General features: G+C 33.1%; 2 protein-coding genes across 2 annotated transcripts; both read left to right on the top strand.

The window, feature by feature from the left end:
• The first annotated feature begins 33,412 nt into the window (after positions 1-33,412).
• On the top strand, positions 33,413-34,737 carry LOC129293845 (uncharacterized). Its single transcript, XM_054931957.1, has one exon. It carries the CDS (start codon positions 33,483-33,485, stop codon positions 34,395-34,397), a length of 915 nt encoding a protein of 304 aa, XP_054787932.1. The 5' UTR covers positions 33,413-33,482; the 3' UTR covers positions 34,398-34,737.
• Positions 34,738-43,928: 9,191 nt separating this feature from the next.
• Positions 43,929-44,324, top strand: LOC129292339 (secreted RxLR effector protein 161-like). The gene has a single exon (XM_054929910.1). It carries the CDS (start codon positions 43,929-43,931, stop codon positions 44,322-44,324), a length of 396 nt encoding a protein of 131 aa, XP_054785885.1.
• Positions 44,325-72,089: the final 27,765 nt, after the last annotated feature.

Raw genomic sequence — 72,089 nt, 5'->3', positions numbered from 1 at the left:
ACTTGTTGCCCAATCACATTTTACTTTATTCAATCTTATGTCTTCTCAAGCCAAGCTAAAATTATTCACATGTATGATTATTGATTCATAAATCTGTATCTCTTGATCATGTAAAATCTTGCTTGAGTCATGTGTAGTTCCATGCGTGAAAATGTACCGGACAAGGTTGTGCTTTAGTACTTGTAATTTCACTTGTAAGAGAGAAGAGGTTCCACGTGTGATTAATCATATAGAACGGATGATAGATTCTTATGTGTAAAACCACGTGTGAGAGCTAATAGTGCACACATAAGCTATAACACTCTAATATGTATGTATATTCATAAGTGCAAAACCATGCGAGAGAGCAAACAAGAACCACGTGAGTTTTAGCACATAGAACTGAATGTATATTCATAAGTGTAAAACCATATGCGAGAGAAAAGAGGTACCATGCGAGTTTTAGCACATAGAACTGAATGTAAATTCACAAGTGCAAAACCACACGAGAGAGAAATAAGGTACCATATGAGTTTTAGCACACGGAACTGGATGCTTATTCAGAAGTGTAAAACCATGCGTGAGAGGTTAAAGTGTTCACACGTGATTGATTACATACAATTTCCTAAAACAATTCCAATGCAAATTCATGCGTGATTATACCAATTGCTCATAAGAAAATGCACCAATGGATAGAATTACTATTCTAATAGTCTGTCAACTTCTAAAACTATATAAGTGATTCTTTTGAACAACAAGAACTAATGAAGCGAACAAATTATAATTTGTGCATTTAAAGATCTTTCAAATTATGCTTTTACATCTTGCATTTATTCATTATTCTTGAAAATAATTGTGAAAAGCTCTCATAAGTTTATAAGCTTTCAATTGTATTCTCATATACTCTTTAAGAAAGTTTTCAGCAAAAGCTTATCTTATTTTCTTAGAAATCTTGAAAAGGAAATTTTTCAAGTGTTTGTAACAACTTGTTAGATTGTATCAAGGTTTGTTAAGTGAAGCAAGACAAGTTTAATCTTAAGAGTTGTACTATAGTGGCAAGCACCCATTAAAGCTTGTAAACTTAGTTGAAAATCTCAAGTGTGATCTTAAAAATGGACATAGGCCAAGCTTGTGGCTGAACCAGTATAAATCTTTTGTGTTTCATTTTCCTCCTTCATACTTTAGTTCTTTACTCTTTTCATGTTTCTAAAAGTTTTTAAGTGTCACCTAATCCATGCCTCCTTAGGTGCCAGCCTTTCCTAACAATCTCTTTTCTTCCATCTCTCTTCACAAATTTCATTTATCACCTACACTACACCAAAAAATACACACACACACAACCCTAGTCTCTATACATTCATCCATCCAAGGTTTTTATCTCTAATGGTAGGTGCGTTTCAATTATGCCAAGGCATGAAGAAGTGGTCTTCCACAGAGTTTGAAGGCTAAAGGGCTTATGGATCTTAGTGAAGGAGGAAGAGGAAGAGGCCGAACACTTAACATCTCTTTGGTTTATAATTACTCTACCCTAGTTTTCTTCAATGTCTTAATGTTATAAGACCATAATTTTGGATTATTTCATCATGTATTTTGCAACATCAAGTTTATGGCTGAACCAATATAAATCTCGTGTGTTTTATTTTCTTCCTTCACACTTTAGTTCTTCACTCTTTTCAAGTTTTTAAAAGTTTTTAAGCATCACCCAATTCACACCCTCTTTTAGGTATCAGCCTATCCTAACATTTGGTATCAAAGCTTAGACTCTTGATAAAAGACTTAACAGTCTAAGAGGATCTTGTCACTAGTTTTAGTGATAGTGTTCTCCCTAAAGGTGCTAAAATTAAAAGGCCTTTAGGATTCAATAGTGAAAACTATGCTTTATTGAACAGTAAGATAAGATTATTCTTTGATACTTCAGACCTTGATTTATGAGATATTGTTGAGATTGGCCCTTACATTTTATACAAAACTATAGAAGGACAACTCCTAAGAAAAGAAAGGAGTGAATTTACAAAAAAGGAAGAAAAACTGATGCTGCTTAACTCTAAAGCCAAATCAATTATTGCAAGTGCCTTGAGTCAACAAGAGAATTTCTAAGTAAGTAATCTAGAAACTGTAAAAGAGATATGGGATGCTCGAGAGATTTCTCATGAAAGCACTAAAGGAGTCAAGGAGAACAAAATGAGCACATTAACTTAGCAATATGAGTTGTTCAAGATGAAGCCTGGAGAAAGTATCAAAGATATGCAAGTCAGATACACACACATGATGAACAAGCTTGCAATACTTTGAAAGACATATACTCAAAACGAGTAAGTCAGAAAAATCATGAGAGGTCTCCCAGCTAAATGGCAACCCAAAATTACTTCTAATGAAGAAGCAAAAAGTAACTCTATGAGATATGTTGCAATACTATTCAAAAGTCTTGTTGAGCATGAAAGAAGACTATCCATGCTGAAGGAAGATGTTGATAAGAAGAAAAAGTCACTGGCTCTAAAAGTGATAAAGGAAGAATCTAATTTTGAAGCCAATGATAGTGAAGACTTTGATGAAGAAATGGCTATGTTTGTCAAGAAATTTAGCAAATTCTTTAGGAAGAAAAAGTTTAGGAGGAAATTCTCAAAGAAGAAATTAAAGGAGATAATCTGCTATAAGTGCAAGAAGCCTAAACACATTAAGGCTGACTGCCCTTTAAAACAGGAGAGCAAAAGCTACAAGTATGGCAAGAAGAAATTCAAAGCTTATCTCTCTTTAATCTAGGGTAACAATGATGAAGAGTCCACAGAAGAAGAAAAAGAAAATTTATATCTAATGGCCAAGAGCCATTCCGATCGTATAAATGATTCAAACTCTGACTCTAAATTTGATTTTACATTTGAAGAGTTAAAACTTTCTTTTGAAGAACCGCATAATGAGTCATTTCTTCTTATGAAAAATCTTTCACAAGTTAAAAAGAAACTTACTATTTCTGAAAAGGAAAACTTGTTTCCCAAATATGAAAATGATGCTTTGTTAAAGAATGTTACTATGTTAGAAAAAGAAACTATGTCCTGATTGTCCTCTTTATATGTCAGAAAAGGAAGATTTGAAAAATACTCTTGCAAAATGTGTTAAGGGTAGAGATAACTTGAACAAAATTGAGTCAACAAAGAAGTGTTTTTGATAAAGCTGGTATAGGCTATAAAATGAATAAGAAGTAAAAATACTACAAGAACTTCTTTATTCTAGCCACTTTGACTAACTCACCTAAATCTACTTGTTCCTACTGTAACAAGAAAGGGTGCATGACTAAATCATGTATCCATAGGAAGTAAGGGTTGAGTGAAAATATGAAATAGGTTTCAAAGGGGTCTACTAGCCACCAGGACCCAAAATAGATTTAGGTATCTAAGAAAACATGACATTTACGCAGGCATCAAGGAAAATCACAAATGAAAAGTGGTATCTAGATAGTGGCTACTCCAAGCACATAGCTAGTGATAGCTCCATATTTCTATATATGATAGAAACCAAAGATAGTAGAACTATCACCTTTGGAAATAATGAAAAGGGAAGAATTCTCGATATAGGTAACGTTGGTAAGAATTCATACAACTCTCCTTGTATTAATAATGTTTATTTAGTTTATGGCTTAGGACATAACCTCTTAAACATAAGTCAATTATTTGATAAAGGTTATGAGGTTTTTTTAAATGTTGTGCATTGCATTCTGAGAGATGAACAAACAGAAAAAACCATCATAGAAGGAAAGAGAGCTCAGAATGTATATTCAATTTATCTCTCTGATAATCACTGGACATGAAATGTCTCATATCTATGAATGATGAGAACTAGCTGTTGCACAAGAGATTAGCTCATGTCAACATGAAGTAATTGGACAAGCTTGTAAAGAAGGAACTTGTTATTGGCTTGCCAAAGATAAAATTTGAAGCTGACAAGCTTTGTGATGCTTGTTTAGAAGGCAAACAAACCAAGACTACATTTTAAAGCAAAAATGCAGTATCTATATCAAGGCCTCTCAAGTTGCTTTATATGGATCAAATCGATCCTCCAAAGGTAAAAAGTTTAAGGGGTAATCTCTACACCTTTGTTATAGTTGATGATTATTCTAGGTGCACATGGACTATCTTCATGTCTCACAAAGATCAAACCTTTGAACATTTTATGGCATTTATAGCTAAAGTACAAAATGAAAAATGTTTGAAAATTGTAATGATAAGAAGTAACCATGGTAAAGAATTTGACAATTTGAACTTTACTGAGTTTTGTGAAGAACAGAGAATTAGTCATGAATTCTCAACTCTTAGAATACCTCAACAAAATAGAGTTGTGGAGAGAAAGAACAGAACCTTAAAGGAAATGGTAAGGAACATGCTAAATGAGAAGAAACTTCCTAAGTATTTCTAGGTAGATACAATGAGTACAACATGTTACATCATAAACAAAGCACATATTCGACCTATTCTAAGTAAAACTCTATATGAGCTCTATAAGGGAAGAAATCCTAACATCTTTCATCTATATGTATTCAGCTATAAGTGTTTTGTACTCAACAACGGTAAGGATAATCTAGATAAGTTTTATTCTAAAAGTGATGAAGCTGTATTTCTTGTTTATTCCAATAGAAGTAAAGCTTTTAGAGTCTTTAACAAAAGAACCTTATATGTTGAAGAGTCAATTCATATTAGATTTAATGAATCCTTATCAGATGTGACAAAGAAGAAGAAATTGTAAATTTTCCTCTTAATGATCTTTCACTGAAAGAAAAGGAGAAAAATCAAACCAACAATGATACCATGACTAATGATCAAAGTGGAGAGACAAATAATCTTCCAAAAGGTTGAAGATATAGCAAGTCACATCCTATTGATCAAGGCATTGGAGAAGTTGGTGATAGAGTTAAGACAAGAGGTTTAGTTAGAGAAGTATGCCATTTCAGTACATTTCTTTCTAATATTGAATCCTCTGACATTAAAGAAGCCTTATTTGATAAATATTGGCTCATAGCAATGCAAGAAGAGTTAAACTAGTTTGAGAAAAGTTAAGTTTGGGACTTAATACCTAGACCAAGTGATCATCCTGTAATTAGGATAAAATAGGTCTTTAGAAACAAACTTCATGAAAATGGTATTGTGGTAAGGAATAGACTCAAGCTAGTAGCTAAAGGTTGTAATTAAGAAGAAGGTATTGATTAAGATGAAACCTTTGCTCTTATTGCTAGACTTAAGGCTATTAGACTTATACTTGCTTTTACTTGCAGTAAAGATTTCAAAATTTATCAAATGAATGTTAAAAGTACATTCTTGAATGGTCTAATCAATGAAAAAGTTAATGTAGAGCAACCTTTAGGATTTGAGGATTCATCAATGCCAAATCATGTCTACAAATTAAAAAAAGCATTGTATGGAGTGAAGCAAGCACTAAGAGCTTGGTATGACAAGTTAAGTACTTTTATATTAAATAATCACTTCAAAAGAGGAATGGTGGATAAAACACTGATTTATCAAACTGAAGGTAGTGACATCCTTGTAGTTCACATTTATGTTGATGATATTATTTTTGGAGCTACTAATGAGGTCCTTTGTGAGAAATTTGCTAAGATTATATAAGGTGAATTCAAGATGTCTATAATGGGAGAGCTGAACTTCTTTCTTGAGTTGTAAATCAAGCAAATGAGGGATGGGATCTTCATAAGCCAAACCAAGTACACTCATAAATTGTTGAAGAAGTTTGAATTCAAAAATTCAAATCCAAGCAATATACCTATAAGTGCATTAGTCAAGATGGATAAGGAAGAAAAAGGAAAGAAGGAAGATCAATCAAAATTTAGGAAGATGATTGGATCACTAATCTACTTAATTGCCAGCATAACTGATATCACGTTCAGTGTTGTATGTGTGCAAGATTTCAAGCTAATCTAAGAGAATCTCATCTAAAAGCTGTGAAAAGAATCTTCAAGTATTTAAATAGAACTACACAGCTAGGACTTTGGTTTCTAAAAGGAGGAAAGCTTGAATTGATTACTTATTTAGATGTTGATCATAGGGGATACAAGACATATAGGAAGAGCACAAGTAAAACTTGTCAATTCTTTGGTGGCTCATTAATATTGTGGTTTAGTAAGAAACAAAATAGCATGTCCTTACCATTATGTGAAGCTAAATACTTGGTGGCTAGAAGCTATTGTGCACAAATTCTATGGTTAAAATAGCAATTAGAATATTTAGGAGTTCATCTCAAGGAAATTCCAATCAGATGTGACAACACCGGCACTATAAACTTAGTTAAGAATCCTATCTAAAACTCAAGAACTAAGCACGCTGACATAAGACATCATTTCTTAAGAGATCATATGTAAAACAAGGATATCATACTAGAATTTATGCTTACCACTGAGCAAGTAGCAGATGTTTTCACAAAACCTTTAGCTGAAGAGTAATTTACATTTATTAAAAGGGAATTAGGAATGATAAATCCCAATGAGTTATAAGATTCTTAAACTTAATTGAATTACATTTTGAATCTTTTACTAACTTAAGCTTTGGAGTTGTTCTATGTTATTTTTGCAGGATTTATTCTATGAATCCTGACTTTATTGGAATGGATCAAGGTGAATCTTAAAGAGGAAGGTCAGAAGATCAAGTATAATTTGTTTAAGAGATTGGTTATTACTGTTCAAGAATATTTCTTGTAAGTTTATTTGCCATATCTTGCGTGGATTACTTGATTCTATGATATTCTTTATGTGGCTGCATATTCACACGTTAAACATGCTTGCTCGCTTGTGTGAAATAGCATTTAGGATATCTTCACTTCAGAATTGTGCTAAATCACATATAAAGATGTTAGTTCTACTTGCATGAAATAGCACATAATGTATCATCCATCCTGAGTTATGCTAAATCACGCATGAAGAAGGAAGTCCCACTTGCGTGAAATGTCTTCGTAAGAGAATTGTTTTCTGACTTGGTCATTTGACACGTGAAGACCATTTATAACCATGCGTGATTCTACTTGTATTGAATAAGCAAAATATGAACATTATCCTACTTGTTAAACTATAGGTGAAACTACCTTGTCACAAGCGAGAAATAGCACATAGTTATAAGGGTTAAATCACACGTGAAATCATTTTCTCCTCACGTGTGATCCTGCACTAGCTATATATACCTTTCTCATCTGCCTTTCATTTTTACACTTGAACCAACATTCATTTTTCTAACCGTTATACTTTTTCTCAATCTTAACTACTTCCCTGAATCTTCTTTGGCCATTTTGGCATTTGAATTGCTCTACCCACTTCTTCTAATTTGCTTCTCATCCCTCACTTCACTCTAATTTCATCTCTTTCCTTGACCTAAATTCATCTCTTCTTTCAAAATCTCTGTGATGGCAAGAACAAAGGAGACTAGAAAGAGAGCTAGTGAGAAGGTAAAAATGAAAAGGAAATTCACTAAAGCTCTAATTAAAGAAGGAAGTAAATCACCTTCTTAATCATCCAAGAGGCTTAAAAATCCAAGAAAATCTAAGGAGCCTGCTTCAACATCAGATCCTGTATTGACTAATCAATAAAAAGAAGCTCTGACCAGACTTGGCCGAGAACTGTCTCAAGATGGCAATAACGTTCATCCAAGTGAATTTTTAAAGGCAAGTATCCAAGAAGGAAAGCTTCTTAGCTCCAAGCATCAATCAAGACTTAATCAGTACTTCTCCTCTACTATGGTGGTCACCAGTCACTATATCAAATATGATTTTTTTATTAAAGCTCATAACTTTGATATAGATGAATATTTAAGTGACTATAAAGGCTTGTTAGAGCTCAATCTCTATTACTCAACTAATATGGTGAAGCCCTTCTATGCTAGCTTTAGATGGGACAAACACAAAAAGACTTACAAGGCCAATGTTCGAGGGTGCCTATATACTTCACTCCAAAGAGCTTGGGACACATACTTGGTCTTGAAGCAAGGAGTCTGGAAGTTCAAGAGTTTGATAGTGCAAATCAAAAGAATTCTCCTAGACTACACAAAAATAAAGAGAAATACAAGGTTATCATGATGATAGAAGATGTGCTAGAAAAAGCTTTGAAGCCTGGATTCATCTTCAGACCTACTTCATTCTGATAGGAAATTAGTCACTTATCCTCAAAATTACACTAAAGCTAACCCTAATGCAATATAGGGCCAACCCTAGGTCATCTCCCAAGGAATGGTTTTAAATCTAATTGAAAGTTATCTAGTGAAATAAGTCAACCAAAGTTTATAGGAATTTAGTTACCTGGCTAATTATCTAAACTAATTATCTAATGTGCAAGTAATTAAAATGCTAGTAAAAGTGAGTGAAATGAACTTCCCTTTTCACAATAATGGAACCCTAGAGATTAGTTGATTTTGAACTCAGTATCTTCTCATGATTAGGCTAAGTTTAGCTTCCCTTTCCTCTTGACTAAAGCTGTCATGACTTAAGAAAATTATCCTAAGCCAATTAACCTAATTAGCTAATCTCCCTAGGTCTTAGATTAAAGTCCCTAGTTCAATTAACTAATTGGTGAAGACATTAGCCAAGTGATTCACTCAAAATCCTCTCTCAGCAGCCATGGTCAAATACATAAATTGAGCAACCACAAGATTATGTCAAGCTACTCAACAACACAAGCATTAATACCACAAGATTATGCAATATTAACACAAGAAATTCACTAATTGAAAAACACAAGATTATGTGCCAAACAAAGAGTGGCAAAGTTTAGTCATGGCTGTCCAAGGAAGAAATTAAATAAAACAATCCTCTCTCTTTACATCAACATCAAATTCAAATTAGAATTTACAAGCTAAGATGATTAAACCCTAGATTAAGGAATCTAACCATCTAATAAAAAGAGAAGAGGATAGAAAACAAAAGAACTTAGCCAATTTGAAGCTCAAGACTCATCCTCCATCTTCATCTCTCTAGGATTCCACAAGGAAACTTAGCCAATCTTCATCTTCAAGAACCCTAGTGATTGCTTGTGAAGGCCAAACTCCATAGCTCTTGAATGATGGAAATGAGCTTCAATCCTTGTGAAAATGGAAGGGATGGAACGAAAATGAAGAGAGGAGAAGAATGGTATGAGTTTTATGGAGGTTTGGTGGCTGAAAATGGAGGTTAGGGTGCTGGAAAATGAAGAACAAAAGAGAGAAAATGAAGAACACTATGAACAAGAGAGAGGGAATGTGGAAGATAAATGAGATATGTGTTGGATCCCATTTGGAGCTTAAAATGGCGTGCTCCTTAGTGTCTCCCATCAGCTGAAGCTTAATTAAAATAAGGAAAAAGAAATTAAAATGTAAATGGGAGCCTTGTCACACTTGCAAGGTGGCAACTTCCTATTTGTTTGTAGATGATTCCAATGTGTGCCTAATTTTCCATGTGTCATCCACATCATTTTAGCTGATTTAATCCCTCAAAATAATCATAATTCACGTGCAAACCATCAGCCATTGACCTCAAGGAGTGTTGACCTCAATTGCCCAATTGATGCACAAGTCACATGCCACCTATGTCACATAAATCACATAAATCAATTAAATAACATATGATATAATAAAATCTAATTCATGTCCAGAATTAAATTCATAATTAGAAGGGAGAATTTATTAAATTAACTAAGTTTCAGGCTGCACAAAATTATATAAAAATTTTCACACAAAGGCAAACTAAAAACTAGGACAAACTAAGACACTTAAGAAAGTGTTGACTTTTTTATTTAATTACTCCCAAACTAAAATGAATTTTAAAAATATAATTTTACCATTCATCAACTAGACATAAGATTCACTTTGTAAATTTTTCTTGTACATTTTCTCAAAAGTTCATTTTTTGGACCAAAATGCCCCTAGTGCACTGAACCTAGAAACTTAGGCAAAATTACAAATCTAATGCAATGTGTGTACTTGAAGGTGATAATTTATTAATAAAAGGGTCCTAATTGACAAATAAAAGTGGGTAATAAATGTGTTTTATCACATTCCCATTCAAGCATCGGATGCTAGCATATGTTATGGCAAGATTCCATGCTAGCATCGGATTCATTGAGTTCAAGATTAACTTTCTGATAAGGATAATCAAGAAGTAGAAGATCAATGTGTCACTACATATTAACCAATATGCTGTATGCCTCTAAGGTTGACACCAAGAGGAAGAAGGAACAGAAGAAGGACAAAAATCTTTATTTTACATCTATTATTTCTAGTATCCTTAAAAGATTTTATGTCAAATACATTAAAGGAGTAGTACTAGAGCTAGAAGAATTGAAGGATATTCCTCTCTACAAGATGAAATTCAAGCTAGAAGGGAACAATTTTGTTTCAAAAGAGGAAGAAGAGCTCGCTGATCCTATTGCAACAAGAAAGAAAAGGAAGTTACTAAAGAAAGCTGCTACTGAAACACCTGAAACCACTAAAGCTTCTTCATCTTAACCTTTTCATCATATGCTTTCTTTTGTAAAATCCTCAATGAAATTGAAGGAAAGTTTGATCAAGTAGTGGTGCATCTCAAGAATGACATCTAGGGCCTTGATGACATGATATTGTACTTAAATAACAAGTTGGATAGAATCATAGATCTTCTTAGAATTGTTTAGGCACGAGGAAGGACTGTCAAACAAGAAGATGAGGCTAGTCCTTTAAGGTTCAAAGAAGGTTCCATTCACACAGTTGATTCATCCTCAACCTCCAAAACCTACTATAATCTACTTCACTCTCCATTCTATATGCCCTTGCTTATTGACCCTTCCTCTCAAGAGCAAGAAAATCTTCTTTCTCAAAGGGACTAAGGGTCATCCATCTACCTTCACCCAAGAAATTAGCCTCTAGACTCAACTCAACCTACTAACTCCTAGCTTGAATATCAAAGCCATCAAGACACCTCAAGGCCGATTCATCCCTTTGAGGGCATGCCACTTCCTCATATTCCCTCTCTACTAAAATCCTCAAACACAGTAAAAACTGTAGAAACACTATCTTCTAAAGAGTTCTTTAAAGACATTAATGATATGAGTCTTACTAAACTTGTTAGTAAACTCACTCAGAATGTTAGAGAACCTACCACATCCTCATCTATGCAAATACCAATGACTTGCCCTGCCATCTCCTCTGCTTAGTCAATAACCAAAACATTTCAAAGGAAGAAATCCATCCCCAAACATAGACAAAACAAACCTTCCCTTTGCCAAACTATTGAGGAACCTATTATTAAAGAACTTAAGGATTAAGGGCCTGAAGAGCAGTCTCAACAACATCAAGCTTCTCTGCTTCCTGAAGGACAAGTTGAAGATACTAATCAAGAGTTATCTCCATCCTCTCCTTGAGCTACTGATGGCTTACCTGAAGCATTAGATCCTATTCCATCTATGGATCTAAATTATTCTTCCACATGGGTAATGATTCTATCAACTCTTACCTTGAACCTAAATTCTCTGTCTAATAGAGAAATCCTAGAAGCCTATCTCAGATATTGTGTTTCCTCTCTCTTGGGAAGGCCTGCATCTTTTTAATGATGCTAAAAGGGGAGAAGATATATAGAGAGATAAGCTAAGCTTATAGGGGAGCTGTATGAATTAAGCCTTAGGAAGAAGTCTTTCTATTTAGTTCTTTTTCATTGATGATATGAATTATAATATTTGTTATTAATGAAATTTTCATGTTTGTTATTCATGTGTTCAATTTCTTTACTTCAAGTTGAATAATTTTATACTTTCATCTTTTAATCCTCCCATATCGGTTTAAAGGGGAGTTTTATACTAAACAGAACTAAGAATCTTGATCTTAAGGTTTTGTCATCATCAAAAAAGGGGAGATTGCTAGATCATGTGTTTTGATAATTACAGAACCAAGATAAGAGGTATTTGTTATGTGTGCATATATAAAGAATCATAGATGAAGACAAAACCTTATGAGCATGAAGAATCAAGAGAAGATGAAGAAGTTTAGCATAAGTTATTTAGATTCTCTTAGATTCGATGTGAAAACTTAGAGAGCTTAATCACTTTTTATAATTATTAAATGAATGCATCATATGCATTAAGACTCATCTAAGTGCGTTAAAGCTTGCAAATAATGTCTTTATTATGTGTTGTATTCCATAGAAGCTATTTGCATTGTGAGAGGTAGAATCATGCATGATTATATAGGTTACTTATGAGTTTCTACTTGTTAGGCACACTAACTACTAGATAACACAAGTGTGAAGAAGTGACTCATGTGTGATTAAGCACATATGTTATCTTATGCCTTAAGCTTTGATTCTGCATGTAAAACCACGCATGAGAGGCTTTATTGTCTATGAAAGTTTTAGCATCTATGCTTTATTGCATTATGTCAAAGTGCAAAACCGCGCATGAGATTAATGGTTGCCACGTGTGATTTGTCACTTGTTGCCCAATCACATTTTTGCTTTATTAAGTCTTCTCAAGCTAAGCTAAAATTATTCACATGTATGATCATTGATTCATAAATCTATATCTCTTGATCATGCAAAATCTTACTCGAATCATATGTAGTTTCACACACAAAAATGTACCAGACAAGTTTGTGCTTTATTGCTAGTAATTTCATGCTTGATAGCTTTCTGGTTCCATGCAAGTTTTGATCACATAGAATTGCTTTGGCATTCTACTAGCCATTTCACATGTGAAAGAGAAGAGGTTCCACACGTGATTTATCACACAAAACTGATGATAGATTCTTATAAGCAAAACCATGTGTAAGAGCAAATGGTGCACACGTAAGTTTTAGCATTATGATATGTATGTGCATTCATAAGTGCAAAACCACATGAGAGAGAAAAGAGGTACCATGCGAGTTTTAGCACACAGAACTAAATGTATATTTATAATTGTAAAACCACATGAGAGAGAAAAGAGGTACCATGTGAGTTTTAGCACACAAAACTAAATGTATATTCATAAGTGCAAAATCACACGAGAGAGCAATATGGTACCACATGAATTTTAGCACACAAAACTAAATACTTATTCAGAAGTATAAAACCATGCGTGAGGTTAAGGTATTCATGCATGATTCATCACATACAGTTTCTTAGAATAATTCTAATGCAAATTCAGGCTTGATTATACTAGTCGCTCACAAGAAAATGCACCAATAGATAGAATCACTATTCCAACAGTCTATCAACTTCTAAAACTATAAAAGTGATTCATTTTGAACCAAAACAAGAACTAATGATCCTTAAGTGAACAAATTATAATTTGTGCAATTAAAGATCTTTCAAATTGTGCTTTTACATCTTACATTCATTCATTATTCTTGAAAATAATTGTAAAAAGCTCTCATAAGTTTATAAGCTTTAAATTGTATTCTCATCTACTCTTTAAGAGAGTTTTCAGCAAAAGCTTATTCATTTTCTTAGAAATCTTGAAAAGAAAATTTTCCAAGTGTTTGTAACAACTTGCTGGATTATATCAAGGTTTGTTAAGTAAATCAAGACAAGTTTAGTCGTGAGAGTTGGACTGTAGTGGCAAGCACCCATTGAAGCTTGTAAAATTAGTTGTAAATCTCAAGTGTGATCTTGAGGAGTAAGCCAAGTTTGTGGCTAAACCAGTATAAATCTTGTGTGTTTTATTTTCTTCCTTCACTCTTCAGTTCATCACTCTTTTCAAGCTTTCAAAAGTTTTCCAGCTTTTAAAAGTTTTACTGTGGTGGCAAGCACCCATTGAAGCTTCTAAACTTAGTTGAAAATCTCAAGTGTGATCTTAAGAATTGGACGTAGGCCAAGCTTATGGCTGAACCAATATAAATCTTGTTTCTTTCATTTTCCTCCCTCATACTTTAGTTCTTCACTCTTTTCAAGTTTTTAAAAGTTTTTAAGTGTCACCTAATTCATACCCCTTTATGTGCCAACCTTTCCTAACAATCTCTTCTCTTCCATCTCTCTTCACAAATTTCATTCATCACCTACATTACACCAAAAAATGCACACATAACCGTAGTCTCTATCCATTCATCTATCTAAGGTTTTCATCTCCAATGGTAGGTGAGTTTCAATTATGCCAAGGCATGAAGAAGTGGTCTTCCATAGAGTTTGGAGGCTAAAGGGCTTATAGATCTTAGTGAAGGAGGAAGAGGAAGAGGCCGAACACTTAACATCTCTTTAGTTTATAATTACTCTACCCTAGTTTTCTCCAATGTCTTGATGTTATAAGGCCATAATTTTAGATTATTTCATCATGTATTTTGTAACATCTTGATTTTCTAACCTTGTAATTAGTTACTAATTAAGGGTGAACTAGTAATTAGTAAATTATTAGAATTTAAGATGGAAGTTTAGTATCTTGACTCATTAGAGTGTTGAATGAATAGATACGAGAGAAGAATTGCATTTTAGAGTAAAGCATGTGCACACAATGAGGATTTTCCTCACTGTGCCATGCGTCATGACACAAGCTACCTGCGCCACGGCGTATGGCATAGAAATTGGTTAATTTAGTCTTGATTGACTTGAGAAACAAAGGAGGGAAAAGAAGAAAACATGAAAGGAGTGGAGAAAGAGGCATTCCTCAACTAGGGCAACAAAGTTTGGAGCATTAGAAGGCATTTCTGATTGATAACTTATCGGGTAAGCTTCTTACAGCCCTTACCTTCAATTTTACTATAACTTATAGAGAAATTGAATCAAGAAATTTAAGGGATTAGTTTCTTAGCCTATAGTAATAAAAAGGTTCTCGAGAGAAAATTAAAGCTTTATGATTGATTTGGAGTTGAACAATGAAGCTTTAAAGCCTAAATCAGTGATAAAATGGGTGGAAATTGAGTAAATGTGAAGTGAGATAGCTAAAAGTGATAGAAAGTGACAATTGTATGGTAATGAACCTAGAGTGGCTAAGTGAAAAGGAATGGATGGCTAAATATAGCCTTAATTAACAATTAAGTAGTTTTTGTCAATTGAATCAATTGATTAATTGTGTCAATTGTGTGTAGATTAGCATATTCCACATATAGAGCGAGAAAAGTACTTGGTAGAGACAAGTTAGCAATTGTGGAAGTCCACGGGTAACCTTTCTTCTGACAGAAGGGTTGAGATAACTGAATAATTTTCTTTGTTTGATTATTTAATGTAATTGTTTAGGAGTATGGGTATTATAGTATGAAAAGGTTTTATAATAAGCATGTTTGTCAATGAAATGTTTATTAAATGACATCAATTTCTAAAGAATTGGTTTTATGCAAGTGCATGTTTTGTGAATATATATGTATGTATGTATGTATATGTGGTCTTATATGCACATGAAAATGTGATTTATACAAAGTATGATCATAGGGGTGAGAGTTCACCCATAAGGAGAAGTAGTGAAAGACTATATGGTAATATTCTCATTAGTGCCCGACAACATACGATGTTAGAGAATTATACCTCCTTAGTCCTGATTGAGGTATAGTGTTGGAGTTTAGGCCCCTAAGCATCTTTGATGCAGTGTTAGAGCCAACAATACTCCATTGGATGTGATGGGGGAAACTATAGTCTAGAAGCGAGATAGAATGCCTTTGGTCGGGTAATTCTGTTACTGAAGGTGTGCTCAGGGTCAATAAGTATGTATGTTAGTCTGAGGCGAGCTTATGGTTTCGAGTTGGGATGATTTGGAGATTTGATTAGTAGTGATCATGCTATTTCTATCAGTAGTGAATTGTGGTGAAAATGACTTGTGAAAGTGGTGAAATGTTGTATTGATGCGATTTGAAGTGAAATTCATGTTGTGTTATGTTTAATTGTATATTATGCTATACTTACTTATGGTTTCATGTGGTAGTCAGTTGTGGAGTAATGATCAAGACAAGGGGAAAGATTCAGAGCTGGCTTACTGTTGATAAAGCATTACTAAAAAATAAGGTATATATAACGCCTTATATTCAACGGTTATAAGAAAAAAATGTTGAATAAAAAAAGGCAAGATTTTAAAAAGCTAATATTCAACTGTTAAAAATATAACCATTGAATAAATATATATATTCAATGGTTAAATTAAAAACTATTGAGTAAATGCTTAAAAAAAGTACATGATGACATCATTGTATTATTCAATGGTTCCTAAAAAACAACCATTGAATAAAACTTCAGAATATTCAACAATTAAATGTAACAACTGTTGAGTAAATGCTTCAAAAACTACCTAATGACATCATTAGATTATTTAACAATTCCTTAAACAGAACCGTTGAATAAACGTTTAGAATATTTAATGATTTTTATTATGGAATCGTTAAATAAACATATATTCATCTATTCTTTAACAGAATCATTGAATAATAGCTTTTAAATGGTCTTTTCGTCTTCGCGAAGTCGTTACTCTTCAAACACTCAAAACTTCATTTTCTCTCTACAAAACCGAATATCCACAGTTGAATATCTATCCCCAAGTATTGAGTACACATTTTTTGCCAAACCCTTCCATATTCCGCTATCGAAATGCCATCGCTTACTTTCGTTGCCATTTTTATCTTTCACTGCATGGTGTGGGAACACGTAAGTCCTCTGTTCCTCTCTTCCTTCTTCCTCTTCCTCTTCCTCGCTCTCTCTTCCTAACTCCATCTTCCTCTTCCATTCCAATAGCTAGGTTTGTGGTTCATCTCCCTCAGCCGTGGTTCCTTGCATTAGTGGGTTACATTGGCAAATAAAAAAAAAAGGTTAGTGTTTTTATGAAATTGTATAAAATTTGAGTAGTTTATTTGAACATAGATTAAATGGGTTATGATTATTTAAAATGAAAATAATTTCATATACAATATGCTTGAATTTTGGTTGAACAAAATGCTCTGTATGTTGCTAATTCTAAAATTTGAATTGTGAAATTGTTAAATGTGATTGATTGAGTGATTTTTAATATAAATTTGTTGTTATTTTAATGTTCAATTTGTTAAAAGAGGGCAATAAGCCTAGGAAATGCTTAGTTTTATGCCGTTATTTTGTCAAAATTTTTTAAAATTTTATTCTTGCAAATATGACCATTGTTAAAGTTGATTTATAGTCCAAAGGGAGTTTAATTATACTTCTATTTTATTTCTTGAATTAGTTTAAAATTTTGTATATCAAAATAGTGTAAAGAAAGGGCATAATGCTTGGGGAATATTCATTTGAAATTGTTATGCTACTGATTTTTTAATTTTAATTTTTCCCTTAAAAAGAACAAATATAAGTGTAGTTGAAGTTTTTGAAGTAATTAAACTTATAACTCACTAAATTCATTTCTATGTTTACCATCTTTCTTAAATAAGGGCATTATGGATAAAGAGTGCATGTCTTCCAATTACCTATCTAAAGAATATTGGGATGAGGTGACAGAATTTGTTAAGTTTACAGTAAATAATGCAAAAAACCATGAGCGAATTGTTTGTCCTTGTTTAAGTTGTGGCAATGTGAAGTTAGTTTCTCTTGAGACATGTAAACTTCACTTATTTAAGTATGGAATTGATCAGAGTTACAAGTGTTAGGTAAAGCATGGGGAGACACCTGAAGATGTGAATAATAGTAGTCAAGAGTATATAAAAAGTTGTTCATCATCACCATCTTTTGACACAAATGCATATAAGGCCAACTGTCTTGAAGAATTGGTTGATGTGATGGAAGAGAAACTTGAGAATTTTCTAGAGAAATTAGAGAGGTTGAAAACTTATGTGGAGACACCATTGTATGAGGGTTGTACTGAGTTCACTGTGTTAGAATTATACAACTTGAGAGTAACAAGTGGGTCAAGTGATACAAGTTTTTCAAGCTTTCTCTAATCAAACTAATACTACTGAAGAATAACAAGCTTTCAAGTCAGCTATATGATGCAAAGAAGGTGTTATGCATAGTTGGCCTAAGCTATAAAAAGATGTATGCTTGCCCTAACAATTGCATTTTGTTTAGGAATAAATATGAAGAGCTAACCCACTATCCTAAGTGTGAGACATCACATTATCAGCAAAATGGAAAGAGTCCGGAGAAGGAAATGTGATATTTTCCTATTATTCCAAGATTAGGCATTTGTATAGCATATGTCAAGAAGCAAAGAATTCAACATGGCATGCATATCATCTTCGACATCTAACTGCTTCTCCTAAATGAACAAGGTTGATCAAAAGTACCCTGAGTTCAAAAAAGAAGATAGAAACCTATGCCTCACATTATTTACTAATGAGATGAACCCACATGGGATGTAGAGTAGTACCTATAGTACATGGCCTATGATGGTGGTCATTTATAACCTTTCTCCTTGGCTTTTCATGAAGTAGAAGTATATGATATTATCCTTGCTGATATCAATGCCCAAGCAACTCGAGAATGACATATTTGTTTACTTAGAATCATTGACTGAAGACTTGAAGCTATTATAAGAGATGGGTGTGGACGTATATGATGCCTTCAGAGAAGAGATATTCAATTTGAGAGCCATACTTTTTGGTACAATCAACAACTTCATAGTGTATGGTAATCTATCAGGGTATCGTATTAAAGGACAACTTAGATGTCCTATTTATCAAGAAGGAACATGTTCAATAAGATTGTAGCATGGCATGAAGAACGTGTAACTTGGGCATCACAGATGGTTGGGTGACAAACATCAATATCATTAGTAGAAAATGTCTTTTGATGGAAAAATAGAAAAAAAGAGGCCACCAAAGTAGTTGACTGGTGAAGAATTGTTTTAAAAAGTAAAAGACCTTGATATTGAATTTGGCAAACCGTTTATGAAGCATGTTAGAACCAGTAAGTGGAAGAAAAGATCAATTTTCTTTAAGTTGCCATATTAAAAGACCTTGAATGTGCGACATTGCCTCAATTTGATGCATATTGAGAAAATATATGTGATAGACTTGTTGGGACATTTCTTTATATTCTAGGAAAGACCAAGGATGACATCAATGCAAGGTTAGACATAGTTGAAATGGGGATAAAAGAAGAATTGGCACGGCAAGAGAAGGGAACTCGTACATTTCTTCAAGCAGCAGCTTACATATTATCTATAAAAGAAAAGTTTATGTGAGTTTCTTGCTACAGTCAACGTTCCAGATGGCTACTCTTCAAATGTTAGAAACCTTGTCTCAATGAAGGACCTAAAGTTAAAGAGTTTAAAGACTTATGATTGCCATATTTTAATGGAGAATGTTATTCTGTTAGCTATACATGGTATTTTACCCAATAATGAGCGAGGTACAATCACAAAGCTATGTTACTTCTTAAGGTGCCTCTTTAGTAAAGTAATTAATCCTGACAAGTTACCGAAATTGCAAAGCCAAATTGTGCAAACATTATGTGAGTTGGAGATGTTTTTCCCTCCTGTATTTTTTGATATCATGGTCCACCTAACCGTTCACTTGGTTAGGAAGTTACAACTATATGGACCTGCTTATTTGAGGTAGATGTACCCTTTTAAGAGTAATATGAAAGTATTGAAAGGGTATATGAAAAGTTAAAGTCGACCAGAAGATTGCATTGTTGAACGATATATTAATTAAGAGGCTATCCACTTTTGCAATCAATACTTGAAGAATTCAAGGGATGTTGATGACAAAGCTACATAATAGATAATGGGAAGAAAATTTGTTATTATCTTAAGTGACCAATAAGAAAAAGTACAACTTTTTATGCTGTACAACTCTCCAAAGGTTGATGAATATGCAAAAATTCACAAGCCAAAGCTAAAAAGGCAGCACCATTATCGATTAAAGAGCTAGATCATCAAACTGCTTAATAAATAGTTCATTCACTAGTTTAAAGAGCATATTGAAAGGAAGTACAATGTTGATCCTGATTTAGTTCCTAATAGATTAAGATGGCTAGTATAAGGTCCGAGCAAACATGTCTTCTCTTACACGAGATATATTAGCAATGGGTACAAGTTCTACATGAAAGAGCATGATGACTGAAGCATGATGCAAAATAGTGGTGTATCCACCATAGGTGATAGCATGCACATTTCCAGTGTGAAAGATAAAAAAAATCCATTTATGCAAAATTGCATTACTTCGAGGTAATTGAACACATTTGGGAGTTAGATTACATCTCCTTTCGAGTTTCAGTCTTCGATTGCAGGTGGGTTGAATATAAGAATGGGATAGATGTCGATGACTTTGGGTTGATTAGAGTGAATCTGAATAAGGAAGGGTTCACAGAGGATCCTTATAACATCCTAAATTTCTTAATCCTAAGTTTAGAGGTTAATCAAGGGAGAATTGAAAATTAGTGTGGGATTAGAAATTTGGATGATTAATTGATATTTTAACTTGTTTGTGTGTTGTATGAACAGATATGGGTGATAGGAGTGTGTTTCGGGTTGAAGCAAGTGCACATGGTGAGAATAAATCTCACTGTGCCACGTTTCACGACTTGTGCTACATGCGCTGCGGTGCATGGACTAGAATTTTCCTTCATAAGTCGTGAAATTTCAAAAATTTCAAAGGAGAGAAATTGAGTAACACACGAGATAGAGAGAGAAGAAGGGCTGAGGAGCTAGGTTAAGTCATTTTGGAGCTGTGGAAGGTGATTCGGATCGATAACTTGCCAGGTGATAGAACACATTTGTTACCCACTTTTATTTGTCAATTAGGACCCTTTTATTAATGATTTATCACCTTCAAGTGCACACATTGCATTAGATTTGGAATTTTGCTTAAGTTTCTAGGTTCAGTGCACTAGGGGCATTTTGGTCCAAAAAATGAACTTTTGAGAAAATGTACAAGAAAATTGACAAAGTGCATTTTATGTCTAGTTGATGAGTGGTGAAATTATATTTTTAAAACTCATTTTAGTTTGAGAGTAATTAAATAAAAAAGTCAACATTTTGTTAAGTGTCTTAGTTTGACCTAATTTTCGGTTTGCCTTTGTGTGGAAATTTTTATATAATTTTATGCAGCCTAAAAATTGGTTAATTTAATAAATTCTCCCTTCTAATTATGAATTTAATTTTGGACATTAAGTAGATTTTATTATATCATATGCCATTTACTTGAATTATGTGATTTATGTGACATAGGTGGCATGTGACTTATACATCAATTGGGCAATTGAAGTCAACACTCTTTGAGGTCAATGGCTGAGCATTTGCACATGATTTATGCTGTTTTTGGGATATTAAATCAGCTTAAATGATGTGGATGACACATGAGAAATTACACACACATTGGAATTATCTACAAACCAATAGGAGGTTGCCAACTTGTAAGTGTGACAAGGCTCCCATTTCCATTTTAATTTCTTTTCTTATTTTTTAATTAAACCTTCAGCTGATGGGAAACAAGGAAGAGCACGTCCATTCAGCCCTAAAATCAGATCTAACACTCATCTCATTCATCTTCCACATTTTCTCTCTCTTGTTCTTGGTGTTCTTCATTTTCTTCTCCTTCTCTCTACAATATAGCACGTCTAGCCACCATTTCTCCCTCTTTTCACCATCAAATCCACTCAATTCTTCTACCATTCTTCTCCTCTCTCAAGGCCAAACCAACCCCAAGCAACTAGAAGGAGATTTGAAGCTCAATCCATCAAGAAGAATGAAGCATGTGCCATGGCCTAGTTGTGTTCATGGAGGAAGCAAAGTGCTCTTGATGTTTTCTAGCTAGAGTCTCCATGAAATCCTAGGAGAGAGTTGATGGAAGAGGAGTTTTGAAGTCTTCACTTGGCTAAGCTCAACTATTTCTTCTTCTTGTTTCAATTCCATTAGAATACTATGACTATTATTGATTGTGGTTCAATTTGACTTTAGTTACATGGTTGTTTGTATTTGTAATGTTGAAAGAATATTTTTGAGTTAAATTTCATGACCTATGTGCTGCTGGAATTTCGTCCACTCTATGAATTTTCATGGTAATATGTGATTTCAATAGGTGAATATCTTGTATTAGCCTAGCATGTAATTGTGTGGTCAATACTTGATGAGTTGCTTGAGTTTTCATAGTTTTGAGCTTAGGTACAGCTTTAGCTAGTGGCAATTGGGAATGAATTTTAACTAAAAACTTGGTTAATTCTTGAGCTAAGCTAGTGAGGTTACCTAAGGGGCTCGTAATAGCACTTAGAAAATTGAATTAGTGTGGCTAGGTTGCTTGAGATAGTTGTCTTAAGTAAATGCATTTTTCAGTCAAGGAAGAGAAGTTGAGTGAGCTGCCATAATTAATTAGAGGCTAGGATTCTTCCATTAGCTGTTCCCTAGGGTTCCTACTTAAATTGAGAAACCACTTCTTTCAAAATTAGGATTAGTTTTCTAGCTTAATTCACTAGATAATTAGGTTAGCAATAAGTTAATCAACTTCAAACTTTAGGTGATTTATTTTACTAGATAACTTTTAAATTAGACTTAAAATCATTCCTTGAGAGATGACTTAGGGTTGGCCCTATATTGCAGTAGGGTTAGCTTTAGTTTAATTTTGAGAATAAATGACAATTCCTATCAAAATTTTAGCGCCGTTACCGGGAATGGTTTAGGTTTAATTCTAAGGTTGTTTAATGCTTAATATATATTTTTAGTGTTTCCGAAAATTTTGTGAAAAATTATAAATATTTGTGTTTTGTTCAGTGTTTTTGTGAGTTTTAAGTTTTTTTGTTCCATTTTGAAAAAAAGACCAGAAAAAAATTAGTGCAATTTTTGTTGGTTTGGTGTAGAGCTAAAAATACTCTATTTCTAGTGTCTTTATTTGAAATTGAAAACTAAACTAGGAATGAGTCTGAGGGAATTTGAACTTGAAATTTATTTTCTTGAAAGCTCTATATCTTATCTTCATTTTAAAATTGGTTTAGTTAATTTTGGATGTGGGAAGTGTCCTATGGAAATTTCACAAGATAACAAGGTCCAGGGAGCCTTTATAGAGGACTCCCAAAACCCTATTCCAAATTTAAGTTAGCATATCTCCCTCTCTGTGTGTCCAAATTGATTGATTCCAGTCTCACTTTTCTTATTATTGTATTATATTTGTTTCTTATGTTTACAATTTTCTTAAATTTTTTCATTTTCCTATTTGAAAGTTTGTTAGAAGCTCTAAAGGTCTTCTGAACAAAATCCTGTTTCTCCAAACCTGTGGACCAACTTGTGAAAAATTATAGGAATGATTGGGAAAATGGAACTGAACTAAAAGATTGTATATATATAAGTGTATATGAGTTGCCATAGGGTTGCATGCATGTATTGAACTGAGTTTTTGTGAAATCAAGCCCAATTATGTGTATATGTGTTGTTTGAGACAAAAGGATTATGATTTGAGTATAGTTGTGTCGAAATGGTTGTTTGTGTTGGTGAATCTTAAGCCAAGGGACAAATTATGATAAAATGAGTAATTTGGGGGCTAAGATTGTATTATGAATATGATTGTATATGTATGAGTTGAGAAATAGCCAAGTGGACTAAGTTATGTCAAAAAATGGCAAAGTATGTTAAGTTAGTGAATTGTGGGAATTGGCTATAGAGGGGTCAAATTTTGATATATAAGTATAATTGTGAATAATTATGGTCAATCAGGTGTATTATATCCTTTTGAACTTGGTTTAAGGCCTAGTGTGGTCTAATGAGAGTAGGGGGTCAATTTAAGCGCTTGGGTATGTAAAATTTTCAAGAAAAGTAACTTTTTGCACCCAAATATGCAAATTTTGATCAAACTATTACATCATGTCCAAACTTATCTCATTAGTTAGTATACGAGCTATGCTTCGTGTGGGCACTTGAATCACTCCAATCGGATATCATATGTAAAAACAATACACGCCGAAAGTTCATTATTTTTGCTATCAAAATGATAGCAGAAATCCAGAAAGGTGCCCTGCGACACATGGTGACACGTGCCTCGGTGCATATATCATCCTGTGTCCACACTTGAATTGTCATATATGCTTGACTGAAACTTAGTTAAGCTCCAGTTCACATGTAAATCATCTGGTTCCACACTTGAAATGTCACTAACGGCTACTTTCACTATTTAAATAGTATGAACTTTGTGAAACTATATATATGACTCAATTCAAGTTTAGAGCATGAATTTTTTATCATTGAGTAAGCTATTCTAAGTCTGAACATTCGTGAAAACATTCAGTTTGTGCATCAAAGGTCTTGCATTCATTCATATAACAACTCTTGACAAATTTGTGAAAAAGCTCTTATTAGTTCTTAAGCCTTCGTTGTATTTAATCTATTTACAGAGATTTCTTCTTTACAACCAAGTTAAAATCTTGAGAAAAAAAATTCAAGTGAGTTGTAACAACTTGCTAGTTGTAGCAAGGATTGTTGTTGAAACAAGACTAGTCAAGCCTTGAAAGTTGTATTGAGGTCACAAATGTAATGCCCCTTCGAACACTACGGTTAAAACCCTCAAACATTCCAAATTTTACAACTATAAACTTTAGAAAGGGATTGGGATCCCAACTTGAAATATTAAAAAAAAACATTCAAAATGCACAAATTATTTGGTAATACACAGTAGAAGCAGCAAATCCATATGCACAAAGCATTGAAGGAAAACAAGCAAAATGACATAAATAGGATAGAACATACCCATGCACTGTGGCATGTGGTACAAGGGTGTGGTTTTTGGCTCTATATCATGCACCACAGCTTGTGTCACATACGTCGCAACGCACCTATCAGAATCTGCTATCACACAACAGTTCTAATACAAACTTTAGACATATGTTGTTCTCGCAGCTGATATCCAATTGGGGTGATTCAAGTACTCACGTGAAGTTTATTTCAAAATCTAACCAATGATATAGGTTCTATTCAAATCTAATATTTCATTTGAAAATTGAACACATGGGTGCAATTTGACCTTTTTAAGACAAATTCTTTAACCCGAGCGTCTCAATTCCAAATCGTATGTTATTGGCCATTTCTAAAGCCTTGACCACGTCTAATAGGACATTTAACACCTAATTAACCATGCATATGCACACTATCTCTCATATATACAAGTTTGGACGATAAACTGCCCATTACACACAATTGGGCGAAATCACATTTTCATAAAAAATCACATCTTTGGTCAAACTTACTCATTTAATCACATTTCAAAATTTTATCCACATGCATTTAGCCCACATCATCATATTCACCTCAAACATACATATACACACACGATAGGGCTAGGATACAAAAATCACACACATGCTTACGTTCACAAAGTTATGCGCATTTTCATATTCCTATGGCAACTTATATGTATATACATAATCTACATTATGCATATTCATTACACCAACCTCTTTTAATACACTAAATAGAGGAAACCTCTAATCTTAGCCTATATCTTTCCCTTTGGTTCTATCAATTTTTGAACCTGTAAAAATAATAAATAATCATGGGTGAGATAATAATCTCAGTAACCAAAATAGCTTATTAAATATTTATTATCATAAATAATCACATATCAATAAACCAAACCATTGCAGGAATCATTGTACTAAACATAAATATAACCCTTTCTTTACAAAATACTTTTACAAAATTATATATACTAGCATGATCATCTATCCACCAAGCCTCCAAACCCCCTGACTGAAACCATAGACTCTAATAGATCAATCACATATTAACTTGAGTATAGCTTTGTTGGTAAAAACACTTGGCGAAAGGTATTATATCCCACTTTCAACTACAGTTTTTCCCTTTACACACACATGTTAGGGGTGTCATTGACTTCTAACCACACCCTCACGGACACTAGGAAGTTGCTGGACTATCCGGATGTCCTATGGTAACAATCCTAATAAAATGCTGCACTGGATGTCCTATGGTGTTAGCTCAACCATATGGATTTGTTTACACACACATCTCTATACACACCCACATACAAACAGGGTGAACTCTCGCCCTCTACTATAATCATGCTTTTATCACATTCATATCACCACTTTCACATATAACATATATATATATATATAATAATAATAATTTCATTTAAAAATCATTAACAATCAATTGAGCATTTCAAAAATACCTTTAATGCCAAAATCATGCACATTGTAAAATATCTAACTCAGAAATCTTGTAGGCATCAAAATCATAATTTACACATTTACTTATACGCAATTATACTAAGTAATAAACATAAAAAAATTATATGGTTGCCTTAACTCTTTTATTCTCAAGAAAGGTTACGCGTGATACACTTCTTTAGTTGCTCTTCTTTTGCTTAATTCACACACTATCAACAACAATCAACACAAAATTAGCACCCATAATCAATTATCAAATTGACTAAAAGTACTAATAGCATCACTTAACCTCCAAACATTACCAAGTATCCTTTCTAAGTTCAATTCATCCTTTTAAATCCATTTACCACTTATTGTAGCCTTAATACATTCTTTTGCAAACCTTTATCCAATTTTCTCTTTCTTAATTCAACTAATTTAAGCTTACAACTTCAAAACTTTATGACTAACTTCCAAATCAAAGGATATCAAAGTTAAAGAAAGAAAATTTAAAGTAGAATAATAAAAATTAGATGTCATAGGATAAATGAGATTTAAGTTCACTTTTGAATGGCTTCACTTTATGAAGTGAACCATCTAGAACACAGTCTTGTACTCTCTCTATCCTATTTTATCCCAAAATATAAAATGTTTTAAAAAAAGAAAGTTTCATTAAGAATAATTTTTTAATTACCCCTCATTATTTTACTCGTAAAATAAATTTTTTCTCTCCTTAGTTATTAATGAAAGAAATTTTTAAAAATTTATAAAAAATTAATATTGTAAGCTGTACTTAATGAATTTTATTAGTATTTATAATTTTACCTAAAAATGCCGTGTAAATTAAAAAGGAGGGAGTAGTGTTTAGTTAAATTTAATTTAAATGAAAATTACTCCATCCATTTTCAAATGTAAAAGAAATTACCTTATATTTTATCATTTTTTATTATAAGAAAATTTACAAATTTAAGATGCAATAATTATATTTTTTTTCTAAATTTTTCTACATAAATAGATAATATCATTAAATTAGACAAAAAAATTTTATTATAAGCATATTTTAATATAAAATTTCAATTTCAAATATATTCCCTCCATTAAAAAATGTAAGGCATTTTTTAAAAATTAAATATTAAAAAATATAAGTCATTTTTAGTTTTTTAAGGTGTAATCATTATCTTTTTTTAATGTCCCTATTGATGAATGACTTTATATTTATTGTAGGATGTTTAATAAAGATAAATATGAAAAAATAGAGTTAGTTTAAAAGTAGATAACTAATTTATTGGAGGAGGGATTTAGTTAAAAATGTCTTATATTTTTAACAGAGGAAGTAGTTATTAACATTAACTAAATAAAAAAAGAAAATTACATTCAAGTCCCATAAAAAAAGTTTATTACTAAGAGGCCCCATAAATTGTATAAAATACTCTCAAGTTTTAAATCCAATACACTGACAACTTGACTAAGAACATTGACAATTGGACAACAATTATTTACAACTTGTAAAAGAAAATAAAAACTTGTAATAATAAATTATAAATGGTTATTATTCAGTTGTCAATATCTTAATCAAGTTGTTAATGCCAGAATTTGGGACTGAGAATTGAAAGTATTTTATAAAATTTATAGAACTCCTCGACAATAATCTTTTTTTATGGGACCTCAATGTAATTTTTTTTTTATAAAAGAAAAAAATCACGTGTGTGCTAGCTCTTTCGTCCTTTTATTTTTAGTTATTAATTATTAATTTTTCCCACCTTCGCCGACCACCACACGACCATTATTGACTGTGCTCTCTGCATAAAGGATCATGTGCGTGCTGGCTCTTTCGTTCTGTTATTTTCATCTTTTTTTGTTTTTGACCAGCGGTTTTTTTTTTTTTTTGTTTTTTTTATCTACAGTTACAAGCATTTAATTAATTGGGAGAATTTCATTATAAGACCATTGATTTGATATTATTGCAAATGAGGCACAATTAAATGTGAAAATTCAATGCAAGGTAGGAGAACTGAAATGAAACAAAAAAATTGTTAAATGACTAAAATGTCCTTAATAAAAATGAAAAATAAAAGCTTAAATTGATAATATAACTTATTAAATTCTTTATATTATTGGTGAATTTATGAAGCCCCAATTAACTACGTAACTTGTTGAACAATTTTCTTAACTCATTAAAAAAGTTACATTACTTATTAATTTCTTTACTTTATTTGATATTTCTTTTGTTAAAAAATATAAGAGATTTTTACTCAAATTTTATTCCAATAAAGTAGTTACTTATCTTCAAACTAACTATATCTTTTCATATTTACCCTTATTTAATGGGCTGTTTCATCTTAAAATAAATATAAAGTGATTCATTTAATATGGGCATTTTTTAGAAATATGTTAGTGATTACATCTTAAAAGACTAAAAATATTTTATATTTTTTAATATCCAACTACTCAAAAAATACTTTATATTTTTAATAGAGTGAGTAAATCCATTATGTAGATTTAAAACAACATAATGGACTTGTCAAATAAATTAATTAAGAAGTTAACTAGTGATATAATTTTTTTAACAAGTTAGCTAGGATAATAATTTAACAAGTTACATATTTAATTGGGGTCTAATAAATTCAAAAATGATACTCCCTTGGTTCAAAAATGTAAGGCATTTTTAGTTTTTTGAGGTATAATTAATGCCTTTTTTTTTCAAAAGTGTCCTTATTGATGAATAACTTTATATTTATTATAGGCTATTTAATAGGAGTAAATATAAAAATATAATGTTAGTTTAAAAGTAGGTAACTACTTTATTAGGAGTGAGATTCAAATAAAAATGCCTTACATTTTTTAACAATGAAAATATAAGGGATTCAACACATTTAACAAGCCATGTTAAGTAATGATTCACATTCTTTTTTTCCCATTTCTATTAAGGACAATTTGATCATCTAAGAAAGAAAATTTATTTTATTTTAGTTACCCTATCTATAGTGAAATTTCAAATTTGATTGGATCTTATTTGTACAAATATTACATTCATAGTCCTATAATGAAATTCTCCCTTTTTTTTTTTAATATATTGTGGCGCGCGCGCAAGGTTACTTTTGTGTAATCCACCTTACTGATCATGTCCGTGCATCACAGTATATTATGCCCAACAATGATTCTGTCTGACCACCAGACGACAATTATCGTACCATGGCCGGGCACAAAGGGGCCATGCGCTAGCTGTTATGTTATTCTTACTAGCATTTGCCTTTTTATAATTACTTATTATTTATCAATTTAATCCCTTTTACAAATATTAAGTGGATTAGATGTGGTACTGTGGGGTGTGTGGCCAATGATTACTTTTTTATAATCCATTACTACTATCTATGTTGCTGCATCACAGTGAATTGTTTTAGAAAAAATTTGTTCAAGAACCCAGTAACAAAGATATTTGGTTTGAAGGACTAAAAATTTGTAAAAGCACAAGTTCCTTAAAAAATTATTGTTTAACATCCCCACAGTCAATAACCTTGAGACTAGCTAATATTTTAAAATCTGATTATTGTTTAAAAGGCTGTTTTTTTTTTTCAAGCAATAATCTCCATAGCATATCAAAATCTATTTTCTCCATAGTGCCATTTATCCATATATTTTCTGCAACAAATTTTCAATGTGCTCCAATTTTTTTTTAAAAAAACTATACTTTATCTTTAACATTTTAACATGCTCTTAAAAGAATTTTGAAGACCTCCAAATCATTGGGAAAAAAATTCTGCAAAATATTTTCAAGGGTCTTCAATTATTTTTTAAGAGTCTGCAACATGCCTTCAACAATGATGAACAGTGGCGGAGCACATATAAATTGAGGGGTGCACATATGCAGCGCTAATTTTAGGAGAAATTACATGAAAATGATATAAAATTTTGATATTTTGTCCTGGCTCCTCTAATTAGAAGATTTTGTACCCCCATAAATTATTATAATTGATAATCAATTTAATATTTTTATCATTGATATTTTGTCCCCTCTAGATAATAAGACTTTTAATATTTATATGCATAACAATATTTAATTTACAAGACATATTTATATACTAGCTAGTTTATTTCCTTCTAAAGTTAACAATAATTTTACGTATTATCATTGCAATGGTTAAAAAAATCCTTTATTTTTTGCTCCAAAATCATGAAAAATGGACAGCATTATTGAAATAATATTTTAGTATGACTATATTTATAAAAATACTTTTAATAATGTTGACAATAACATTATTATATACTTATAATTACAAGAAAAAATATAAAGTAGAGGATAATTATAAAATACCTAATTAAATTTTTAAATTATTATTTTGAGCTTTTAATTTAAAAAAAAATACCATCGCCCTAACCTAAAAGGTTTGGTTCCAACCATTGGCAAAAACACATTGGGGTGAGGGTGAGTAAATGCACCTTTTCACTTAAAAAAAAATTATAAGTAGGATATATAAATTTTGCAACTTTGCACTATCTACTTTTGATATTTTGCATCTTATAAATTAAATAAAAAAATATTCGAGCTCAAAAGCTTATTAGATATATGTAATATTTTAATAAACAAGGCAAGATATGAAAAGCATATTTATATAAAAGACCATATTAATATGTTCAATATAATCTTCTAAAAAGAAAAATGTGATTACTTATGTTATTACAAGAATTTTAGTCCTAATGTAATATTATTTTTAAAAAAAATTATTAATTTTTAAATTAAATTATTTCGCACCCCTTACTCCATGTTCTGACTCTGTCACCAGCTCCACCACTGAAGATGAACATATTTATAACCGAACATAGCCAACCTTGCACCTCGTTCAACCCTCATGTTCTCATGGTCCCGTTCCATTTCTATCTGGCCACACATACATATACCTCCCTTGGCTTATTCATTCAGTCAGGCCCTACTATTTTACCTCTATTTCACTCTTATTCACACACATTTGGACTATTTCTTGACTCTAAGTCCCTTCTAAGATCATGGTTAGCTCTCTAAGTGTTGAAACAGATGTGAGGATATTACAAATATCATCGTGAACATTATACCTTGATATATGAGTGGATCTAGGGTCCTGTCCTGTGGCAGGGATGCAATTCAGTTTTTCTTCTTCTTCTATTTTTTTTAAATATAGTTAATTAAAATTTTAAAAATCAATTATATATTTTAGGGTTTTGAGGCAAAAATATCATAATTAGGTATTTTGTGAGGTGTTGTAGGCATCCTAAGCTACACTGTGATACAATTTTGTCCATTAACCTTATAAAATATATGGTGCAAAAAATAATCAATACATAATGGAGGCTAATCGTTTATTAAGTAAGGGTTGTGGGCTCCCCTACATTGAGGTGAGTATGGATAGATTGAGGGCAAGAGTACCCATAAACTATTATATTATTCCCTTCATATTTGCATATAAAGTATTTTTAACCTTATTCCGTATATCAATAAACATTTATTATTTAGTTGAAATCACATAATGATGTCACAATTAATATTATGATGATGGTGGAAAAAAAACACATAATTAATAATTTATTTTATTTTTCAAGACAAGGATAAAATTGTTTAAGTATTTAAAAATATCATTGACATTTTTTATCTTTAGGGACAAAATAAGCTTCCAAAAAATATTTTATATATAGGGATGGAAGGAGTATGGTGCAATTTCATCAAGAAAGATCTTTTTTTTTTTTGTCATAAAGATTGTGAAAAGCAGGCTATGCAAATGAAAGGATTGTTTAATGATTTTTGTTAAGAGATTTCAATAGCATAGTATATTAATAATGAACTTATTGTATAACTATTCTGAACATTGCAAAAATACATGTTATATATAGCAAACTATTTTATTATAGTGCAATTTTGCCCATCAATCCTAAAAAAACAGTGCAAAAATTCTCATTCTGCAGCAAAGGCACATGTTATATATAGCAAACTTTAACTATAAAAAATATCATTATTTTATTTGATCCAAAGTGCAAACATGAAAATACATATATTAATTTTTTCCAGCATGCATGGTAGATATTTTATTTTGTACACATCACACAGTTACATAAACACATTTTGATTCAGAATTTAATTATAAATGTCCAAAATGTTGATACTTTGTTTGATCAAGTGCAAACATGAAAATACAAGCATTGTATTAATTTTTTCCTACATGGAAGAAATCTTAGATACAATATTTTATTTTGTACACACCACAACTAAATAAACACATTTCGATTCAAAACCTATCTACTATTGTTGTAACAATAGAAAAAAATCATTGCTAGCTTAAAAAAAAACTATCTAAGCATAAAGATAAATCCTTATATTTTTTATTAATGCCCAATAAATGTTAATTTTATTTTTAAAAATAATTTTATCTTGTATTCAAAATCTAGAGGATATGTAAACATTTAATTGATTTTTTATAAGTATCATCAAAAGATACTATAATCTATAAACACATGTATAAACTTATATAATAATTTAAAAGCTAAAAAAATACACACGTTGACTAACGAATCCCAAACAAAACTATGAAACCAACTATATATAGTGAGGTTTAATTTGTGTACACAAAAGGACATATCATAATATTTTATCCGAAGTGCAAACATGAAAATATATATGTTAATTTTTTTTGCAGCATGCATGATAGAAATCATAGACACAATATTTTATTTTGTACACATCACACAGTTACATAAACACATTTTGATTCAAAATTTAATCATAAATGTCCAAAATATTGATATTTTATTTGATTTGACCTGCAAATATGAAAATACGTGCATTGTATTAATTTTTTCCTACATGGAAGAAATCTGAGATACAATATTTTATTTTGCACACATCACAGCTACAGAAACATATCACGGTCCAGAACTTATCTACTATTGTTGTAACAATATAAAAAAAATCATTATTAGCTTAAAAAAATATAAACTAAGCATAAGGATCTTTATTCTTATCATTTCTACCTTAAAAAAATATAAACTAAGCATAAAGATCTTTATATTTTTGTTAATGCCCAATAAATGTTAATTTTCTTTTTAAAAATAATTTTATCTTGTATTCAAAATCTAGAGGATATGTAACTATTTATTTGATTTTTTTTTTATGAGTATCATCAAAAGAAACTATTATCTATAAACACATGTATAAACTTATACAATAATTTAAAAGCTAACTATTAAAAATATATTTTTTTCTTTCCTAAAAAGTACGTTGACTAACTAATTGGATCCCACACAAAACGATGAAGCCAACTATACAGTGAGGTTTAATTTGTATCCACCAAATGACATATCACAATATTTCTGTATTTTTAAAACTGATGTAAAAATAGTATAAATACTTGAGATGAATGACATTTCCTTTTACATGCATCAATTTCTTGTCTCTCCAAAATTCATTCTATACTAATAAATTTTGTCGGTGTTTATCTGAACTCACCACTTCTTCCTTTCCAGGCTATAAATACCACTCGATCTTCACCCATGGTTCTCATCAAGCCTCAAGGCTTTAGCTTCGTCACATTCTTCCTTGCTTCCTTATATTCTCATCAGATATGGCAACTATGAGCCCCACTGACGTTAACAACCTTCAAACCACCGCCAACGGCCTCGTCCACCACCACGAACCCAAACCCAAGTCCCTCAAAGCTCGTCTTCAGAAAGGTGAATGCTTGTATGGCATTTCCTTGCAGAGTTTCTCCTCAACAATGGCGGAAATAGCCGGTTGGACCGGCTACGACTTCATCATCATTGACTTAGAGCACGGCTTCGGCGGCGTTTCTGAGGCCCTCCACTGCATCCAAGCCTTGACTTCCACCAACACTCAGGTCATCGTTCGCGTGCCTGAGGTTAACCACGTGTGGGTTAAGAAGGTTCTCGACCTCGGCCCTCACGGCCTCATCTTCCCCTTGGTCGACGGCCCGGAGACTGCCAAGAAAGCCGTGTCCTACTGCCGCTTCCCGCCGTATGGAGTTCGGGGTGTTGCCACGTCTATCGTGAGGGCGTCGAGGTTCGGCATGGACCCGGAGTACGCGAGGGAGTACTGGAAGGACTTGCTGATACTGTGCCAGGTGGAGACGGAGGAGGCGGTGAACAAGGTGGCCGAGATCGCGGCGGTGGAAGGAGTGGACGGCATAATGGTGGGGCCGTCGGACCTGTGTGCAAGCGTTGGGTGCATGAGGGAGCCAAAAAACGAGAAGGTGAGAGAGATGATGAGGAAGATAGAGACGACGGTGCTGGCGGCGGAGAAGAAGGAGGGTGGCGGGCCTTTCTTGGCGGCAATGGCCATGCCTTTTGAAGGTGCCACCGTTGACGAGTTCAGCAAGCGAGGCTATCAACTGATTCGTGGGGCCACTGATGTTGGATTGTTCAAGAACGTGTGTGTTGAGGATGTGAAGAAGTTCAACCTCAAGAAGGCCATTCAGGCCCAAAACGTTGCTCATGCTGATGCAAGTATTGCTAGACAGTGAATCGTAATCTCATCGTATTAATATTTGCATTTTATATATATCTTTATTATGTCATAATCAGCCGAGATTCGGAAGCTATATAGTCGGCTGCATTCTAAGATATATTGTAAGATGAGAAGCCAAAAGCCGCGAAGACGACGAGTATTAGTATTGGTATTTTAGTATTTATGTTAATAAAGCGTGTGGTTAATTTCTCAGTTCGCACTATTTTCCAGTGTCTTGGGTGGATAGCTGTACGGACTGTGGCGACACTAAAAATGTGTTTTAAATTCAAAGCTATGTACGCTTTGCTTGTAATGACAAGATCTGTCCACTTCTGTTTATTATATTTCCTTCACCATATGCATGTGTCAATCGTTAAATTTTACTTAAAAATGTATATTTAAGAAGTAATTAAATCTTATGACATATATGAAAAATTAGCTCAGAATGTTATTGAAATATATATAGCCTTTTAATTAATTAAAATCAAATTTGGATATATTTTGTTAATAATCTCATTTAATTAGTAACTTATTATTTTAATCGATAAACAATTTATGTAATTAAATAATTTGGAAAATTAAACTATGAGTTCTTCAATCAATGATAACTTATTCAAAGATACTCCAATTAATATCTCTTATTAAAATCCTAATATTTTAAATATTAATGATATGATTAAGACATATTAATTTTATTTTATATACATATATATATATATATATATTTTTTTTTTTTGGCAGGGAATTGTAGTATATATATACATTGCCCTATAATCAAGATTCCGTTTGTCAAGGAACGCGCACGTGATCTGTCGGATCAATTGCGATCACATGTATACTTAACCTCTTTTATAGCTGGGAGAATTTTAATATAGGACCAATGATGAGACTTAATTTCAAATCAATTCCAAGAAAATCTAAAATTACAGGTATTGAATTGAAATTATATTTTGTGGGATAAAAAACGAAAACCCCCTTCAAATATTTTTTCTAAAATAATCTTAATAAGATATATTTTCCTTCAAAAATTCAAGTCAATCCTCACAATCAGAACAATTTTTACTTATATATCCCATCCAAAAATTTGAAATTCAATAATTTCTTAATAATATTATATAACAAAATCTTTAATAGTTATTCAACTAAATTAAACCATTATTATCATACTACATGAGATACTAATTAAAGGAAAAATTTTAGGTGGGGATCCTTGATCCAACATAATGAATAAGAGGACCCCATAATTTTTGAAATTTCCTTGAAGGACCCGTACGGAATTTCTTTTAATTTTTTGATAGAAATGACAAAATTGCTCTAATTTAAATGAACAACATAAATAACTTGTTTGTTTTCATACTGTATGTTATTTATTTACTTACGGAATGTTATTCATTTCCCTATTTTACTTCTTTATAGTCTTACTTTTACTGGATTTCATTCCAAGGGTTATAAACAAGTGAAGTAGAAAAAAGAATAACATTTCATAAATAAATGAACAAGATACAGTATGAAAATGAAGAAGTAGTTTTATCATAAAATCAATACTTGAAATGAAATCAAGTGAAAGTAGAGTAATAAACAACTGATATTAGGTAATTAACAATATTTCGTAAATAAATGAGCAACATATACCATGAGAACGCACAAGTTATTTATGTTGTCATTTAAATGAGGACAATTTTATCATTTATGTCATAAATTTAAAAGAAATTCTGTACAGGTCTTTTAGTAAAATTTTAAAAATTCTAGAGTCCTTTTTCTTATTATGTTGGGTCAACAGTTTTCACCTGAAATTTTTCCCTCGTTAAATTAGTGTATTTAAGTCGAATTTAAATCTAAGAAAGATGGTTTGAAAAGGTGAAAAGTTACATAAAAGAATCATAGGCAAGCTTACTTATTAGACACTGTACATGATTGCGAGGTTGAAGATACATGCAATTATTGCGTTTCCAACGCGGGGACTGCTCAATGCTGGGCAGCAGTACGTACTACGTTTGTGTATTTATATAATTATTATGTTTTTTAATTATTATCCTTATGTATTTATAAAAAATAACTGTTTTTTAATCAAGATTTAAATTTTATTATTATTTTTTTAAATGTGTGTTATTTAATTTCTAAAAAATTATGAAAATTTTAATTTTTTTTAATTTTAGAATATTTTAATTAATTTATAATGTTTTATTTTATTTTATTTTATTTAAAAAGGGCTTATGGGCTCGGCCCTGGGTCCTTCACATAAAGGTCGGATTTAAAAAATAAGGTTAAAAATGAAAAACTGTGTTTTAGGACTTAAGGCATTAAGGGCCGAGCCTATAAGGGTCAGGTCTTTAAAGGCTGGGCCTACTCATATTCCTAACTCTAAAGAAAACTCAAAGTGGTACGAGAGAGAAAGAAAGGAAAATAAGAAATGAACATATGAAATAAAGGAAGAAAAAGGAACAGAGAGAATGTAGGGGAAATGGCAATAGTCATGGGTATGAGAAAAGAAATGAGAGAGAGGGTGTGGTTGTAGGGAAAATGTTTAAGGATTTGAATTAGAGGTAAAAGGAAAAAAAAATAGAGAGAATATAATAATTATTCCAAAATCTCATGAGCTGGAGAAATTGTTCTAAAGCTTTAAAGGACTTTGCTGTGAATAAGTTGTGATGTCTAATATCAATGATGCCCCAAATTTATAGGGTAAATATGAAAATTTAGCTACCAACTATTTTTCCTAAAGCATTGGGTAGCAAATACTATTAGTTAGTATAAAATAAATTCTCAACTTTTAAAAACAAAATATTCAGTAGCCTCCGTTAATTTCATTCAATGAATGTTAGGTAGGGTCCACAAAATTTGACTGAAAATAACACGTAATATTCCACCTCAGCATGTTTATATGTGCAAATTTAGCCACTAACTATTTTTTGGAGAGCACTGGGTAGCTTCTACTATAAAAAAATAGTCCATCTAGAATCTTCCTTCTAATTTTGACCAAATAACATTTTTTTAGACTTACGGGACACACAATGGACCAATCTCTCCAATTTTCTTGCCTTCATTCTCAATCTTAGCTTGAGAAGAAAAAACTCAAAGAGTTCTTATCTGAAGACCTTAACGAGGATGACGCCAATGAAGTAGAAAAAGAACAGGAAGAAGACAAGGTTTTAATTAAATCTCTATGGCAATTCAAGCGAAGTAGTAGAATGGGGATGCTATTACACATGGAAGAAGCTTGATTCAATGGCTTCATTTTCTAATTATTTGTAGCTAAATTAAGCTTGAATCAATTTTCTCCTATACATAGTAGCATCGCAATTCAAACTACTACTTCACTTGAATTGCCACAGAGATTTAAACAAAACCTTGTATTCTTCCTCTTCTTCTACTTCATTAGCATCGTCTTCATGAATGTTTTCAGATAAAAACTATTTGAACATCTTCTTCTCGAGCTGAGACTGAGAACAAAGGCAAATAACATTTGAGAGGTTGATGTGTTATGGGTCTCATAAGTCTTAAAATAAACTATGCTTAGTCAAAATTGATAAGGTGTTGGATGATCCGTAATTGATGTTAGTCCCTTACCCCTTAAAATAAAATTAGAATTAATCCTAATGTAGTATAGGGCCAACGTACGTCATCTCCCAAGAAATGGTTTATATTCAACTAAGAGGCTATCTAATAAAAATAAATGACTCAATGAGTTGAAAGTTTGATTACCTAATTACCTATTTGAAAAGTAATTAAAATTGTTAACTAAGAGAATGGTGTTATGTTGGGTTATCCATCCTTGGTGGATCAGGCCTATATAAAAGCCCAAATTAGGGAATAGGGCTCGTATAAGAATTATGAAAAGCGTTTGGGTTCAAAATGCGATTTACTCAGGGCCTTAGAATGTAATATTCTCCAAGCTTTGAATTTGAAACCTGGGCGATTGGAGAAACTGCCGCACATTCCCATAAGAGGTAGTTATGGGTGTGGTTTCAGTCGGTTTAGAATTTGGATTCTCTGCATGAAGAGAAACACAGAACGCTCTTGGTCTTTTATCGTCGGTCTCATTTTTCTTCCTACAAGGTTTTTCTCTCAGAGTGCATTTGTTGTGTACCCGAATGAAGTTCGACTGGTGTAACTTTGTTCCCGCATGCGTACGTGTGAATTATCAAGTCAAGGTATGTTTTTCCTCCTCTATTTCCTTGATTGGTATCAGAGCTTTCATCTTTCCTGGGCTGTGTTTTCTATGTTTAAAAAACTGATAATAATTTGCTTAACTCCATACACACAAATCTCTAAGTTTAGTTTTTTTATGTTCTTAATGTGTTTACGCTTCGATCTTCTCTGTCTGTCTTTAAAATTCTCACTATCAAAATAAACGTATAAATATGCTTCTTGGTTAATATGAATGTTCTTTATATGGCCATACACGTTTTGCATGCAATCAAAAGTGACAAGCGTGATGACTGAAAATGAACCGAATAATGGGTGTTTAAAAAATGAGTTTTTTGAACAAAAGAATTGCATAAACATGTAGAACTTGAAAAAAACGATGAAAATGACACCAAGAAAGCGTAAAACGGAGACCGGACGGAGGAGATATGGCCTCCGGAAGTTTCAGGTCCGATAGACCCGACCTGCCAAAGGAACCGGGTCAAGTTGACCTGGTTGGAGGAAGACGACGATAGAAATGACGGGTCATTTCTGTCCTGATCCAAACGACACGTCGTTTTGACGTGTCGTAAAAAAAACAGTTTCTGGGCTACGAGCCCAGAAGCCAAAAAAAAACTAATAAGTGGAAAGGTTTGGGCCTGGAAGCCTAACCCAAAAAAAAAATAAACAATCAAAAGTTCATGGGTCCACGGGTCGGGAAATTTATATATATATTTTAATTAAATATAAAAATATATTTAAAAGAGGACACGTGGCGCGTGGGACCCACTGGCTCACTCATTCTGCGCGTGGATGACTCCACCATGAAGCTGGTGGCGTGTGGAAGAATGTGGTCCAACGCATGTCATCGTAGGAGGAGGATAAGGCGGCGCGTGTTGTGCACGTGCCTTCTTCGAGAGTGGCTATATATTTTTTTAAGTATTTCTTGATCTAACATCTTCTTGGGGCGCGCGTGGGTGCGTGCAGAATCAGATTGGGACAAAATGGGTCTTAAAAATTCCTAAATTCGAGATCTTCATTTTGATATATAATTTGCATATTTTTTGAGATAGAACAAGAATTTATTTTTTGAGTTATCCAGTATTTTTTTATGAGTTTGTAAAAAAAATTCTAAATTTTTTATTATTTATTTTTTTTTCTTTCAAGGAAAATATGAAGCAAGAGGCTTCTAGCAGCAATGATAACTCAGAAAATTATTCTGTCAACATTGAGTATTTAGATGAACCAGATTATGAACCTCTTAGTGAGAATTTCGACTCAGAACCCTTCGAAGAGGAGGAGGAGGAATATGAACCTAAAGTGAGGATTCTGATTTTGATCTTGAAGAAGATCTCAATATTGATCTTGAAAATGTGTCGAAAGGACCTAAAGAGGTGCGTATGCTGTCAGGACCAAAACATGAATCAGAGGGTGATGAGAATGTTCAAAATGAAAATGAAGATGTTGAACAACCTTTCACATCCTCAGTGATCATAAATATAGCAAAAAGAAAAGCTAAAAGAATAAAAAAATCAGATCAAATTTCTCTGATAGTCAGAGCATATTCAAGCTTCATAATGAAAGAAGAATAAGCAGTGGTTGTAGGAGAAATTTTTAAACATCTTAGGAAGGAGCTTGTGCAAAATAATAAGCGAAACAAGTCGTACTCTAGAAATCCTCTATAGAATAGAGCCATCAAGGGGATGAAAGTACAAGAAAAATATAAAGACATAATTAAGAGTTGTCTTTTTTAGGTCTATACCTTAAGCATTATTCCATTTTTCTAAGTTTTTTTATGCTATATTAAGACCTTGATGATTTATGAAATATATAAAGCATGTTGTTTTATGTTTAATTGCTTTATATACACTTTATTTGAGTGGGAGCTCTAAAGTGATAAATCATTTATGAGCCATATGTAACGATTAAAATATTTGTAAAATTCTTTATAGATAATAGTGATTTTATTAGAATCAATGTGATGGGAGATATAAACATAGCCTCCTGATCGTTGACCTAATAGAGTTATTATTACTCTAATAAAGAATAATACAAATATAAAACATTGTATGTTTCTCATAAGTATTTTATTATTGGTTTAATATAGAAAACTATTAATGTGGGATAGTTTCATCTTAGAACTAAGAATGGCAACAAAAAGCATTATCGCTGAATTAAATAAGGGCGACAAATTAAACGGGGATAACTGGGATATCTGGCATTGTAAGGTGTCATATATTTTGAAAGAACAAGATGCTGTTGAGCTATTGACTAAAGTCATAGCCGAGCCTGAGGTAGGAAACTCAGCTTAGCATAGGAGAGACCAAGAGGCATTTGAGGCATGAAAATGAAAAAATAGCATCGCACGAATAACACTTCTAAGTGCTATGGCGGACGATCTGATGTGTGAATTTGAGAAGCACTCCACTGCCCAAGCCATGTGGTCTGCCTTAAATGAAAAATTTGGTAGTACCTTTACCACCAAACTGAGAAGGCTTACAATTAAATTCGACACTTATAAATTAAAGCAAAATACTCCCATGCGGCAGCACCTTAGAGAGATGGCCAACATGATCCGTGAACTTAAAAAAGCCAGGCACAATCTTTCTGACGAATAGCAAGTACAGGCTGTAATCAAATCGCTCCCACACAGCTGGGAGCATATGAAAGTTAACTTAACCCACAATGAAAATATCATTAACTTTAACAATGTGGCTAAACACCTGGAGCTAGAGGCTGAACATCTGGAGGCTTATAAGTCATCTGGACAGACTTACCTTGTCGAGGAAGGTGGTCCTTCAAATTCTAAGCCCAAGAGAGGCAAGAAATGACATAAGAAGGGTAATAAGAGTGACCCTAGAGTAAAGAAGGATAAACAACCTTTCAAGAAAAAGGGCAAGAAGAGCGGCAAAAAGAGAATTAACCTTAAAAAGGTCAAATGTTTCACCTGTCAAAATATGGGCCATTTTGCAAAGGATTATCCTGAGCAAAGTGGACGTGATCAGGTACTTGTGAATTATGTGAATTCACATTTTTCTTATGTTTCCAGTAATGTTTTTCTAACGGAAACTATTTCCTTTTCTTAGATTATAGACTTAGGCTCCACAGACCACGTAAGTAAGGATCGTGGATCCTTCATAGAGTACCATCAGTTGCCGAATCAAAGCAAGTGGCTTTACGTTAGCAACAATGCGAGGATCGAGGTAAAAGGCATAGGAACTTGCAAGTTGACATTGCGAGGTGGAAAAACCTTAATTCTCCATGATGTTTCACATGCACCGAACATTCGACGGAACTTAATTTCAATTGCTTGCCTTTTAGAATTTGGGTTTGTAATTAATTTTCATGACAAGATTGTTGACATTATGTACAATTCAACTTTTTATGGTTGTGCTTTTCTTTCAAATAGGTTCTTTATAATGGATATTGTTGACCAAGTTCATTTTCATGATTGCTTTACCACCTCTTCCAATAATGTAGATATGAATATTTGGCATGCTAGACTGGGGCATATTAATCAAAATAGAATGATTAAGCTAGCTAAAGAAGGAATGCTAGGTCAAATTACAAATATGGAAATGTCCTTATATGAAAATTGTCTAGCTGGTAAAGCAACAAGAAAACCTTTTGGTAAAGGTGTTAGGGCTGAAAATCCATTACAATTAATTCATTCTGATATATGTGGTCTTATGAGTATAAGGGCAAAACACGGAGCTTGGTATTTTATTACCTTTATCAATGATTTTTCACGTTTTGGTCATGTCTATTTGATATCACAAAAGTCTGAAGCTCTTGACTGCTTTAGACAATACATTAATGAGGTTGAAAGTCAAATGGACAATAAAATTAAAGCATTACGTACTGACCAAGGACGTGAATACTTGTCTGATCAATTTAAAGAACTCAGTGAAGAAAAGGAATAATTAGACAACTAACTATTCCTGGCACTTCGTAACAGAATGGAGTTGCTGAAAGAAGAAATAGGACTCTTCTAGACATGGTTAGGTCAATGATGGCACAAGTAAATCTCTTAATCTCATATTGGGGGGATGCTTTACTGACTGCAGCCTTCATACTTAATCGTGTGCCCTCAAAATCAGTTACTTCCAAACCCTATGAGTTATGGACAAAACGCAAACTAGATTTAAATATCTTAAGACCATGGGGGTTAGCTACATATGCCCAATTGCCCATGATGATTCCCATAAATATGGAAAGTTAGGTCCAAGAGGAAAGAAATGTATCTTTATAAGATACTCTGAGCAATCAAAGGGTTATGTTTTCATTGGTGAAAATGATGATGGAACTGTAACTAAATTTGAATTTAGGAAGATCACATTTTTAGAAAATGAGTTTCCTAGCAGGGGAGAAATTGATCGAACTATATCTCTTTATGAAACACGAGAGCAACATAATATAGAACTTATAAAAAGGCCTGAATCATCACAAAATGCTGATTTAAGTGGGAGCTCTAAAAGGTCTTTCAGAAGACCTAAAAAGAATCAAAATCCACAAGAGACCCTACTTCGAAAAAGTAATAGAGAAAGTATGCCAAAAAGACGCTTTCAAATTGAGGGTGAAGTATTGATAGTAACTCCTCTAGATGATGATGAGCCACATTCTGTAAATGAAGCTTTATCAGGACCTGCTAAGGATAAGTAGAAGAAAACAATGGATGAAGGAATGGATTCCATGAGGACTAACAAAGTATGGAAATTAGTTGATTTACCACGTGGCCGAAAGGCTATTGGGAACAAGTAGGTTCTTAAAATCAAAAGAAAAGTGGATGGATCAATTGATAAATACAAGGCTCGCTTAGTAGCAAAAGGGTATACACAACAAGAGGGAATATATTATAAGGATACATTTTCTCCTGTTGTACGCTTCAATTCTATTAAGACTGATTCTGGCAATAGTAAATAGTCTAAACTTAGAGTTACACCAGATGGATGTAAAGATTGCTTTTCTTAATGGTGATCTGGATGAAGAAATTTATATGCAACAACCATTAGGTTTTATTGAAAAAGGAAAAGAAAATAAAGTATGTAAATTAAATAGATCAATTTATGGACTAAAACAATCATCCAGACAGTGGTATTTGAGGTTTCACAGAGCAATAACCTCATATGACTTCCAAATGATTGAGGAAGACCACTGTGTTTACATCAAGAGGTTCAATGGGAACTTTGTAATATTATCTCTTTATGTGGATAATATTTTACAAGCCGAAAATAGTCTGGATTTGATAATCGCTATTAAAGAATGGCTTTCGTCAAATTTTGAAATGAAAGACATGGGTGAAGTAGAATATATTCTTGGAGTTAAAATCCAAAGAAATCACTCTAAGAAGCTTCTTTATCTATCACAAGAGACTTATATAAGGAAAATTCTTGAGCGTTTTAATATGAAAGATTGTAAACCCATGGATACCCCAGTAGCTCCAGGTGTGAAGCTGAGTCCTGATATGGGTCCTAAAACTGAGATGGCCAAAAGGAAAATGGAAAGAGTTTCATATGCCAGTACAATCGAAAGTTTGATGTATGCAATGATATGTACAAGACTAGATATCTGTTATGCCGTAGGACTTGTGAGTTGTTACCAATCTAACCCCGGAGAAGGACATTGGAAAGCTATAAAGAGGATCTTAAGATACTTAAAGAGTACTGTTGACTATGTAATGTGTTATCAAGAGAGTGATCTGCGTCTGACAGGATACTCCGATGCAGATTTAGGCAGAGATGAAGATGAACGAAGATCAACTTTAGGCTACACTTTCTTGCTAAACAATGGGGCCATTTGTTGGAGTAGTAAGAAGTAGACATGCATTGCCCTACACTCTATGGAAGCTGAGTTTGTAGCATGTACTGTAGTAGTGCAAGAGTCTATATGGCTTAAGAGATTTATAGAACATCTTGGGTTTGGAAATGAAAGTACAAATCTAGTGTTAATTCATTGTAACAATACTGCAGCCATAGCTTATACCAAAGATCCTAAATATCATAGCAAAACCAAACACATAGACATTAAGTACAATTTTGTAAGGGATTATATAATGCAAAAGGTTATCACTGTTCAATACATTTCCACGAAATGCATGATAGCAGATCCCTTAACAAAACCTATAGCCAAGGAGATATTTGAGAAACATGTAAGGGCTCTTGGCATGGCTAGATTGACTTGATGTAATATATTGGTTATATTAATAATTTTTTTTACTTCTATATGTGTACAATTGAGAACATACAATGTCTAGTATGTCGTACAGGTCGATAAGGTTGACTCTCTCATAGGAGCAACTACCTTTGATATTGAAATCAAAGATGAGACATTAGTGTTCACCAGCAAGGCCACAAAAATGTTGATTTGGTAGAAAAGAAACACAAATCATATGTCGCCTCGATCAAAGAGCAAGTCGAGATGAGATCCGTAAGCATACTTGGATCAAATCATGGATCGCCATATCCATAATACCTGTAGCCAAATGATAAATTCTTTTAAATTGACATCATGTGAGATCAATAGAAAAGAAGAATTTGGGTTTAGATACAATGAATATCTAAATCTATGTTTGTATGGTGATAATAATAAATGAAAACGATGTACACTCTTATAAGCAAGAGTAACACCATAACATGTGTTTCATACCACATGTGCTTAAGAATCGCAATGGGAAGCAAGTCAATAAATCCCTGCTTCATTGCTGTGTGAGTCCCAGAAAGGAAAAAATCCTTTCATTAATGTCCTTTGACTTTGACATTATCATGGAGATATGTTACAGTGTCTGCTACTTTAGCATGCAACCTATAGTCATGATTGATGCGACCTAAAGGTTTCATGTTAGGAAAGCGACTGTTTCCTATCAAGGTGGTATATGGGCAAAAGGAAGATTATCTTAAATATACTCATCTATGCTCGTATTCAAGACATGTCCCTTATGAAATAATTTGTGAATTCATAAGTGTGGATACTACGCATATAAGAAAAACTATCTGAGTCTTGGATTGACTTAAGAGAGATCATATTAGTCATAATGAGAAAAAGTGTATATTGATAAATCTAGGACATTAAGGCACGAATTTAATCTAGAATAAAATAAACTTTAAAGTTATTTGTGCTGGTCCTTAATAGGATTCCCTTGTACAAATAACTGAAATGAAGACGTCAAGCCTATGCGGTCACAGCAAAGCACCTAGTATGAAGAGAGGAAAGAGAAAGAGATAGAACTGACATTATCTTCTCCACCAAGTGTGAGTGGGAGATGTTGGGTTATCCACCCTTGGTGGATCAGGCCTATATAAAAGCCTAAATTGGGGAATGGGGCTCGTATGATAATTATGAAAAATGTTTGGGTTCAAAATGCGATTTACTCAGGGCCTTAGAATGTAATATTCTCCAAGCTTTGAATTTGAAATGTGGGCGGTTGGAGAAACTACCGCATGTTCCTATAAGAGGTGGTTATGGGTATGGTTTCAGTCGGTTTAGAATTTAGATTCCCTGCATGAAGAGAAACACAAAACGCCCTCGGTCTTTTATCATCGGTCTCATTTTTCTTCTTACAAGGTTTTTCTCTTAGAGTGCATTTGTTGTGTATGCGAATGAAGTTCAACTGGTGTAACTTTGTTCCCGCATACGTACATGTGAATTATCGACTCAAGGTATGTTTTTCCTCTTCTATTTCTTTGATGTTGAATTTCCTTTTCAAGAATGTAGAACCTTAGAGATTAGTTGACTTTGAAATCATTATCCTCTTATGATAAAGCTAAATTCAACTCCTCTTTCCTCTTAACTAAAGCTGTCTTGACTTAAGAAGATTATCATGAGCCAATTAACCTAATTAGCTAAATTCTCTAAGTCTTAAATTAAAGTCCTTAGTTCATTTAATAACCAATTGATGTAAAGATTAGCCAAGTGTTTCAAATAGAATCTCTTCCTCAAGTCCCACGGCCAAACAAGGAAATGAGCAACCACAAAGTTATATCAAGCTACTCAACATCACAAGCATTAACATAACAAGATTATGCAATATTAATACATATATTTCACTAAATGAAAAACGCAAGATTATATGTTAAACAGGAAGTGGCTGAATCAGTCCATAGCAGCCAAAGAGAGAAATTAACATCATAATCCTCTTCTCTTTACATAAAGATCAAATTCATGTTAGAATTTACAAGCAATGATGATCAAACTCTAGATTAAGACATCCATCAATCAAGTAAAAAGAAAAGAGAATAGGAAACAAAAGAAACTTAGCCAAATGAAGTTCTAGATTCATCATCCATCTTCACCTTTCATCCCACTAAGAAACTTATCTAACCATCTTCATCTTCAAGAAACTTAGGAGCTTCTCCAAGTGGCTAAACTCCATAGCAAGCTTGGATGAGGAAGATGAGCTTATATCCTTGTGAGAGTGGAGGGGGATAGATGAGCTAGGTGAGGGATGAAGAATGTTGTAGGTTTTGTGGAGGTTTGATGGTTGGTGGAGGTTAGGGTGCTGGAAAATGAAGAGCAATGAAGAAAAAATGAAGAACAAGATGAACTAAAGAAAGAGGATGATAGAGAGTGAAATGTGTGTTATCAATTGAGTGTTTGAATTTGAATTGTGGTTAATAGAGATAAATAGGACATGTTTGAGGATTAGATTGGCTCCAAAAATTACTTCAAAAAGAAATTAAAATTAAAGGGAGAGCTTCACACTATGTGCACATGTCCTTAAGTATCACCTTCTCATTGATTGGGAGATAATTCCTATGCTAATATGAATATTCCCATGCTTTGTACTTAAAAAATTTGATCTATCCCATCCTCTTAGCCATTTTCATGCCAATTATACCCTAAATTCCCTTCTTGGACTTCCTTGACCAATTGATACAAGTCTCAAGTGCACACATGTCACTTATGTGACATAATGAATAAAATTAATCAAATAAATGCATGTGACACAATAATTTATATTTTAAAACATGAAATTAATTATTTGGATAGGAGATAAATAATAAAATGAAATTTAAGGGCTGCGCCATGTAATGTCCACCTTGACATTACTAAGACAATACTTTAACACACTGTTATGATAACCTAGATTAATTAAAGTCCCTAATTAAAGTCATCACAATCTAAGGGTTTAGAAATAAATAGTTTAAAATAGTAGGATCCTAAGAAGACCCTTTTAAAAAGACATTTGAGCTCAAATCATAGTTAAAAACAAATTAAATAAGGTAGTGGAAGCAAGAAGGTCAAATAACCTATCAATCAGGCACTAAAAGAGGCATTTCTCCATCCTTCATGGTGCATGTGCTAACCGTTGCGGCAGATGATGCAGAGAACTAATGGTTCTCGCTATGTGACCGAGATACACCCATTACATAAATTCTCATACAAGTGACCCAAAATGTGTATTAAATCCTAAGTTGGCATAATTCATAACATTCATTATAACACCAAAATAGCAAGGGAAAAGAGCTATACAAATGAAACCCTTAAATCTTAGTAGCCCCTTCCTTCCCTTTGCCCTTGCTGGAGCCCTCACCTCTAAAATATGACCATAACGTGAGATAAACATCTCAGTAATAGAATAATTTAAAATTATTAATTAACATGTACAACTATAAGCAAGTAAAAAAAAACTCGTATAGATAAAAACACTCATTTAGTATATTCAAATATATCATTTCCATAACACAAGTCATTTTCACTCTAGCATGATCATTCTACCATCCAAGCCTACATATCACCTTGACTAAAAGTAAAGACTCTACTAGACCAAGTGCACAGACACATAGAGCTGGAATACAAGCTGGCCCGGCCTTTAAGGCCCGGCCCTTATAGGCTCGGCCTTTAACGGCTTGAGCCCTAAAATTTAGTTTTTCATTTTTAACCTCATTTCTCAAACCTAGCCTTTATGTGAAGGGCTCAAGGTTGGGCTCATAAGCCTTTCTAAAAAAATAAAAAAATAAAATAAAATTAAACATTATAAATTAATTAAAATATTTGGAAATTAAAAAAAATTAAAATCCTCATAATTTTTTAGAAATTAAACAACACACATTTAGAAGTCTAATAATAAAATTTAAATCTTGATTAAAAAAAGTTCATTTTTTATAATACACAACCATAATAATTATAGAAAAATAAAAAATATCAAAAATTTTATACTATACACTGATATTTATTAAATTATATTAAATTAATTTTAGAATAAATTAAAATTAATAATAATATAATGCGTGTAGGATCAGGTGAGCAGGTCATTAGCTTCAAATAAGTGTTCCACCAAAGAAAATAATAATAATAATGATATAATAAGGCTTAAAGGGCTGCCTGAGCCCGAGCCCTTTTTTACAAGGCTTATCAGGGCCAAGCCCTCAAGCTCGATTACTTTAAAAAAATTTATTTTTAAAGCCCGAACTCTTATTTAAATAAGGCCTCTAAGCCTAACCTTCTAAGTCCAACCTTTATTCCCGGCTCTATTCAAACCCCATAACCATTGCCATTGCAAAGCTCCTTCCAAACTCTTGGCCTTGTTTTAAGTAAAATGATCTTCAATAAAAAAGCACAAGTGTACTATATATGAAAAAAGTTTTGATAATGAAACAAACTTATCTCATCTTTTTCTTACCCATGTTAAATATTAAACAATACATAATATGAGACTACATGCATTTAAAAATTTTGATAGGCTACATGCGGTAACTATTTCTTCAGTTGTTCTCCACTCTTGGTCATGATACTTGGTGGTGATTCCTTCATGCTCAGTTATGTCCACGTGTTGAGAACTCTTCCTTTTCACATGTTCGCAAGCAGAGGTGCTTGAAAATAGTGATATTTCTCTCCCTTTTGCCCATGTGTAGGGATCAGATGGCTTAGTATTCCTTTTGTTTGTGAAGGGATATTCCTTTATGGGCTTGCTAATCTTGCAATTTTAAGCCTCTTTATGTCTCCTTTTGCTTCCTTTTCCTGAGTACACATTAAATTCATTAAGGGGGAATTTTAAAATTATATAGCAACAAATATCGATAAAATTTCGACTTATCAACTGTCTTGTCAATACACCATGGCTGGCACAAACAAAGTAGCAAAAGTCACTATAAAAAAAGTTGACTTTCAGCGCAAATTTTTGAAAAGTTTTTAACAAAGATAAAAAGTCATGCAATGTCATTGCAATGGCTTTTGCTGCTGAGTCTATTTGTAGCGACAATAAAAGCACAGCAAAAAGTGAAAATTGTCAACAATTAGCTAAAAGATAATTGCCGTTAAAAGTTAAGAATTAGCAACGATAAATGTCATTAGAGCTAGGAATACGGGCGAGAGCTCGGTTCCCTATTTTTAATCCCATTTCTCAAGCCTGGCTTTTATGTGAAGGGCTTAGGGCCGAGCTTGGAAGCCATTTTTAAAAAATAAAAAAATAAAAAAATTAAACATTATAAATTAATTAAAATATTCCAAAATTAAAAAGAATCAAAATTCTCATAATTTTTTAGAAATTAAACAACATAAATTTAGAAGTCTAGTAATAAAATTTAAATTTTGGTTAAAAAATAGTTTAATTTTTTATAAATATACAAACATAATAATTATAGAAAAATAAAAAAATATCAAAAATTTTATTCTATACACTGATATTTATTAAATTATATTAAATTAATTTAAGAATAAATTAAAATTAATAATAATATAATGCATGTAGAATTACGTGAGCAGATCATTGGCTTCAAACACGTGTTTCACCAAAGAAAATAATAATAATAATAATAATAATATAACAGGGCTTAAAGGGCCGGCTGAGCCTGAGTTCGAGACCTTTTTTACAGTGCTTATTAGGGCCAAGCCCTCAAGCCTGATTACTTTTTTAAAAAATTCATTTTTAAAGTCCAAACCCTTATTTAAAAAGAGTTTCCAAGCCCGGCCCTTATTCTCGATTATACATACACAATAGCTTGAGCTCACCTTTGGTGGTAAGATCACCCAGTCAAATATTTCTTATCCTACTTCTAGACTATAGTTTTCCCCTATCACACACTAATCAGGGTGTTTTTATTCTAACACCACATTACTGATGCTAAGAAGCATTAATCTCCAACACTGTACCCTATATAGGTACTAAGGAGATAATCTCCAACACCATACCTTACTTGGGACTAAGGAGATACATGTCATTTGGACTTCTACTACTTTTTCCTATGGGTGAACTCCCACCCTCTATCATGATCATACTCATACTTTTCATAATTATCACATACTTGTATCAAAGCCATAATTTACTCATATAAAAAAACTTTTACAATTTCATTATTTTAAAATCATTTTAAATGCATAAAATCTCTTTTGTAATATGAATACTTTCAAAACATATGTAGACAAAATTATATATCTACTCACAAACAATTAAGCATAAGAACTTAATTGAATAGAGTAAATTATTCTGTTATCTTAACCCTTTTGTCACAAAAAGGGTTACCACAGTCTATGTTTGCTCCACACATTCCACACGCATGATAATACTCTAGAAATACTTAATCTACACTATTAAGTGATAATTGTCAACTATCATTCTAATTAAACCCCTAAATAACTAAATTTTGGGTACCCACTATACTCGAAGATCTTACTTTATCAACATCGAGGTGAAAGTGTTTAATTTTAATTTATTTATCTCTCAACTTTCAACAGTGGGTGCCACATCACCCGCTATTGAAAGTCTGCTTTAAACAGCAAGTGATGTGGAACACACTATTAAAAGTGAAAAAATTTAATTTATTTTTAATTTTTAAAACTTTTTGACATCATTAAATTACACCCAATGTTAAAAGTTTTTTCTACAGTGATTTGATTTTAAACCAATGTTGAAAGTCCTACAGTGACTGCAAATATTACAAAAATGCCACTACCTCTACTTTCAATAGTGGGTGCCTTTTAACCAATATTAAAAGTCTTTTGTAAAAGATAAATTCTGTGCTAGTATAATGAACGAAATTAATCAAATAAATGCATATGACATAATTTATATTTTGAAACATGAAATTAATTATTTAGATGGGAGATAAATAATAAAATGTAATCCAAGGGCTGTCTCATGTGAAAACCATGTACTCACACTTGTGCAAAACCCTAGTTAAGTCAACAAAGTCAACAACCCTAATTTTGTGATTTTTAATTAATATCTCCTAACCCACTTTGAATTTTTAAAATATAACTTCATATTCATTCTCCTAGGCATCAAACACATTTGGAATATTGTTTTTAGTACATTTTCTCAAAAGTCAAATTTTTGAACCAAAATACCAATAGTAACTCTGTCCCTTAGGTGATTTTCTTACTTTTAAGACCATGAATGCATCAAAGTGGGGAATATAACTTATAAAGGGCTCTTAAATGACTAGATAAAGTATGTAGATAATGTGTTGTATCAATTCTCCCCTACTTATCTTTTGCACTTTGGGAAAAATTAAGGTAAAAGAAGCCCTCTTCTCAAGGAAAAACAAACCAGAAACAAAGAAAAAAAGTTTAAAGTTACCAAATTACTAGCTCATGAACTTCAATAATTTATCAATTAATGTGGAAACAATTAGGAAAGAATTATGCACATCACAAATAAACCTTTACAAAGAATTAATTTCAAGAGTAAGCCTTATAACATCCTAAATTTTTAAACCCAATTAATTAAGCCTAATAAGAGTAATTAGGGAGTTAATAAGGTGTATGGTTATAAGGGTCTAATAAGTGTGTTTTATTGTGATTTTAGCCTTAAATGTGGGTCTGAAGTATAGTCAGGCCACCCAATATCAAAAGTGGAGAAAAAGTAAAGAAAAATCCTCTATACCACATGCTGCAGTGCAAGGAACATTTGCTGTAGCGCATAGATGCAATCATCATAAACTGGACCTCTTTGTGCCAAGAGCCATGGCAGGAGGCTTTTTATACTATGGTGCAATGCCAAAAATTTACATAAATCATTTTGTGTCTATGTATGAAAATAGAAGAGAAGAAATTGGAAAATGAAGAGCACGAATTTGGCTCTACTAGGGTATGACATTCGAGCCCGTTGAAGATATTTAGAGGCTTCCCAATATACAAGGTGAGCATATGATGCTCCTTTTCTTCCTTCTCTTCCCTATTTATGAGGATTTAAGCTAGGGTTTGAGTTGGAAGAGTGATTTTTAGTCCATATGAGTTATAGGTTTAAACCCATTAGTTAAAATGGATATAATTGGAGTTATTTAAGCTCTATGTTAATGGTTTTGTGAGTGCTTAGTAGTTGAAAGCCATTAATATTTGAATTTTATAATAAAAGAGGTTGTTGGGAGTGTTTATGGATCATTAATAGTGGTTTAATGACTCATCAATGATAATGTGGGTCAATGGAACTTAGTAAACTCATTGGTTATGATTAGGTGTGAGTTTATGATTTTGATGGAAAAAGGGATATGTGGAGTTTAATGTTGGTAATTACCCAAGATGGGATAATTATGTTATCCTTGTGAATTGATTGTAGATTGTTCATTTGGCACCATTTGAGCTTGGAAAGAAGCTTTAGAAGTTGGTCTTGTGAGGGGTAAACCTTTGACACCTCTCAAAGGTTTGAGGTAAGCGAGGGAAAACCTAATTTGTATAATTGCATGTTAATTAGATAATTGTTGAGATTAATGATTTGAAACTTTTTTGATATGTGAAAACTATTGATGCAAGAAATTTAGCAATGTGATGATTTTATGTGAAAAGGTTTTAGAAATGGAGAACCCCATGCATGTTATATATTTGAGATTAATTATTATGATTGATTGACATGTTGTAAAATTGAGAAAAACATGATAATTGATGTGTGGAATGTAATGATTATATGAGTGAGAATATGTGCATAATTGTGTTAAAATGAAATTAAGTGTTGATGTGCATAGCATGATCATTGGTGGGGGTTTACTTAAGGAGAGGAGTAGTTTAGTAAATCCATGTGGTATTGGCAACTTACCATTGGAATCAAAAGCTTGCCTTGGCACCGACCATTAGAATTAGGAGGTAGCCCTATCCCATGGTTGATTCAAGATTGTCCCACTTATTTCGTAAGGGACTCAAACCAAACTAGTCTCCATCGGTTTATAAGGAGGCTAGCTTAGGGGTACGACACCTCATGGTTGTTAGTATTGGGGGAAACCATAATACACAAGTAAATCAGTTAACCCTGGCCAGGTAGCTCCTCACAAGTGGAAGGTTGGGTTAATCTGTATTATGGATGTAGCCACTTAATAGCCACCAGTTTCACATTAAAGGTGATAAGAGGGCATAAGGCTGGCATTGATCATGCATTTAGATTCGACCTCATGGTTATTATTATTGTGGTCCAACATGTGTTAAGGGCGTATGGTTGTTATTTTTGTGACTCCAAGTTGTGCATAAGTGATATACACATAATGATATGTGTTTTATTCCTAGACATGCGGTTGTTATTTTTGTGGTAGTGGCTATATTGTCACATGTGCATGTTATATGTGTGTTATTTGCCAATTGTATCTTTTTTAATTGATATGTAACTTTATAGATTAGGTGGACCTTAGTTATTAAGTGATTGTACTCACCCCTCAATCTTTAATATTTTCAACGTCTAGCTCATCGGACCAAAGTTGAGGAAAACGTGTTGAGGCTTAGGATTTTGGTGAAAATCCTTCATGTATGCCTTCTTGTTAAATTTATGTGTATTTATGTTGTTAATTTTCTAACTAGGACATATATCATTGTTTTGATCCACTTGCACTACTATTGTGAAAACCTTATGTATTTTTTGCCCTGAGTTAGTGACTTTTGGTTGAAAACATTGTATAGGGCCAAACTACTTTTGTAAATAGTATAAAGTGTATTTTGAAAATGTTATTGATGAATATGAATGATTTTTGTGCAAGAATTCTCTTCCCCTCGTGTTTCTTGAAATTTTGGGGTTGAGTGGCGAAAATATGTTATATGTACATTAGTATGATGGTAGTGTGTTGCACGTGTCCTATATGGTCTAGTGAGTGTGGTTAGATGGTCAGTGTAAGCTTTTGGCATTTGCATATGAGTTTGGACACCCCACTTGTGTATAATTGGGAAAAGGAATGAAAAATGAGTTTAGGTGTTCAACTCTTTATAGAAAATGAATTTGAGCACGAAACTTGTACGATTAGTTTGTGCTAGGAGAAAGCTCTGTGTAAACACTGAAATCACCTTAATTGAATGTTGGATAGAGATTTAAGATGTGTCAGAAGTTCATCCTTATACTATCATTTGACAATAGAAAATTTATTGTCAAAATCATGCAATGCTGCAGCTCATGGCACAGAGACATACGTGCTGTGACATAGCGAGTGTTAAGCCACAATGCATGTGTGATAGGAAATTATTCGCTTATTCTCAAAATTACACTAAAGCTAACCCTAATGTAATATAGGGCCAACCCTAGGTCATCTCCCAAGGAATGGTTTTAAGTCTAATTGAAAGTTATCTAGTGAAATAAATCAACCAAAGTTTGTAGGAATTTAGTTACCTAGCTAATTACCTAACATGCAAGTAATTAAAATGCTAGTGAAAGTGAGTGAAATGAACTTCCCTTTTCACAATAATGGAACCCTAGAGATTAGTTGATTTTGGACTCATTATCTTCTCATGATTAGGCTAAGTTTAGCTTCTCTTTCCTCTTGACTAAAGCTCTTATGACTTAAGAAAATTATCCTAAGCCAATTAACCTAATTAGCTAACCTCCCTAGGTCTTAGATTAAAGTCCCTAGTTCAATTAACCAATTGGTGAAGACATTAGCCAAGTGATTCACTCAAAATCCTCTCTCAATAGCCATGGTCAAACACATAAATTGAGCAACCACAAGATTATGTCAAGCTACTCAACAACACAAGCATTAATACCACAAGATTATGTAATATTAACACAAGAAATTCACTAATTAAAAAACACAAGATTATGTGCCAAACAAAGAGTGGCAAAATTCAGTCATGGCTGTCCAAGGAAGAAATAAAATGAAACAATCCTCTATCTTTACATCAACATCAAATTCAAATTAGAATTTATAAGCTAAGATGATTAAACCCTAGATTAAGGAATCTAACCATCTAGTAAAAAGAGAAGAGGATAGGAAACAAAAGAACTTAGCCAATTTGAAGCTCAAGACTCATCCTCCATCTTCATCTCTCTAGGATTCCATAAAGAAACTTAGCCAATCTTCATCTTCAAGAACCCTAGTGATTGCTTGTGAAGGCCAAACTCCATAGCTCTTGAATGATGGAAATGAGCTTCAATCCTTGTGAAAATGGAAGGGATGGAACGAAAATGAAGAGAGGAGAAGAATGGTATGAGTTTTGTGATGGTTTGGTGGCTGAAAATGGAGGTTAGGGTGCTGGAAAATGAAGAACAAAAGAGAGAAAATGAAGAACACTATGAACAAGAGAGAGAGAATGTGGATGATGAATGAGATATGTGTTGGATCCCATTTGGGGCTTAAAATGGCGTGCTCCTTGGTGTCTCCTATCAGCTGAAGCTTAATTAAAATAAGGAAAAAGAAATTAAAATGTAAATGGGAGCCTTGTCACACTTGCAAGGTGGCAACTTTCTATTGTTTGTAGATGATTCCAATGTGTGCCTAATTTCCCATGTGTCATCCACATCATTTTAGCTGATTTAATCCCTTAAAATAACCATAATTCACGTGCAAACCATCAGCCATTGACCTCAAGGAGTGTTGACCTCAATTGCCCAATTGATGCACAAGTCACATGCCACCTATGTCACATAAATCACATAAATCAATTAAATAACATATGATATAATAAAATCTAATTCATGTCCAGAATTAAATTCATAATTAGAAGGGAGAATTTATTAAATTAACCAAGTTTCAGGCTGCACAAAATTATATAAAAATTTTCACACAAAGGCAAACCAAAAACTAGGACAAACTAAGACACTTAAGAAAGTGTTGACTTTTTTATTTAATTACTCCCAAACTAAAATGAATTTTAAAAATATAATTTCAACATTCATCAACTAGACATAAGATTCACTTTGTAAATTTTTCTTGTACATTTTCTCAAAAGTTCATTTTTTGAACCAAAATGCCCCTAGTGCACTGAACCTAGAAACTTAAGCAAAATTACAAATCTAATGCAATGTATGCACTTGAAGGTGATAAGTCATTAATAAAAGGGTCCTAATTGACAAATAAAAGTGGGTAACAAATGTGTTCTATCAATTCTCCCACACTTAGCTTTTGCACTCCGGGCAAAATCAAGTGAAAAAGGTCCCAAAAGAAACTATAAGACAAAAAAAAAGAGAAAAAAAAATGTTCAAAGTCACTAAAATACTAGCTCATGAACTTCTACAAATTATTAATCAATATGGCAATAATTAGGAAAGAATTATGTACATCACAAACAAACCCTTACCAAGAATCAATGTCAAAGAGTAAGCCTTTCTAGGTTAAGTGTTTGCTCTCATCACTCAAAGTGTATAAGGTATTAAATTTCACTCAAAATTTCTTAGGATAAACCCTACTATAAATTTGTAACCCTTCTACATCTCCATCACTAAATAGCACTTGCAATCAAGAATCAAGTGGACTTTATTATGTTGTGATATAGGTAATGAAAGGATGTCTAAGAAATACATGTATATAAAAAAAAAAATAGGGTTAGCATCAAAATAATGCTAAATCAAGATATATCCCCTTAATATGCAAAGCATAACCTAACTCAATTGAGTGAATACCTTAACACAATGAGGATGGAAAGAAATGATAAGAAATAATAAAACAAATGGAATGGATGAGCTAGGCAACTTTTTATATTTTTTTTTCTTTCTTTTTTTTATTTCTCTTCTTCTTTTTGCTTCTTTTTCTAGCAACTTTATTTCTTTTTTTTTTAATATATTTTTTAAATCTCTCTTTGTTTTTTTTTGGTTGCCCCTAACTCTTTGAAAACAATGGAAGTAATGGATGTAATGGTGTAGCAATAAAGGATAAAGAGTAATGGATAAAAAATAATAATAGACATCCACTCATTTGATCTAGGACATGCAATGAATATTAAAAAGACATATAAAAGTGTAACATGCATTCCTTGGGGAAAAATAGGGTGAATATATATATATATTATATATTTTAAGAATCAAACCAAAGGCTCAAAGTGGCTAACAAAGGATAATAAATGATAATAGGTTGGCTATTTGGCTTTTGGCTATTTTTTATGAATGCCATCTCTCATCTCCTATCAAACAAGTGCGAGATATGTGGTCTTAATTAAAAAGTGAAACAAATTCTAGAGGGTAACATCACTAAGGAATTAATCACACATGAGTGTTTAGCCTCTTCCATGAAAGGGTAATATGCCACTCTAATCCATTAATTCAAGGTAAAAGAATATTCACTTCACACCTATTCAATCCTAAAAATTACCACATTTCAAGAATCAAAATATTCATTTAAGAGCTAGGTAATTAAGTAACCTTAAACAAAACAAAACAAAGCAAATTTTTTTTTATTTTTTTTAAATTTTTTTTTGCAAAACCAAACAAACAAAACAAAATGTTTATTTCTCTCCCCTACACTTAAATCATGCATTGTCCTCAATGTATGTATAGACTAGTGATAAAATAAGGTGAGATCAATAATGAATGCATAACAAAAGTGTGGTGCAGATATTTTTTTTTTCAAACTAAAACACAAAACAAAGAAGTCAAATAAAACAAATAAACTTTAATTTTCCTACTAGGTTCATCTCCCCCACACTTGAACTATACCTATCATTAAATATATCAATTAAAGGAAGGTAAAAGCTCAAGGTTAGAGAGATACAACCTTATCATGGTGGTTCAAAAACATGTTGAGAGAAGTCCTCCTCCTTTTGAAGTGATTTGGCATCTTTGTAGAGCTTGTATAGGTGACCATTGATTTGCATAGTGGAACCCGTGGCTTTATTCAAGAGTTGCAAAACCCCATAGGGAAACACCTTGGTCACTAGATATGGTCCCTCCCACTTAGACTTCAACTTGGCATGCTTATGAATAAACCTTGTTTGGAACAAGAGGACTTGATCTCCTTCTTGGAACTTTTTCCTCAAGATTAGCTTGTCATGAAGGATCCTTGTTTTCTCCTTATAGATTCTAGAAGACTCATAGGCATCCAACCTAAGCTCCTCAAGTTCTTGCATTTGAAGAAATCTCTCCTTAGCCGAAAGATGGAAATCCAAGTTTAGTTTCTTGATGGCCCAATAGGCCCTATGCTCTATCTCCACAGGGAGGTGGCAAGCCTTTCCATACACCAATCGAAAAGGAGACATGCCAATGGGAGTTTATAAGTGGTCCGATAAGCCCACAAAGCATCCTCCAAGTGTAAAGACCAATCCTTCCTATTTGTGTTCACCACCTTGGTTAGGATTTTCTTGACTTCTCTATTTGATACTTCGGCTTGGCCATTAGTTTGGGGATGATATGGTGTAGAGATTTTGTGATGCACCCCATATTTAGCCAAGAGAGCCTTCATCATCTTATTGCAAAATGGGATCCTTGGTCACTTACCAAGGCCTTAGGAACTCCATACCTACAAAAAATATTAGATTTGAGAAACTTCAAAACAATCTTAGCATCACAAGTTCTAGTAGGAATGGCTTCAATCCACTTTGAAACATAATCAACACCAAGTAATATGTACTCAAAACTAAAGGATGGTGGAAAGGGACCCATGAAGTCAATGCCCCAAACATAAAAAATCTCGCAAAATAAAATGGGTTGTTGAGGCATTTCATGTCTCTTACCCCAACTACTAACCTTTTGACATTTCAAGCATGCTTTACAAAATTCATAAGAGTCTTTAAACAAGCTAGGCCAATACAATCCACAATCTAAAACCTTCCTAGCTGTCTTATTTGAGCTAAAATGACCACCACATGCATGAGAGTGACAAAATTCAAGAACAGAAGGCACATCAACATCATCAACACACCTCCTAATCACTTTATCACTACAAATCTTCCACAACAAAGGTGGTTCCCAAATGTAAAATCTAGACTCTCTTTTCAATTTTTCAATGGCAAAACGTGAAGCACAAGGAGGCAAGACTCCACACTCAATATAGTTAGCAAAAGAGGCATACCATGGAGGCTTAGATGAAATGGCACACAATGCCTCATCAGGAAATGAATCACAAGGAATAGTAGGGTTAGAGTTTACCATAGTAGCTTTTAAATGAGGTAGTCTAGACAAATGATCCGCTACTTGATTGGTAGAACCACTCCTATCCCTTATCTCCACATCAAATTCTTGCATCAAGATCACCCATCGAATCAAGCGAGGCTTAGAATCTGCCTTCTTAAACAAGTACCTCACAGCAGCATGGTCAGTGTACACAACAACTTTAGAGTTAAGAAGATATGATCTAAACTTATCAAGTGCAAAAACAATAGCAAACAACTCTTTCTCAGTCGTGGTGTAATTAACCTGAGCTGAATCTAGGGTCCTAGATGCATAAGCAATCACATATGATAACTTGCCCTCTCTTTGACCAAGCATAGCTCCCACAGCAAAATTAGAAGCATCACATGACAACTCAAAAGGCAAAGACCAATTTGGGGCTTTAAGAATGGGAGGGGAAATGAGCATGCTTTTCAAAGTGTCAAAACTCCTTTTGCAAGCATCATCAAAAACAAAATCAACATCTTTTTGTAAGAGTTTAGGTATAGGCAAAGCAATTTCACTAAACCCCTTTATAAATCTCCTATAAAAGCCTGCATGTCCCAAAAATGATCTCAAATCTTTCAAACAAACAGGATATGGCAAAGAAGCAATCACATCTACTTTGGCCTTATCCACCTCTATGCCATTGGAAGAAATCAAATGGCCTAAAACAATTCCTTTATCTACCATGAAATGGCATTTCTCAAAGTTAAGCACAAGCTTCTTTTCAATGCACCTACCAAGCACTTTATCTAAAGAATGCAAGCATGAATCAAAGGACTCACCATACACAGTAAAATCATCCATAAAGACTTCCATGCAATGTTCAATAAAATCACAAAATATGGACATCATGCATCTTTGAAAAGTACCAGGTGCATTGCAAAGACCAAAAGGCATCCTCCTATAGGCAAATGTACCAAAGGGGCATGTAAAGGTAGTCTTATCTTGGTCACTAGGAGCTATGGGAATCTGAAAATACCCACTAAACCCATCTAGGAAGCAATAATGGGACTTGGAAGCCAATCTCTCAAGCATTTGATCAATAAAAGGCAAAGGAAAATGGTCCTTCCTAGTCACATTATTGAGCTTCCTATAGTCTATGCAAACTCTCCAAGCATTTTGAACTCTAGTTGGAACAAGCTCTCCTTTCTCATTTTTTACCACAGTAATCCCCCCTTTCTTAGGTACAACTTGGGTTGGAGACACCCACTCACTGTCAGCTATAGGATAGATGATCCCAGCACTAAGTAGCTTGACAACCTCTTTCTTTACCACATCTAAGATCAATGGGTTAAGTCTCCTTTGTGGTTGCCTAATGGGCTTAGCATTGTCCTCAAGAAAAATTTTATGTGTGCACACAATAGGGTCAATACCAGGAATGTCAGCCAAAGTCCAACCAATAGCATGTATGTTCTTTCTCAACACATCAAGCAATGCATTTTCTTCTCGAGAGATAAAGAGTTAGAAATTATTACCGAAAGCTTCTCATTCTCAATGAGATATGCATACTTGAGATTGGATGGTAAAGGCTTCAACTCCAAGGTAGGTGTCTCTACACAAGAGGGAATGAGCTTCTTTAAGTCTAATTTGGTGGAATATTCCATGGTACTTCTTGTCTTTTAGGCTTCTCACTTGTTTTTGATTTCTCCTCTTCTTTCTTTATAGCCTCCCCCTTTTCTTGCAACTTGTCCTCAAGTGCTTGGACTTGAGCCACGGCCTCGATATGTGAAAGTGTAGAATTTTCCTCTAATAGCTTGGGAATCCTAAGAACATCAAGCTCGAGTGGAGAAAAACTCATAGATTCAGCCTTAATGGCTTTAGTACCTACAACACAAGAAGATATACCCTTCTCAAGCATTTCAAGATCAAGCATAGGAGATATTTTAAACAAATCATGAGAAGAAGTAGTTGCATCATTCAAGCATGCATCAATCTCTAAACAAATAGGACAACTACATCCATCAATACATGTAGTAGTAACAAGAGACAAATCATCATCAACATGTGAGAAAGAATCAAGCATGTGAGACTCACAAGCATCATGAAGCAATAACTCAATGGAACTTACACCTAACAAAGAATAATCCTCAAAAGGATGTTTCATTGCTTCATATATATTAAAAATAACATGATCCTCTCCACATTTCAAAATCAAACTACCTTTTTCCATGTCAATCAATGTACGGGCAGTCCTCATAAATGGCCTTCCTAAAATCAAAATATCATCCCCACTCCCTTCTTTTGACATATCAAGCACATAGAAATCCACAGGAAATAATAGACCTTTAACACAAACCAACAAGTCTTCTACTACTCCATGTGGTCTTCTAACACTTCTATCCGCTAATTGGCATATCATAGGTGTCTTATGCATGCAATCAAGACTCAAGGCATGATAAATTGAAAGAGGCATAACATTAATAGCTGCACCTAAGTCTATCAATGCATGAGAAAAATGTGTGTTGCCAATCTTGCATGGAATTGTGAAGGAACCGGGGTCCTCACATTTTATAGGGAGTTGAGGCTTCATGATAGCACTCACAGATGAGGGTAATTGTACCCTTGCATTAGGCCTAAATTTTCTTTTATTTGTACAACAATCTTTTAAAAATTTGGCATACTTAGGAAGTTCTTAACTACATCCATCAAGGGTACATTAACATGAATCTTATGGAAGAAATCATATACCTCTTGATCAAATTGTCCCTTCACTTGCTTAGGGACCACTTGTGCTTGTGGAAAAGGAAGCTTCTTCATAATCTCTTGACTTTGCTTTCCTTCTTCCTTCCTTGAACTCTCCTTTCTTGTTTCACTTTGCTCGGCCTCTCCCTCTTTTTCCTTACTAAACAACTCGGCCATAGTCCCCTTTTTCACCTTAGATGGTGGTTGCTCACATATGATCTCCTCAATGTTTTCATCCTCATCATCTCTACAAAAAGATGCATCATTAGGAGCAAAAGAAGAACTAGAAACATTAACATCAATTGAAGAATTTAAAGAGGGCTTCTCGGCCTTCCCTTGTCTTTTGTCTTCTTGCACTCTTTCTCCCAACTCCTTGCCACTCCTCAATGTGATAGCATTAAGATTAGCTTTAGGATTAGCAACGTGTTGGATGGTAATGTAGAGGCTTGAGCATTGGCTGCACTTAATTGGTTAGCAAGCATATTCATTTGAGAAGTAAGGGCATCAATTTTAGAGTTCATGTTCTCACACTTGTTACCCATACTCTCTACCTTGTTCCCTAAGCCATCATACATGTTTTTATACAAGGAATTCATTTCAATCAATGCTTACGTAACACATTCACATCATTAGAAGAGTTCGAATTAGAAGAACTCTCAATTGGAACAAGCCTCCTATCACTATAAGAATTAGATGAAGGTGCAAGAGAATTACCACTTGGATTGTAGCTTTGAGAAGAGCTACCTTGAGACAAATGAGGTGGAGGGTCACGGCCAAAGGTGTTTTGATAGGATCCTCTTTGTTGATTGTCTTGTAAAGCCACATTTGGATTTGAATAGGAGAAATTAGGATGGTCTCTCCATGAAGGGTTGTAAGTATTAGAATAAGCTCCTTGCCCTTGCCTCCCACCATAGGATTGTTTTCCATTGTAGATAGCATTTACTTGTTCAAACTTAATAGGACAATTGCTTTCTACATGCATAGGTGAGTCACAAAAAGTACAAGAATAAGGGACAAGTGCTTGAGAAGTACTTACATTGCTCACTTGAGATATTTGTGGAGCCAACATTCTCCCAATCTTGGCAGCTAGCAAGTCCACATATGAATCATTAAGAACTGAGGAACCTACCATATTCACATTTCTCTTTTCCCTTGTAGAGTATTGAGCACCACTTGAAGCCATCTTGTCAATTAGTTCCCAAGCCTTTAAGGAAGTGAGGTAATCAAGCATCCACCACTAGCGGCATCAATGTTAACTTTGTCTCTTGGAATCAAGCCCTCATAGAAATATTGGACTAAATTCTCACTAGAAATTTGATGGTGTGGGCATTTAGCCAAAAGGCCTTGGAATCTAGTCCAATACTCATAAAGACTCTCATCCTCTCCTTGTTGGACCCCATAGATTTGCTTTCTCAAATTGGTGACCTTGGAATTTGGAAAGAATTTATCTAAGAAGAGTCTTCTTAGCTCGGCCCATGTGCTTTCACATAAGAAGGGTAGTTGAAATACCACTCCTTTGCTAAACCTTCAAGAGAAAATACAAAAGCCTTAGCTTGAACATATCAACATTTACATGCATAGGCTTCATAGTATCACAAACTAATAGGAAAATGCAAAAACCTATGGCAATCCTCTCCTAGTAACCCATGAAATTTAGGCAATGCATTAATCAAGGAGGATTTAATTTCAAATTGAACATTAGTAGGAGGAACATATAAGCCATAAGGATTATCATGCCAATTAGGTTGAGTTAATTGCCTAATGCTCCTCTCCTCTCTAGGGTTATGCAAGTCTTCAAATTCATTATTAACATGGCCATCATCATGCAAATTCTCATTCCCATTCCCATGGCCCTCATTATGCACATGCTCATGTCCTAAGATACCTTCCATTCTTGAATTACAAACCAAATGAGAATCAAGAATAGGTTGTGATCTTCTCAATCTAGAAATAGTTCTTTCAATTTCTGGATCTAATTCAACAAAAGAGGTATGTTTTCTTCGGGTCATGCACTAATCAAGCTCAAGAAAATTAAGAACAAAGAACAAACTAAACTAAAATGCAAATCAACACGAAACAATTCAAAACACACAAAAGCAAGAGAAATAATTTTTTTATTTTTTTTAATAAACTCAATAGCAACAAAATGAAAAAAAAATAACACCAAACAAGTAGAAAGAGAGTTAGAAATGCTCATCAAGAAGCTTTGGCAATTCTGGAATTCGCACAGTAGGCTCTCTGGAGATAGTGAACTTTTGAATTTTCTATCAGCAAATCCACATGATAAATTCCCCTGAAACTTTTATGAGAAACACAAGAGATATACAGGAAAATTATATAAAACTTTAAGATTAAAAATCCTTCCCAATCGTTCCCAGAATTTTTCACAAGTTGGTCCTCAGGTCTGGAGAAACAGGATTTCGTCCAGAAGACCTTCAGAGCTTCTAACAAACTTTCAAATAGGAAAATGAAAAAATTGAAGAAAATCCTAAACACAAGAAACAAAGATAAGACAGTGATAAGAAAAATGAAACTGGAATCAATCAATTTGAATGCACAAAGAGGAAGATATGCTAACTCAAAGTTGGAACAGGGTTTTGGGAATCCTCTGTAATAGCTCCCTGGACCTTGTTAGATTGTAAAATTTCCACAGGACACTTCCCACGTCCAAAATTGACCAAACTAATTTTAAAGTGAAGCTAAGATATAGAGCTTTCGATAAAATAAATTTCAAGTTCAAATTCTCACGGACTCATTCCCAGTTAAGTTTTCAATTTCAGACAGAGATACTAGAAACAGAATATTTTCAGCTCTACACCAAACCAATGAAAATTGCACTAATTTTTTTTTCTTTTTCAAAACAGAATAAAAACACTCAAAACACACAAAAAACACTAAACAAAACACAAAACACAAATTTTTATAATTTTTCAAAAAATTTTCCAGGAACACTAAAAATGTAAATTAAGTACTAAACAACCTTAGAATTAAACTTAAACCATTCCCCGGCAACGGCGCCAAAATTTTCATAGGAAATTAGTCGCTTATCCTCAAAATTACACTAAAGCTAACCCTAATGCAATATAGGGCCAACCCTAGGTTATCTCCCAAGGAATGGTTTTAAGTCTAATTGAAAGTTATTTAGTGAAATAAATCAACCAAAGTTTGTAGGAATTTAGTTACCTAGCTAATTACCTAATATGCAAGTAATTAAAATGCTAGTGAAAGTGAGTGAAATGAACTTCCCTTTTCACAATAATGGAACCCTAGAGATTAGTTGATTTTGGACTCATTATCTTCTCATGATTAGGCTAAGTTTAGCTTCCCTTTCCTCTTGACTAAAGCTGTCATGACTTAAGAAAATTATCCTAAGCCAATTAACCTAATTAGCTAACCTCCCTAGGTCTTAGATTAAAGTCCCTAGTTCAATTAACCAATTGGTGAAGACATTAGCCAAGTGATTCACTCAAAATCCTCTCTCAACAGCCATGGTCAAACACATAAATTGAGCAACCACAAGATTATGTCAAGCTACTCAAAAACACAAGCATTAACACCACAAGATTATGCAATATTAACACAAGAAATTCACTAATTGAAAAACACAAGATTATGTGCCAAACAAAAAGTGACAAAATTCAGTCATGGCTGTCCAAGGAAGAAATAAAATGAAACAATCTTCTATCTTTACATCAACATCAAATTCAAATTAGAATTTATAAGCTAAGATGATTAAACCCTAGATTAAGGAATCTAACCATCTAGTAAAAAGAGAAGAGGATAGGAAACAAAAGAACTTAGCCAATTTGAAGCTCAAGACTCATCTCCATCTTCATCTCTCTAGGATTCCACAAAGAAACTTAGCCAATCTTCATCTTCAAGAACCCTAGTGATTGCTTGTGAAGGCCAAACTCCATAGCTCTTGAATGATGGAAATGAGCTTCAATCCTTGTGAAAATGGAAGGGATGGAACGAAAATGAAGAGAGGAGAAGAATGGTATGAGTTTTGTGGAGGTTTGGTGGCTAAAAATGGAGGTTAGGGTGTTAGAAAATGAAGAACAAAAGAGAGAAAATGAAGAACACTATGAACAAGAGAGAGAGAATGTGGAAGATGAATGAGATATGTGTTGGATCCCATTTGGGGCTTAAAATGGCGTGCTCCTTGGTGTCTCCCATCAGCTGAAGCTTAATTAAAATAAGGAAAAAGAAATTAAAATGTAAATGGGAGCCTTGTCACACTTGCAAGGTGGCAACTTCCTATTGGTTTGTAGATGATTCCAATGTGTGCCTAATTTCCCATGTGTCATCCACATCATTTTAGCTGATTTAATCCCTCAAAATAATCATAATTCATGTGCAAAAAATCAGCCATTGACCTCAAGGAGTGTTGACCTCAATTGCCCAATTGATGCATAAGTCACATGCCACCTATGTCACATAAATCACATAATTCAATTAAATAGCATATGATATAATAAAATCTAATTCATGTCCAAAATTAAATTCATAATTAGAAGGGAGAATTTATTAAATTAACCAAGTTTCAGGCTGCACAAAATTATATAAAAATTTCCACACAAAGGCAAACCAAAAACTAGGACAAACTAAGACACTTAAGAAAGTGTTGACTTTTTTATTTAATTACTCCCAAACTAAAATAAATTTTAAAAATATAATTTTACCATTCATCAACTGGACATAAAATGAACTTTGTCAATTTTTCTTGTACATTTTCTCAAAAGTTCATTTTTTTGGACCAAAATGCCCCTAGTGCACTGAACCTAGAAACTTAGGCAAAATTACAAATCTAATGCAATGTGTGCACTTGAAGGTGATAAATCATTAATAAAAGTGTTCTAATTGACAAATAAAAGTGGGTAACAAATGTGTTCTATCAATGTGCCATTTTTTAGTATAATTTTTATGTTGAGTTTTATACAAATGCTTTGATTTTTGTTGTTTCACATGCTTCCACAACATTTTAAAACTATGATTTGAATATATTTAAAGTGTATGGAAGTGTTTTAAGTGTTGTAAAACTTAGAATCCCAATTGTGTAAATTGTGAAAACTTGGTAATCACATTGTTGTGTGGGAGAGTTGGGAGGATTGATGGGATACCTTAGTTGTATCGGCACTCAATTGAACTAAGATTGACTTAATATAGTATAGGTCAACCCTAGGTCATTCTTTCCAAGGAGCATTTTAGGGGTTGAACTTAAATTGGTTCTAGGTATTTAATTACTAACAAAAAAAATATAAAATTAATTGCTAGATTTCTACACTAAAATACAAATGAAAAAATGCAATTTATGCTACTAAAACCACCTAAATGGATGCTAATGCTAAAATCTAACAACTAAATTCTATTATTCAATGCATGAGTTCTAAATTATGATTTGGGGGGGTTTTGTTTCAAGAAAAAGAAATGAAATGAAAGCTAAATAAATTAACTTGATAAAAAGGAATAATTGACCAAAAATTAAGAAAAGTTTGATTTAAATGTGGTAAAGGGGACAACTTAGGACATCACATGGAGTTAACTTTCCTAGCCTAATTTAATTAGTCAGACCAAAGGGAAATGAGAAGAGTGGAACTAATAAATTCAATTACCTAATTAAAGCAAACGGAACCCATAAACACAAAGTCTGACACTTAATCCACTAGAGAACTCATAGTGAACCAAATGCCATAACTATGAATTAGGAAAATGAAATCTATTAAAACCTAGATGATTAATTCAAAATAATTCTAGAAAATATGTTTAAATTATCTAATTGAACAATTGGACAAATTACTAACTCAATTGAACAATCAAGAGGTAAAAGGAACAACCTAAATTTGCAACAAACACCATAATGACAATTAAATCAACAATGAGAACTCAATCATTAATTTAATTGCAAAGCAAGGGTATATAAATATAAATTTTAAAAATTCATTTAACACAAAATCAATCCAAATATCAATCCAATCCAAGATTCAAAATATTTACAATCTAGAATTAGATTGTAATCAAATATTACAACTTAAAATCATTTAAAAATAAATAATCCTAAGCTCTTGAATTAAAAAGATAAATGGAAAATCACTCCCCTATGGTCTTCAAGTGCAAATCCTAGGCTTTAGCTTTTTTCCATGTTCATCTCAAGTTGTCTTCCAAGCTAGCTCAATGTCACGGGTTGAGAGCCGTATGCTGCGCCAGACTCTCAGCCCGTGACATCAAGTTCCTATTGATTTTCTTCTTCCTCTAAGCTTGGTGTGAGTCTCGACCATGTGAAATAATTGATGGAAATGCAAAGTAGTTGATGATGAATGAGGTGGCATGAGAAAGAGAGATTGGGAAGATGAGGTGGTGTTTTTATCACTTATAATGGAGAAAAAAATGCATGTTGTCTGTGGGGGAAAATTTAAAAGGGAAAGAGAAGAGAAGATGGTGATTCAATGGTGGGTTTCGATGATGGTTGGAGAAGAGTCAATGGATGAAGGAAAAAAATGAATGATGAGATACCGTTTGGTGGAAGAAGATGAAGATGCTAGAGATGGGAGGTGCAGCCGAAGGAAAGGGAAAACAAAACTCAGAGCTCTCCTGGAGGTGGCAGTTGTGTATATATTGGTGAGAGGAAGAGAGGGTTGGGAACAAATGATCCAATGGCTATAAGAGAGGGTATAGAGTTTAAGAAAAATCCCAACCATTGAATTCAAAAAGAGCTAATGAGAAAAAAGATAAAAAGACAAGTGTAAAAGTTATTTAATTTTCCTTGGTTAGAAATGCCCCTTGTACCCTTAATGAACCTTGAAAATTCCTTCATTGTCTTTTAAAGCCTTGACCATTAGATGTCTTTTGAAGCCCAAGAATTAATCTTCACCATTGAATTTTTTTAATTTTTCTTCCACAAATTGAAAAAATTAAATGCACCCATTAGTGTATATTATGTCCAAAATAAATCCCACATCTCATAAAATATTTCCAAATTAATTTTTTGCAATTATAATTTTTTTCTCAAAATGGCCAAAAACTCAAATAATGTATGATAATTCAAATTAAGCTCAATTAAATATTGACAAAATTATACCAGGTTAAAAATAGGAAAGTAAAATATTCACAATTAAGCTCAAAATTCCTATAATTAATTTAAAAATATATTATTCCTCAAAATTGGCTAACAATCCAAATAATATCTAATAAACCCAAGTTAGCCTAAAATCATCATTAAAATGCATGGAAAAGGTGGGATAAAGTACATAAAATCTATGATTCACTAAGGATTAGTAAGGGCAACCTTACTAATCTAACCCAAGGAATTACAAGCCTCATTAGGTCAAGTGTTTGCTCTCTTTACTTAAAGTGTATATAGGGTATTCTTTTTCAATCAAGTTTCCTTAGGACAAACCTACCATAGGCGTGCAACCCTTCTACATCTCCACCACTAAAATAGCACTTGCAATCAAGAATTAAGTGGATCTTTTTAGGTTGTAATGTGGCTTATGAAATGATAGCTAAGGAATGCATATGAGAAAATAGGATTAGCACCAAAATGATGCTTTGGCCAAATTAAGTATCCATTAATATGCAAAGCATAACCAAGTTCAATTGAGTGGAAATCTTAACAGAATGAAGATAAAGAAAAATGACTAGAAATAAATAGAACAAATGAATGTAAATGAACTGGGCAACTTCTTTATTCTTTTTTTTTTCTTTTCTTTTTCACCTTTTTTTCCTTTGTTTCTTTTTCACCTTTGCTTTGATTGCCCCTAACTCTTTGTGTAGACAATAAAAACAATGAATATGATGATATGACAATAGAGGATAAAAAATAATAGATGGAAAAAATGACAATAGAAGATATCCACTCATTTGATCTAGGATATGCAATGCACATTAGAAAGACATAAAAGTTTAACATGCATTCCATGGGGAAATATGGTCAATATTTTTTTCTCAAAAGAATCAAACCAAAAGCTTAAAGTGACTAACAAAGGATAATCAATAATAAAGGATTGGCTATTTGGCTCTTGGCTATTTTTACTGAATGCCATCTATCATTTTCCATTAAGTGAGTGCATCAAAATGTGGCCTCAAATAAGAAGTGAGACAAGTTATAGAGGGTATCATTACCAAGAAAACTAATCACACACAAGAGTGTTTAGCTCTTTCTAATAAAGGGTAATTGCCATTGTTATCCATTAATTCAAGGTAAAAGAAAGCTCAATGCATGCCTATTCAATCCTAAAAATAACCACATCTCAAGCATAGAAGTATCCATTCAAAGAGCTAGGTCATTTAAGTAACTTCAAACAAAACAAAAAAAAAGATTTTTTAAAATTTTCAAAACATTTTTAAAACACAAAAACAAACAAAACAAAATATTTATATCTCTCCCCCACACTTAAATCAAGTATGATCCTCAATGTATCCATAGACTAATGATGTAATAAGGTAAGATCAATATGGATGCATGCATAATAAAAGTATAAGACCCAAAATTTTTTTTATGCAAACAACAACTAAAACACAAACAAAGCAAACAAACTAAAGAAAATAAATTCTGCTTTCCTACTAAGTTGATCTCCACCGTACTTGAACTATACCCAATCATCAAATATATCCAATAAAGCAGGGTAAAAGCTCAAGGTTAGAGAGATACAACCTTTTCATGGAGGCTTGAAAACATGTTGAGAGAAATCCTCCTCCTTTTAAAGTAATAGGTTAGCCTCTTTGTAAAGCTTGTATAGATGACCATTACTTTGCATAGTGGAACTTGTGGCCTTATTCAAAAGTTGCAAAATACCATAGGAAAATGTAACATCCTAAAACTTTAAATCTAGAAAAGTGGATTAATTAAGGGATAAATTAGTTAAAAATATGATTAATTTATTTAATTATATTTTTGGGTGGCTAATTGGATTTTTGGGTCATATTTGGCTCTAAATTGAGATAGGATGAAAGTCGGATCAAGTTAGGAGGCATCAGGAGGAGTAAAATCCACTTGTTGCTTGCTGCGTCGTGAGCTGCGACTTGTATGACGTGCGCTGCAGCGCACGACACAGCGGGCAACTTAAAATTTCGGGAATCATCAGAAATAGATAGATTTTGGGGTGGAAAACCTAAAGCACGAAAGGGGAAATTTTGGGCATTACTAGGGCATCAATTTAGAAGAATTTTAAAGATAATTTGAGTCTTCAAGCTCTTGGGTAAGTTTCCTACCCTTCTCCTCTACCTTTTCATCTCATTTTTCATGGGATTTGGAAGAGTGAGAATTTAGTCTGATGGGATTAAGTCATGAGTCAATGTTTTGAAGGTTTCTATTGACTCTAAAGGTTTAATTTAGGTTTATTGATCTTGGATATGTGGTAATAGGAAGCTACTTTCTTGTTTAGTGAATTTTGGATCAAGCACTAACTTGATCATAGGGTGTTGAAGAGTGATAAGTTGAGATATTAAGTTTTATGTTGTGATAGAGTAGGAGGAGGCTTAAAAGGATTGTATGAACAAATTCTAATCTTGACAAGTCTATTTATTGAGAATTTGAGTGACAAGTGAAAGAATTGGGAAGTTATTATTAGCTAATGGTGCTTGTGTTAATTGAAAATTAACATATAGTACTTGTTGTTGTAGATTGTGGTGTGGGAAGACTTACCTTAACACAAGAAGAGAATTAGTACTATGGGTAACCCTTTTAGTAACAAAAGGGTTGAG

The sequence above is a fragment of the Prosopis cineraria genome, unplaced genomic scaffold (assembly GCF_029017545.1).
Source record: "Prosopis cineraria cultivar Desert tree isolate PC_DT_omini unplaced genomic scaffold, ASM2901754v1 PC14, whole genome shotgun sequence".
NCBI lineage: Eukaryota > Viridiplantae > Streptophyta > Magnoliopsida > Fabales > Fabaceae > Prosopis > Prosopis cineraria.
Note: the sequence above shows the minus strand (reverse complement) of the source record. Positions and strands in the feature narration are given on the sequence as shown.

Coding starts and splice junctions, on each gene's coding strand:
- LOC129293845 (XM_054931957.1), top strand. CDS start 33,483: ATGGCAACTATGAGCCCCACTGACGTTAACAACCTTCAAACCACCGCC.
- LOC129292339 (XM_054929910.1), top strand. CDS start 43,929: ATGGATACCCCAGTAGCTCCAGGTGTGAAGCTGAGTCCTGATATGGGT.